The sequence below is a fragment of the Glandiceps talaboti genome, chromosome 9, assembly GCF_964340395.1.
Source record: "Glandiceps talaboti chromosome 9, keGlaTala1.1, whole genome shotgun sequence".
NCBI classification, from domain to species: Eukaryota; Metazoa; Hemichordata; class Enteropneusta; family Spengelidae; genus Glandiceps; species Glandiceps talaboti.
The window spans coordinates 4,863,359-4,935,447 of NC_135557.1; the positions used below are offsets into that span (position 1 = coordinate 4,863,359).

At 37.1% G+C, this 72,089-nt stretch overlaps 4 protein-coding genes and 1 long non-coding RNA gene across 5 annotated transcripts in view; 4 read left to right on the top strand and 1 right to left on the bottom strand.

The window, feature by feature from the left end:
- The window catches only part of LOC144440179 (carotenoid phi-ring synthase-like), a 15,791-nt gene extending 14,508 nt beyond the window's left edge, over positions 1–1,283 (top strand). Inside the window, exon 8 of the mRNA XM_078129468.1 lies at positions 1–1,283. This exon is cut by the window's left edge and continues 2,674 nt beyond it. The gene's annotated coding sequence lies outside the window, so the exon portion shown is untranslated.
- A 35,948-nt stretch (positions 1,284–37,231) lies between these two features.
- On the top strand, positions 37,232–38,677 carry LOC144439643 (uncharacterized). Its single transcript, XM_078128875.1, has 3 exons — positions 37,232–37,770; positions 38,168–38,252; positions 38,546–38,677. Exons 1-2 carry the CDS (start codon positions 37,450–37,452, stop codon positions 38,180–38,182), a joined length of 336 nt encoding a protein of 111 aa, XP_077985001.1. The 5' UTR covers positions 37,232–37,449; the 3' UTR covers positions 38,183–38,252; positions 38,546–38,677.
- A 1,205-nt stretch (positions 38,678–39,882) lies between these two features.
- LOC144440449 (uncharacterized) lies at positions 39,883–41,317 on the top strand. The gene is made up of 3 exons (XM_078129819.1): positions 39,883–40,176; positions 40,455–40,641; positions 41,043–41,317. Exons 1-3 carry the CDS (start codon positions 39,883–39,885, stop codon positions 41,315–41,317), a joined length of 756 nt encoding a protein of 251 aa, XP_077985945.1.
- A 389-nt stretch (positions 41,318–41,706) lies between these two features.
- Positions 41,707–43,305, top strand: LOC144440234 (uncharacterized). The gene is made up of 3 exons (XR_013481178.1): positions 41,707–41,862; positions 42,128–42,283; positions 43,148–43,305. It is a non-coding gene; the product is annotated as an uncharacterized LOC144440234 (long non-coding RNA).
- LOC144440233 (uncharacterized) lies at positions 42,437–46,060 on the bottom strand. The gene is made up of 3 exons (XM_078129548.1): positions 45,799–46,060; positions 44,446–44,682; positions 42,437–43,492 (listed from the first exon to the last, which is right to left on the bottom strand). The coding sequence occupies exons 1-3, from the start codon at positions 46,053–46,055 to the stop codon at positions 43,330–43,332; spliced, it is 657 nt and encodes a 218-aa protein (XP_077985674.1). The 5' UTR covers positions 46,056–46,060; the 3' UTR covers positions 42,437–43,329.
- Between the last annotated feature and the right edge of the window lie 26,029 nt (positions 46,061–72,089).

Below are 72,089 nucleotides of genomic sequence, written 5' to 3' on the forward strand. Positions count from 1 at the left end.
AATAATTGCAGTGCTAGCGAACATTCCACACCAGTTAACAAAGCAACCCTCCCAGTGTTGTGTTTAGTAGTTTTTGTATACATTTGCACACACACACACACACACAACCAAACACATCAGACAGGCAGCTAGCTTAGATAGATAGATATATACATAGATAGATAAACTGATAGATAGATCGATCGATGATAGAGATAGACAGATCGATGATAAATATAAAAAAGATACATCGATGGATAGATCGATAGACAGACTGATAGCTAGATAGATAAATAGACAGAGATAGATGCAAAGATACATAGGCAGATGGATCAATGATAGAAATACATAGCTTGATAGATATGTCGATTGATAGATGATAGACAGATATATAGATATACATCGATGAATAGATAGATCAATAGACTGATCGAGTTAAATACAAATGTACACAGATAGACAGACTGATAGATGAATACAGACTGATAGACAGACAGACAGAAACAAATAGATAGATATAGATAGATAGATAGATAGATAGGCACTTAACTATAATATCCCTGCACCACCTCAATTCAGGTGCGAACAAAGTCATCGTTCTGACTTTGAAAGATAGCATTGCCTCTGAAGAGATGTGATTGACAATGAATTGATAAATCAGTATTTACACTGTAACTACACAACATGTTAATGCATAGATTTCTCACTTGACCGATGACAAAACCACCTGTCAAAAACATTTTTATTGAGAAATGCATAATATAAAGAGTCTTAAATCAAAGTGATACAAACTCAGTTCAATCTGCATGATATACATTATCTTTACCAACTGAAGAATTTCTCTCTGAATAGGTCATGTTATCACACGTATTCTAGGTAAGTAAATGTGATTAAGGGGCTAAAACAATAGTTCAATGTAGGACAAAAATCTAAAAATAGAAGAGTTTTCATCATAGATAATACATGTATTTTAGTGAAATATATATTGGAGTTTTTGAGTTATGCAGTCAGTTGTGACTTGCTATTACAAACATAAAAGGCCAAATATTCATCATAGCTCATTAGTATGATTAATTAGGTAGAGTACTATGTCTACAGGAAAGTTCCATGTGACATGTGAATACATGTATGGATGGGTAGGGCCCATTCCAGCAACTTCTCTTTAACTTTTGCCGGGGCCAGGAGGGCTAAAAAGTCACCAAACAAACATTGACTTATTATATCTATACTTGGGATGTATATTTTCAGTTCACTTTCTTGTGTAGTAATAAAAGTGCTTTTGTTGCCATGTAGACCTTTAATAAAGGATAGAGATTTATTAAGTGTCTTCTCCTACAATACTCTTCTGATAAGTCAAACAAGTAAGATTGTTGAATGGGTGGCTCATCATGTACACTGAGATCTTGTCGCTTGACCAACTCCTTGTGTATGTGTGCTCTTGATAGGAATACATCATGTTGTCCACACATTGAAACATTGTACACAATATAATGATCAGGAGTAGAGAAACAAGATTCTTTTGCTGCTGCCACCTGATGACACATCATTTGTGGAAGAGCACAATCTAATCGATACTGATTGCTTTTATTCTGAAAGAAAAAACACACATTTGTTAGAAAAAAAAATGTTCAACAAGTATTTATCATGGAACCAACTGAAACAAGTCTCATTAGAAGACACAGATGCCCCTCCCCTCTAATTTGTTGTGTGTGACCCCCCCCCCCAACTATTTTGTTGTGACCCCCCAACTACCGGTAGTTTGTTGTGTGTAATCCCCCTACCATCACCACAACCACCATCACCACCACTAGTTTGTTGTGTGACAGTTACATGTACTCTGCACATTTAAGTACAGTCAAAATTCTGTCTAAATAGTTACTGTATCCCTTAACAATGTGGGTGGATACATTTGAATGGTATATTTTGGGTTAACACGTATAAATATACCGGAAGTCAAGTCACATGACTACATTTATTGTTGTCAACGCAATCATCCATATTATCGTCAGCAGAAGAAGTAGAGCCATCAAACAAAACTTTGCTAAAATCAGATAAATATGAACAAAATTATGGAGTCCACATGCTAGCGTTGCTAGTCATACTATTTACAATGAATAATTTTGGTAGATGGCAGCCTTCAACGATCTCTGCAAAATCCATGTCATACAAATCACACTGTGAAGGGGTAAGAAGTGTAATGATTGGATATTCATATAGTGATGTATACAATCAAGGGTCATTGTTTGATTCAATAAAAATGAGACGTTCCACTGGCCACTTACACTAGCTCACCTAGCCTGGGTCCTGTAAGTAGGTATTAGGTCCACTGACCACTTACACTAGCTCACCTAGCCTGGGTCCTGTAAGTAGGTATTAGGTTCACTGACCACTTACACTAGCTCACCTAGCCTGGGTCCTCTAAGTAGGTATTAGGTTCACTGACCACTTACACTAGCTCACCTAGCCTGGGTCCAGTAAGTAGGTATTAGGTCCACTGACCACTTACATTAGCTCATCTAGCCTGGGTTCTGTAAGTAGGTATTAGGTTCACTGACCACTTACACTAGCTCACCTAGCCTGGGTCCTGTAAGTAGGTATTAGGTCCACTGACCACTTACACTAGCTGACCTAGCCTGGGTCCTGTAAGTAGGTATTAGGTTCACTGACCACTTACACTAGCTGACCTAGCCTGGGTCCTGTAAGTAGGTATTAGGTTCACTGACCACTTACACTAGCTCACCTAGCCTGGGTCCTGTAAGTAGGTATTAGGTTCACTGGCCACTTACACTAGCTCACCTAGCCTGGGTCCTGTAAGTAGGTATTAGGTCCACTGACCACTTACACTAGCTCACCTAGCCTGGGTCCTGTAAGTAGGTATTAGGTTCACTGACCACTTACACTAGCTCACCTAGCCTGGGTCCTGTAAGTAGGTATTAGGTTCACTGACCACTTACACTAGCTCACCTAGCCTGGGTCCTGTAAGTATGTATTAGGTTCACTGACCACTTACACTAGCTCACCTAGCCTGGGTCCTCTAAGTAGGTATTAGGTTCACTGACCACTTACACTAGCTCACCTAGCCTGGGTCCTGTAAGTAGGTATTAGGTCCACTGACCACTTACACTAGCTCACCTAGCCTGGGTCCTGTAAGTAGGTATTAGGTCCACTAACCACTTACACTAGCTCACCTAGCCTGGGTCCTGTAAAGTAGGTATTAGGTTCACTGACCACTTACACTAGCTCACCTAGCCTGGGTTCTGTAAGTAGGTATTAGGTTCACTGACCACTTACACTAGCTCACCTAGCCTGGGTCCTGTAAGTAGGTATTAGGTTCACTGACCACTTACACTAGCTCACCTAGCCTGGGTCCTGTAAGTAGGTATTAGGTTCACTGACCACTTACACTAGCTCACCTAGCCTGGGTCCCGTAAGTAGGTATTAGGTTCACTGACCACTTACACTAGCTCACCTAGCCTGGGTCCTGTAAGTAGGTATTAGGTTCACTGACCACTTACACTAGCTCACCTAGCCTGGGTCCTGTAAGTAGGTATTAGGTTCACTGACCACTTACACTAGCTCACCTAGCCTGGGTCCTGTAAGTAGGTATTAGGTTCACTGACCACTTACACTAGCTCACCTAGCCTGGGTCCCCTAAATAGGTCTTAGGTTCACTAACCACTTACACTAGCTCACCTAGCCTGGGTCCTGTAAGTAGGTATTAGGTCCACTGACCACTTACACTAGCTCACCTAGCCTGGGTCCTGTAAGTAGGTATTAGGTTCACTGACCACTTACACTAGCTCACCTAGCCTGGGTCCTGTAAGTAGGTATTAGGTCCACTGAACACTTACACTAGCTCACCTAGCCTGGATTCTGTAAGTAGGTATTAGGTTCACTGACCACTTACACTAGCTCACCTAGCGTGGGTCCTGTAAGTAGGTATTAGATTCACTGACCACTTACACTAGCTCACCTAGCCTGGGTCCTCTAAATAGGTCTTAGGTTCACTGACCACTTACACTACCTCACCTAGCCTGGGTCCTGTAAGTAGGTATTAGGTTCACTGACCACTTACACTAGCTCACCTAGCCTGGGTCCTGTAAGTAGGTATTAGGTTCACTGACCACTTACACTAGCTCACCTAGCCTGGATTCTGTAAGTAGGTATTAGGTTCACTGACCACTTACACTACCTCACCTAGCCTGGATTCTGTAAGTAGGTATTAGGTTCACTGACCACTTACACTAGCTCACCTAGCCTGGGTCCTGTAAGTAGGTATTAGGTTCACTGACCACTTACACTAGCTCACCTAGCCTGGGTCCTGTAAGTAGGTATTAGGTTCACTGACCACTTACACTAGCTCACCTAGCCTGGGTCCTGTAAGTAGGTATTAGGTCCACTGACCACTTACACTAGCTCACCTAGCCTGGGTCCTGTAAGTAGGTATTAGGTTCACTGACCACTTACACTAGCTCACCTATCCTGGGTCCTGTAAGTAGGTATTAGGTTCACTGACCACTTACACTAGCTCACCTAGCCTGGGTCCTATAAGTAGGTATTAGGTTCACTGACCACTTACACTAGCTCACCTAGCCTGGGTCCTGTAAGTAGGTATTAGGTTCACTGACCACTTACACTAGCTCACCTAGCCTGGGTCCTGTAAGTAGGTATTAGGTTCACTGACCACTTACACTAGCTCACCTAGCCTGGGTCCTGTAAGTAGGTATTAGGTCCACTGACCACTTACACTAGCTCACCTAGCCTGGGTCCTGTAAGTAGGTATTAGGTCCACTAACCACTTACACTAGCTCACCTAGCCTGGGTCCTGTAAAGTAGGTATTAGGTTCACTGACCACTTACACTAGCTCACCTAGCCTGGGTTCTGTAAGTAGGTATTAGGTTCACTGACCACTTACACTAGCTCACCTAGCCTGGGTCCTGTAAGTAGGTATTAGGTTCACTGACCACTTACACTAGCTCACCTAGCCTGGGTCCTGTAAGTAGGTATTAGGTTCACTGACCACTTACACTAGCTCACCTAGCCTGGGTCCCGTAAGTAGGTATTAGGTTCACTGACCACTTACACTAGCTCACCTAGCCTGGGTCCCGTAAGTAGGTATTAGGTTCACTGACCATTTACACTAGCTCACCTAGCCTGGGTCCTGAAAGTAGGTATTAGGTTCACTGACCACTTACACTAGCTCACCTAGCCTGGGTCCTGTAAGTAGGTATTAGGTTCACTGACCACTTACACTAGCTCACCTAGCCTGGGTCCTGTAAGTAGGTATTAGGTTCACTGACCACTTACACTAGCTCACCTAGCCTGGGTCCTCTAAATAGGTCTTAGGTTCACTAACCACTTACACTAGCTCACCTAGCCTGGGTCCTGTAAGTAGGTATTAGGTCCACTGACCACTTACACTAGCTGACCTAGCCTGGGTCCTGTAAGTAGGTATTAGGTCCACTGACCACTTACACTAGCTCACCTAGCCTGGGTCCTGTAAGTAGGTATTAGGTCCACTGACCACTTACACTAGCTCACCTAGCCTGGGTCCTGTAAGTAGGTATTAGGTCCACTGAACACTTACACTAGCTCACCTAGCCTGGATTCTGTAAGTAGGTATTAGGTTCACTGACCACTTACACTAGCTCACCTAGCCTGGGTCCTGTAAGTAGGTATTAGGTTCACTGACCACTTACACTAGCTCACCTAGCCTGGGTCCTCTAAATAGGTCTTAGGTTCACTGACCACTTACACTACCTCACCTAGCCTGGGTCCTGTAAGTAGGTATTAGGTTCACTGACCACTTACACTAGCTCACCTAGCCTGGGTCCTGTAAGTAGGTATTAGGTTCACTGACCACTTACACTAGCTCACCTAGCCTGGGTCCTGTAAGTAGGTATTAGGTTCACTGACCACTTACACTAGCTCACCTAGCCTGGGTCCTGTAAGTAGGTATTAGGTTCACTGACCACTTACACTAGCTCACCTAGCCTGGGTCCTCTAAATAGGTCTTAGGTTCACTGACCACTTACACTAGCTCACCTAGCCTGGGTCCTGTAAGTAGGTATTAGGTTCACTGACCACTTACACTAGCTCACCTAGCCTGGGTCCTGTAAGTAGGTATTAGGTTCACTGACCACTTACACTAGCTCACCTAGCCTGGGTCCTGTAAGTAGGTATTAGGTTCACTGACCACTTACACTAGCTCACCTAGCCTGGATCCTGTAAGTAGGTATTAGGTTCACTGACCACTTACACTACCTCACCTAGCCTGGATTCTGTAAGTAGGTATTAGGTTCACTGACCACTTACACTAGCTCACCTAGCCTGGGTCCTGTAAGTAGGTATTAGGTTCACTGACCACTTACACTAGCTCACCTAGCCTGGGTCCTGTAAGTAGGTATTAGGTTCACTGACCACTTACACTAGCTCACCTAGCCTGGGTCCTGTAAGTAGGTATTAGGTCCACTGAACACTTACACTAGCTCACCTAGCCTGGATTCTGTAAGTAGGTATTAGGTTCACTGACCACTTACACTAGCTCACCTAGCCTGGGTCCTGTAAGTAGGTATTAGGTTCACTGACCACTTACACTAGCTCACCTAGCCTGGGTCCTCTAAATAGGTCTTAGGTTCACTGACCACTTACACTACCTCACCTAGCCTGGGTCCTGTAAGTAGGTATTAGGTTCACTGACCACTTACACTAGCTCACCTAGCCTGGGTCCTGTAAGTAGGTATTAGGTTCACTGACCACTTACACTAGCTCACCTAGCCTGGGTCCTGTAAGTAGGTATTAGGTTCACTGACCACTTACACTAGCTCACCTAGCCTGGGTCCTGTAAGTAGGTATTAGGTTCACTGACCACTTACACTAGCTCACCTAGCCTGGGTCCTCTAAATAGGTCTTAGGTTCACTGACCACTTACACTAGCTCACCTAGCCTGGGTCCTCTAAATAGGTATTAGGTTCAGTGACCACTTACACTAGCTCACCTAGCCTGGGTCCTGTAAGTAGGTATTAGGTTCACTGACCACTTACACTAGCTCACCTAGCCTGGGTCCTCTAAATAGGTCTTAGGTTCACTGACCACTTACACTAGCTCACCTAGCCTGGGTCCTCTAAATAGGTATTAGGTTCAGTGACCACTTACACTAGCTCACCTAGCCTGGGTCCTGTAAGTAGGTATTAGGTTCACTGACCACTTACACTAGCTCACCTAGCCTGGGTCCTGTAAGTAGGTATTAGGTTCACTGACCACTTACACTAGCTCACCTAGCCTGGGTCCTGTAAGTAGGTATTAGGTTCAGTACAGAGAGTCAAGGTACTATTTTCACATTGGAATTCAATATTTTATTCTTTCTAGACATTTCCTTCATTCTTCTCAACATATCTAATACCAGCTCCACAAAAGTCCAAACATTAATGTTATCTTTGCATACTATACTGGCTTTGACTGTTGCTAAGGGCTTGAGATTGGCTGCTTGGGTCAGATATGTCACTATGGCTAGTGAAACATCACCAGATGTACACTAAGACACCATACATACATGTAAACAGATGTACACTAAGACACCATACATACATGTAAACAGATGTAATTCTCTCAATATCTTGATTACACTAAAATAGCACAAGGGTGTTGAAGAATAATCAGACATAACACATTGATTCATACCTCTATTACTGTTAGCAATCTGAAATCAGGATGTACGATATCACCAGATGTATTAATGTGTATCTCAACATTACTTTGGACAGTGTTCTTTTGACCACACATATAGAATTCTCTCTCTGTTTGTTTGCCTGACCTAGAAAACAAAGAGGTCCTTGTCAAAAAAAAATCCACAAATGCCATATTCCCGAGATCAGAACGTTCCATGATTTAATTGTTTTGGCCAGTACAATGTAGGAGTGATGTTCATATTAGCTGTTTGTAGTACGGAATGAATGCTAGGGTTCAGGTTTCAAAATATTTTCTCAATGTTTGGTAAGGGCAACCTTTTGGACAGTACATGCAAAATACACAGAATGGCAGCCAAAACCTTTACATTTTACATAGATTTGCATAACTAAATCATATCATTGCAGAACTGTCAGAATGAATGTCTCATAAATCAGTAATTTCCACTTTACATAATGTCACATTATACAAGACTGTATATACACGTGTAGGGCCTACGGGGAGGGGGTGGGGGAGGGAGTGTGATTTCATGTAAATGTGTACAGTTGAGGACGACTGCTTATTACTGCAAAGTGCAAATTTTGGAAGTCATGATTGAATTCCACATCAGGTAGGATATAGAAAAAAAACAGTGACAGGAAACAGTATTTAAAACTTTATTTGAAATATACAGAAACTAATATTAGAAATCCGGAAAATCACGAAAATTGATTATTTGTCCTTTTTGCTGTGGGCATAGTAAGATTGAAGTTAGAAATCAGAATCTTGTATCTAAGGTGAAAGACCCTTGTGAGATATGAATGTGATAAAAGTTCATGATATTCATCTAATGGCAGTAAGTGTGAACAGATAATTGCAAGTACATGTACGAGCAATAGGTATTTTTTGTGTCAGGCAAAGACACTATTTTCTGGCTTATAATACTCAAAATTCCATGACTGATCACAATCACTGAAAAAAGATCATTTGTGGGTACAGTAAAATTTGATGTTACTTAGATTTACATCAATATGGTCCCTCACAGGTAAAATATGCAGATAGTATGCTACTTATCTGTACAAATTAGTGTCTTTCCATACTACATTTCATTGTATGGTTGTTGTGTACATTAATTTAATAACTTTTGGAATGTCCCACAACAATTTATAATGACCCAGTAAAACAAAAGTCTCGGGGAAACCACATCCCACTTATTTAAAAGGCTACATTGTATTTTTACAACATACTTCACCATTTGGCTGTTGTTATGGGCATAGTCTTGTTGCTATATATAGGAATATTCATACATTTTTTGAATCTTTATTCACTTGCCTACCAATCCAGTGTTATGTTTGTAATATACATCATAATTTTACTGTTGATAAGGGCGTGGTTATAGTTGCTATGGCCAAATGAAAATGTTTTGAACAACATCTGCAGAATAACACCTCCAGAAACATCCTCACAGGTTTTCAGCCCCATTCATCATGTAGTTTTCGAGATATAAGTTTTTGACTAAAAAATGTAAAATTAAGATTTTTAGACCTAATTTTCATTTCATTGACTGGATCATTAACAACCCTTAATCTACACACCCTTAAGAATATTCCCACACAATTTCAGACCAATATTTCAAGTTTTGGAGTACAAAAAAAAAAAAAAACTTTCAATGCATAAGACTCAAATTTAAGTACTATATGTGTACAATGACACGTATCTTGTTCTGTATATCCTTTAAAAGAAATTGATAACACATAAAACTACATAGTGATTAGAATTTGTTTAATTTTGATCAAAAGGTCAAAAGTCAAATGTCATTGTCTTAAATGAAAGCTTGCATGTGATTAATGCAGGGTCAACTTACCATATTTGCACCTGGGATATTTTTGTTAGGTCTTCTTCTTCCATGATCAAATCTGCAACTAGGAGTACCATTTTATCTAAGTTTATTTCTTTGACATGATAACCAGTAATGATTGGAAACCACCTCTGAAATATTATTGCTATCATCTCCAGTATTTTTCTTGGTACATTTATATTTGTACATCCCTAATTAAGAAAGAAACAAAGAGGACAGTCATTATGATTGAGTACTGCAGAATTTTCAAAAAGTTGTCTTTCTCTGGTGTGAAAGATCTTGCTGTCTCTTCAAACATTCTCAGTAAACTTGGGTCAAAAAAGTTGTAGTAATTCCATGAATCTACAATGAAATTCACACTACCAACATGAAAGGAATATACACAACTGTGATTTTAAAGATAAATGCAATTGATAAGACCCCTGTATATAAACAATTACACTCTTTGGTAAGATCAATTCAAACAATCTATGCTAAGTGTGGTATCTGATAACAGGAGGTCATAAAATACAAGAGGCCAGCCATATCTAGACTGACTAACTAAGCAAACTGTTTTTATAGATTGAACCTTAAGGCATGTTCATATTGCTTTTTTCATGGTTTTTTTTCCTTCGGCGTCACAGTAAATAGGTGAGAACGATTAGTAAACAGAGGGGATCAGCTGTATGTGTTCACACATGGAATTTGACACCATTATCTGCCGGTGTAAACGCATGCATGTAAACAACATGGCTGACGTTGTAGAGACTGCCTTGTGTTTTTTATTGCTGTATACGTTCATGCATTCAAGAAATTTATAAGCGAAGATGTCTTCTCATGCATATTAACAATTTCACTTGTCGTCGTGATGCCCAGTTTAACTTTCGACAAGCCATGCAAAACACTTGAATTCATGTGTTTTCTATTCATACAAATTCTGAATTCAGTCACCAGCCCAGTTAACCGGACCATTTGGACGAAGCAACGAAGCAATGACTGGTGGGAGTCGATTGTGATAGGAAGTTGGGATAACAGAGAATGGGTCGAGAATTTCAGGTTAGGTTTTCGTCCATGTTCAATGTTAGTTTTTCGTCCATGTTCACTGCTACTAGGTAAACCATTCTTTATACAATGGTGTACAACAGTGTACAATTATGCTGATTCTATCATTTCCTGTCTTTTGTTTTGATTTTCTTTCGTTTCTACATGGTGCATGTATGTATGTACATTTGTATGTGTATGTGTGTGTATTTATGCAAGTTTGTGTGTATGTATGTATGTATGTATGTATGTATGCATGCAGCAGGTACATGTGTATGTAGACTACTGCCAGTACTGATATGTATGTAGAGTATGAATGTATCTATGGATGGATGTGTGTATGTATCTCCCTCTACTGCATATGCAGGTATATAATATATACTGTATTTATGTATGAAAAAGTAGACTATCAACTTGGGTAGTGTGTATTGGTAATTTTGTTGTTTTTCCCAATCACCATAAATTTTATTATAAATTTTTTTTCCTGTACAGAATGACAAGGGGCACATTTCTATACATACACTATGTCACCAGTTTAGAAGAAGGTTGAAAAGAATGGATACAAGATTGCAAAGAGCACTTACAGTTGAACTACGTGTGGCCTTTACAATTTGGCGATTGAGCACAAATTGTGAGTATAGAACAATTGGCCATCTCTTTGGTGTGGCCAGATCCACTGCATGTAAAGTATTCAGGGAAACATGCAATGAAATTATGGAGGAAGTTTTTAAAGAAGAAATACAGTTTCCATCAGGAAATGAACTACAGGTATGTTACTTAATTGTGTACATGAATTGCTAGTACTCCACCCGATTTCCACTAACAACCCAAACTACTAAAGGAACTATTAAGCCTTTCATTGATTTTTATTCTAGACATTAAACAGATGTAAACATTCACATATTACAGTGAAACCTGTCAATTCAGGACACCCTCCAGATTGACAATTTTGTCCGTAATTCAGGTGTCTGCTATTGCCAAACTCATTAATATTCATATAAAATACTCGTTCAACATATCACTCACAAATGACATTCATACACACCACACAAGTAAACATAACAAAGAGTGATGTGATAATTGTTCAATGTTTATTTATACATACCTACAAACTCGGATGGACCGTGCACTCAGTTTTTATTTCCCGTAGTTTTACCCACGTTCATGTTATTTTTTTTTATATAAATATATATTTCAATTTTAGAGAGCGAAATTGTAGGTTTGGGCCACGGGTTATCCAACAGCTATCAGTCCCTAGTAATGTCAGAATAACTGCAACAGAAAATGGATGGATGATCACCGACAGAATGGTAGCATGGATGAACAACGTGTGGGGGCCAGACCAGGATGACGTCAGGCGATTGTTGATATTGGATAGGGCGAGGCAGCACATGACAGCCCCCGTGCGTCTAGCGAAGTAGACACAGACACCGTGTTCGTCCCCGCTGGGTGCACACCAATAGTACAGCCGATGGACGTGAGCGTCAACAAGCCGTTTAAGGACAACATCCGGAAGGAGTGGATGAAGTATATGGAGGAGGGAAACAGAACAGCGCATGGCAATTTGAAACAAGCAACCAGACAGCATGTAATCAATTGGGTGAGTCGATCGTGGGCGGCTGTTTCTCCCGAAGTAATAAAGAACTCATTCCTATGCACAGGCATCGCTAACAACTTAGATAGATCAGAAGACCACCTCATCAGTGAGACTATTCCGATGGACGACAGAGACGAAGTTGGCAGTGAAGCTGTAGGCGTACTGTTCGATGACGAAGGAGATGACAGCGACCTGGACTTTGATGGCTTTGGTGACGACGATGAAGATTCAACAGACAGGCGTGACCCCAGAAGTTTTTTTAAGAGACTTTAGTTGAGTAGAGAGTGAGTTGAGTAGAGAGTAGATATGGTGTAGTTGTTTAGTTTGTTGGAGACCTTTGAGATTTTTATTACATGTGTATAACAGTTGTTGTTTTAAAGATTTGTAGCTGTAGTGTAGCGTAGCTGTTGTTTTCTTGGACCATGTCTGTCAGTTTGTTACAATGTCATTTTATTACATTGCATACATGTAGTCATTTTGTGTAGCTGTTTTTTTTGTATTGTGTAGTTGTTCGTTTTATCAATGTTAATAAATGCAGAGATTAAATCAAAGGGACCGCTCTTGGTTTTTATCAATGTGCGTTGGTTTGATAGTAGAATTGAGTGAAAATGAAAGATTGCAACATTGTATGTTTCCAGCACATGTGTATTCTGTTTCAAGACTATCATCCAGTCAGAATTGTCGGAGCTTTTGATCAGTGTATTCAGACTGCACATTTGCAACACTCATAGTATGTATGAGGTATTGTTTTGGTCACAGCGAAAATAGGGTACGCAGGAAACCGCCCAACCCCAACTTGGGGGTCGGGGGGGGGGGCTTGAAACCGCCCAGGGCGCTAACCCGAGGAATTACGGTATATTCAAATATGTGTTTAACATTACGTATTTTACTGCAAAAATGGAAAGGAACCAAAACAAGTGAAATAAAAGACGCATATTTGTTTGTTATCAAGCCTGGTGCTCTTTTTTATCACTTTAATACGTCATTGTATACATGTATACAGGCACTGTGATGATAATGGCAAATGCTGATGTTCTGCTTGTGTGTGTGAAATATTGGAGTATAAAAATGTCATTTCAATTGCATTTATGAGTACAACCACAATAGGATCACAAATAAACACATATTGCCTTTCTACCATTTTTGTGCTGCTATTTTGAATTGGAAGTACACAATGTATATAGAAGTGTATGTACACGGTTAACCTATGGTAGTCATGACCATGCCTGTGAACTTCTGATACTGGTCTTCATTTTATCAGTAATTATCAGATATATACCGTACATATCATATGTGCCAGTGTGGTACACAACTTAATGCAGTGTAACAACATTGAAATTCGAGTATATTCTAACACCATTGATTTCTTATAACTTAATCTGTAATATTTCTTTTTGTTCTCAACAGGAGGTTGTTGATGGCTTCCAGCAGAGGTGGAGTTTTCCACAAGTTGTTGGGGCCATAGATGGCACTCACATACCAATTCTGGCACCTAAGAATTTCCCAAACGAGTATACTTCAACAGAAAAAGCTATCACAGTATAGTCATGCAAGCTGTAGCAGACCACAAATACTGTTTTAGGGACATTTGTGTTGGATTGCCAGGCAGCGTCCATGACGCTCGAGTTTTTTCAAATTCTAAGTTGTATCAGAAGTTAACAACAGGAGCTTCATTACCAGAATCGACGTGACAGATAAGAGGGCTTAGCATACCATTAATGCTACTCGCTGATCCAGCTTACCCCCTCCAGAAACATATCCTGAAACCTTATGCAGACACTGGTAGACTGTCGAATGAAGAAATTCATTTCAATAGGAAACTAAGCAGAGCAAGGATGGTCATAGAGAATGCATTTGGGAGGCTTAAAGGGAGGTGGAGATGCTTACTTAAGAGGAATGACTGTCAATTAGATGTATTACCAACAATAGTCACAGTCTGCTGTATTTTACATAATATCTGCGAGAAAAGAAATAACCCTTTCAATGAACAGTGGATGGTTGACAATGATGATATACCGATCAATCATAATCATGCTGCAGATAACCCCAACACTGCTCATGTCAGAAGAACTCTAACTGCGTTTTTTGAAGACAATAGACATTAGACATTGCTATATCTCTATGTAAGGGCAATGTTAAGGGTTCGTGTTATGATAGATGGTAACTACTGTAGGACGAGTCTGTTTTTATAATCGGAATTAAAAGATTTTAAAAAGGGTTTTTGACTCAGAGTTTCATTATTAAAAATAATTGTATGGTCCCAAAATAGACAAATACATACATATATACCCACATACTGGTACATACATACATACATACATTCACACATACATGCATACACACACATATACATGCATACATACATACACACATACCGGTACATGCATACACACATGCATGCATACATACATACAGAGACATACATACATACACACTTATACATACATACACGCATACATGCATGCATACAGAGACATACATACATGTACATGTACATGCATACAAACAGGCGGACATACACACATACATGCATACGTACATACTAACACAATTAGTGTACCTTATTTCAACAGGAAGAGGAAACAATATACAAAGTTTGTCTTTAAAGGTAGCATATAAAATTTGAAAATACAAAGTATAATAATTAAGTTGACAATGATGATTTCACAGTGAAAGCGGATGTGAGCAAACTGGGGTCAATCTCTGAGACATGCAACACATCACACAATGAACACCATACATACATACACACTTATTGGTAGAAAGTTGTTACCCATTTATTTCAAAAAATAAACGTTTACATAATAAAGAGCAATTAATAAAAAAAAAATGTATCAAATATGTGACAGAATTATTACGACTACTGGTGTTTATCTAAAATTCTGCCAAACTTTCAAAATGAAATAACTGACACCATTAAATGAACATATACAAAATTAATTTGAATTTTAGTGTACTCCATGAGGTGTTTTGAGTGACACAGCCCTCAAAATTGAATTGCACCACCCCTTTAACTGTACTGAAGTAGGAACCCATGACCTGTACTTAAACAAAAAGTAAATACTTGGTAACATCTCCCCGTTGTAAATATTTGATTGCCTGCCCCCCCCCCCCCCCCCCGTAACTGAACAAAAGTAGCAGCTGCCTCCTCCTCCCTCAAGAAAAAACTACACTTAGTAGAAATATGACCCATAACTGAACTAGACTACAGCTCACCATAACATACTACACAAAACTTCAACATTTTTTAAGAATTGCTTAAGATTAAAATACTTAGTCACACCCCAACATCCCCATAACTGAACGTAGAAGAACCTAAACCCTACACGTGTGCTAACATCATGCAAGCCAACATACTACTCTATATTTGTCAGTTGTATGTCAAGAGGCTATAAAACTGTTTCCTATCAAACAGCATGTCTCTGTGCTTCTAGCATGCTGTGATAAGTGCTATTAATCAAATTCATTTTTGCACTTTTCCTGTGTATAGCATGTTATGTTTGTACAAGCTATATGGTCAAAGGTTGTACATGTATTTTGTCATATATTGATATACTTTCCCTTTTCTCTAGCTTCAAGTCAGAGTTGCTACCTTAGAAGATGACAACAAACATCTGAAGAGGCGGTTGAGAACACTGCATAACAATTTTGAAAATCTAAAAAGTATGTGGGATTTTATTACCATCCAAGTATTCTTCTGTAGCTAACACCTGCTCATTTGCAATCTTAACACCCAACACATTTTCTGAACAACCAAACCAAGTGGTTATTTTGGTAATTATTTGTTCACTATCACTGCATGTAGTACTTTTAACTTTTATTACATATCTTTCAACCATCTAACATACAGCAAAATACATTTAGATTTTAATAGAACATTGGGATGTATAGTGTAACCTTGACTGTTGTAGATCATTATTTACTCAGGATAGGTAAAACATTTGTATAGTGTAATCTTGACTGTAGATCATTATTTACTCAGGATAGGTAAAACATTTGTATAGTGTAATCTTGACTGTTGTAGATCATTATTTACTCAGGATAGGTAAAACATTTGTATAGTGTAATCTTGACTGTTGTAGATCATTATTTACTCAGGATAGGTAAAACATTTGTATAGTGTAATCTTGAATGTTGTAGATCATTATTTACTCAGGATAGGTAAAACATTTGTATAGTGTAATCTTGACTGTTGTAGATCATTATTTACTCAGGATAGGTAAAACATTTGTATAGTGTAATCTTGACTGTTGTAGATCATTATTTACTCAGGATAGGTAAAACATTTGTATAGTGTAACCTTGACTGTTGTAGATCATTATTTACTCAGGATAGGTAAAACATTTGTATAGTGTAACCTTGACTGTTGTAGATCATTATTTACTCAGGATAGGTAAAACATTTGTATAGTGTAATCTTGACTGTTGTAGATCATTATTTACTCAGGATAGGTAAAACATTTGTATAGTGTAATCTTGACTGTTGTAGATCATTATTTACTCAGGATAGGTAAACCATTTGTATAGTGTAATCTTGACTGTAGATCATTATTTACTCAGGATAGGTAAAACATTTGTATAGTGTAACCTTGACTGTTGTAGATCATTATTTACTCAGGATAGGTAAACCATTTGTATAGTGTAATCTTGACTGTAGATCATTATTTACTCAGGATAGGTAAAACATTTGTATAGTGTAATCTTGACTGTAGATCATTATTTACTCAGGATAGGTAAACCATTTGTATAGTGTAACCTTGACTGTTGTAGATCATTATTTACACAGGATAGGTAAAACATTTGTATAGTGTAACCTTGACTGTTGTAGATCATTATGTACTCAGGATAGGTAAAACATTTGTATAGTGTAATCTTGACTGTTGTAGATCATTATTTACTCAGGATAGGTAAAACATTTGTATAGTGTAACCTTGAATGTTGTAGATCATTATTTACTCAGGATAGGTAAAACATTTGTATAGTGTAATCTTGACTGTTGTAGATCATTATGTACTCAGGATAGGTAAAACATTTGTATAGTGTAACCTTGACTGTTGTAGATCATTATTTACTCAGGATAGGTAAACCATTTGTATAGTGTAACCTTGACTGTTCTAGATCATTATTTACTCAGGATAGGTAAAACATTTGTATAGTGTAACCTTGACTGTTGTAGATCATTATTTACTCAGGATAGGTAAAACATTTGTATAGTGTAATCTTGACTGTTGTAGATCATTATGTACTCAGGATAGGTAAAACATTTGTATAGTGTAACCTTGACTGTTGTAGATCATTATTTACTCAGGATAGGTAAACCATTTGGCTGTTAATTTTTTCAGACATTCCCAACTTATTAGAGGTAATCGAAGGCTCAAAAGAGAAAGATACAAAAATACGGACGCCATTAGATTTAGGCACTAGAAATGAAGATCTTGAGGAAATGGTAAGTGTTGACGTGTAGAAATTATCACTTTCATTTATTTATCCTCATCAATGTTTTGCTACCTAGGGTGGCACATGAGTAAACATTTCATCACTCATTTTACTGGGGTTCCCACCTAAATTATTAGGGAGCGATCAGTTTTTACGGCCGGGGGTGGGCCGGTAAATCAGAGGGGGGGGGGGCACCTCAATTTGTGACTCAAAGAAGGGGGTCATCCTGTGTGTCTGATACTGAGACTGAAGATTCAGAAAATGAGAACCAGGTGTTCCCCACCATTAAACCCAAGTTCAGACAAATATGTAAGGATATCAAAATATTGTCATCATCAAAGAAAAAAAGAACTTTGACACATGAATCACAAGTAAGTGCTACACTGGAAGTACCCCCAGCATCAGACGAAACATTAACACAAGAAGTACCCTCAGCATCAGACAAAACAGTATCACAAGAAGTACCCCCATCATCAGAGGAAACAGTATCAAAAGAAGTACCCCATCATCAGAGGAAACAGTAACACAAGAACTACCTCCATCATTAGAGGAAACAGTAACACAAGAAGTACCCCCATCATCAGAGGAAACAGTATCACAAGAAGTACCCCCGTCATCAGAGGAAACAGTATCACAAGAAGTACCCCCGTCATCAGAGGAAACAATAACAAAAGAAGTACCCCCATCATCAGAGGGAACAATAACAAAACTTTCCATCATGGCTTTGACTGAATCTTGGTTGAAAGACACAATTACTGATGAATGCCTACACATTGAAGGATTTGATTTCGTCCGTAGAGACAGATCTAAGAATACATCAACAAAGTGTAGGGGAGGTGGTATTATCGTTTATCTGTCTACAAATATTACTTACAAACGTAGAAAAGATTTGGAACGCAATGATGTTGAAATGGTTGCCATAGAAATTATTCAGCGTAAAGTTAAACCTATTATTATATTGATAGCCTATAGACCGCCAGATGGCGATCTAACTAAATGGCTTGAATCTCTAGGTTTAACTATGGGCATAATCAACTCTGAGCAAACTGAATGCATAATTCTTGGTGATTTTAATGTGGACCTGATGGTTAATGAAGCTAAGACTGAGCAATGGAAGCGGTTCTTTGAAATCGATCATGGTTACATGCAAATTATTGATCAACCTACAAGAATTAATAAAAATGGTAGCTCGCTCATTGATCACATCTTGGTGTCAAATCCAGAGACTATAACACAGTCTTTTGTTCCACATTATCAAATAAGTGATCACTTACCAGTTTGTGTGACTCGTAAATTAAATGGTTTTAAAAAGAACAAGCATGAAACTATATATTATCGCAGTATGAAACATTTTCATGCTGAGGCATTTTTGTCAGATTTACAATCACAGCCTTGGTCCACATTAAATACCATCGAAGATCCAGAAAATATGCTCACTGTTTGGGTTGATTTGTTTCTAAAAGTCTTGGATCAGCACGCACCTTTGAAAGAGAAACGTGTCCGTCATCTCTGTCGACCTGAATGGTGGAATAAAGAAATTGCTGATGCCATTCGTATTCGAGACAGAATTGATAAGAAAAACGATTATGAGGCCTACAGATATTGGAGATCAAATGTGAAAAGGTTGATTTTTTGCGCAAAACGTTCTTATTATAACAACATCCTGTCTGCTGATCAGACGGACATTCACAAATTTTGGAATGCATTCAAAGATATTTTTCCATCAAAGAAGGTTGCTACTGCAGAACAATATGTAATTGGTCAAAATTATGTAAGTGATCCATCAGTGATAGCAAATTCATTTAGTGATTATTTCAAGTCAGTTGTTAATGATCATCTACCGACTAACAACTCAGGGACATCAAATTCCACTTATAATTTTGATAAGATTATCGAATTAGTTGATATGCGTAAAAGTCCGGTCTCATTTTTTAATATTCCATCTCTGTCGCAGGATTTTGTTACATCTCAGTTGTTGTCACTAGACACTAAAAAGTCCACTGGTACTGATTGTATTTCAGCTCAGTTTCTAAGGATGTCAGCGAATGTTATTGCACCTTCTCTTACTGGTGTACTCAATCACTGTATTAATAGAGCTCATTTCCCCTCTATGTGGAAACTAGCTAGATTAGTCCCAGTCTATAAAAAGGGACCAAAAAACATCCTAAGTAATTATCGACCAATTAGTATTCTGCCTGTGCTATCGAAAATCTTTGAATGTCACATTCATAAGTTTTAGTGCATATATGGATTACAATAATCTGTTCCTCAGTAACCAATCAGGGTTTCGAGCGGGTCACTCATGTGAATCAGCTTTGACTTCTCTCGTAAGTGATTGGTCGCAACAAATAGATAAAGGGAATCTGACTGGTGCCGTACTTTTAGATCTCAGTAAAGCATTTGATTTGGTCAATCATAAAATTTTGCTTTCAAAGCTCAAACTATACGGTTGTACCGATCATGCATCATTATTTTTTAATTCATATTTGACGCATCGGAAACAATATGTGAAATATAAAGATCATTGTTCTGATATTACAAATGTAGATGTTGGTGTCCCACAGGGTTCGATTCTCGGACCCCTGTTGTTCATTACATATGTCAACGATTTACCTTTATATTTGAATGATACCAGTTCCATATCATTTGCTGACGACACAACCGTATATGCTTCTGATAACAGCATTGTTAAAATTACATCAGCAATTAACAAAGATCTAACGAGTATTAGTCGCTGGGTCTCAGACAATAAGCTCTGTATTAATGGTACCAAATCTAAATCGATGTTGATTACAACTGTACAAAAACGATCACACTTGCATACACAGTGTCTTGACGTTTCTGTTAATAATATACAATTAGATTGTGTAAAGAGCGAAAAATTACTTGGTGTCATGTTACAGCATAACCTGGAGTGGTCTGATCACATAAGGTATATAGAATCCAAAGTTAAGCCAAATCTATATCTTTTTTCGAGAATGAAACATTTCCTTACAGTACATTCCAGAAAAATATTTTACTGTAGCTTTATTCTACCCTATTTATGCTACTGTTCTAATGTGTGGGGTACTACATCGGCTGTTAACATTCAAGTATTAGTCTAGCGTATTCAAAGACGCTGTATGAGATTAATTCTAGACACTGATCATACAGTACCAACAAAAGATCTTTATCTTCGTCTAAAATGGTTACCCCTGACATTAAAACTACAGTTAAACAGACTTGTCCTTGTATTTAAAGCTATAAAAAAAGTTGCACCTGATAATGTAAATGCTCTGTTTAACCTATACTGTCCCACACGAAATTTACGGTCAGTTGATCAGCACCTTTTAGAAATACCTAGAGCTAAAACTGAGTTTTTAAAAAAGTTATTTACAGTAAGAGGAGCCAAAGATTTTAATAATCTACCTGTACATTTGCGTAAAATAGATGCAGTTGATGTTTTTAAGAGGGATTGCTATAATTTCTTATTTACAAAGTATATGGATGAATCATTTTAAGTCAATTGTTCTTATTGTATCTGTAAATGTATTTTAAACAGTCTATTGAAATTTTATTCCTCTATTGATTGTCACCTATGTCAATTTTAAGTGTTTGTTTGGTATTGATTATTTGTAGTGCACTGTATTGCCGTGTATTTTATTGTGTTGTTATTTTGTATTTTGATGTATCTCGACCTCCACGAAAAGAGGTTTAAAAACCTATGGAGTTATCGAGATTAATAAATAAAGATTAATAATAAAAAAAGAAGTACCCCCATCATCAGAGGAAACAGTAACACAAGAACTACCTCCATCATCAGAGGAAACAGTAACACAAGAACTACCTCCATCATCAGAGGAAACAGTAACACAAGAAGTACCCCTATCGTCAGAGGAAACAGTAACACAAAAAGTACCCCCATCATCAGAGGAAACAAAAACACAACAATCACCCCCAGCATCACAAACATACCTTTAAAAGAAGCCATACCGATATTGTATTTTTTGCGAGAAAGTAAAATCCAAACTATCTGCACACATAAAGGAGAAACATAAAAATGAAGAGAGGGTCAAAAGGGCACTTGCACTCCCAAAGAGTGAGCGTGATATTGAATTCCAAAAAATGAAGAAGGAAGGTATAAAACAACAAAACATATTGTGAAAGCAAAAGATGAGGAACCAACATTTTTCAGAGAAAGACTTTCCAAATTCAAGGAAGATAATTCTTCATTAGTGTTGTGCAGTTTGTGCTCTGGATTTTATGCAAGACGTTACATCAGCCGTCACAAACAAACATGTTTGTCACACTCTGATGCAGCTGTTTGTGGGCCTGCAATTCCCACAACCTTGCTGAAACATGCTGAAGTCTTGGAAAAAGATGCCACAGATGTTCTGTCCAGATTTCGCGAAACTTTACCATCCAGCAAGCTGTGTAGAACAGACCCGGTACTGATAAGTATTGGCAAGAGATTGTGTAGAACAGACCCGGTACTGGTAAGTATTGGCAAGAGATTGTGGCGTAGTGATAAGTATTGGCAAGAGATTGTGGCGTAGTGATAAGTATTGGCAAGAGATTGTGGCGTAGTGATAAGTATTGGCAAGAGATTGTGGCGTAGTGATAAGTATTGGCAAGAGATTGTGTAGAACAGACCCGGTACTGATAAGTATTGGCAAGAGATTGTGGCGTAGTGATAAGTATTGGCAAGAGATTGTGGCATAAGGAAAGAAGAAAGCTAGACAAACAAGCTGAAGTACGAAAGTCTGTGATGTCGGATATGAGAAGACTTGGAAATCTGTACATTAGAGTTCAGGAAGCAGAAAAATCTTTGGGTGAACTACCATCAAAGGATGGAAATGTTGGTGATTTATTCAAAAGAAATAACTTTCGGCATCTAGAAGAGGCGATTGACACATACACAACAACAAACATGGCATCATCATCACTATCATCATCATGCAGAAGACATCGATAAATTTCTAGCTGTATTGCAACTCAATTCAGACATGATATTTGGTGATGCTACCTCTGCATTAAACCAAGCAAGAGAGAAGAAACTGAGAAGACCTGAGGCACAACCCACAGAGGCAGATATTAAGAAGATAAAAGAATATAGTGTAAGCCGAATGACAGAACTTGTCAAAGATGAACTTAGTTTTGTTGATATTCACAGGTTTACAGAACTTCGAGACCTGGTTATTGCTCGACTAACTTTGTTCAATGCTAGAAGAGGCGGTGAGCCAAGTAGACTGATGATACAAGACTGGGTCGATGCTGATAAGGGAGCATGGCTTGATCAATTACAAATGCAAGGCCTTGATCCCCTTGATAAAGCCTTGGCAGGTGACCTGAAAGTGTCTTACCAAAGTGGGAAAGGTGTCAAGCACCTGGTACCAATCCTGTTCCCCCCTGATGACACACATGCAGCTTTGATGTTACTGACTGATAAGGAAACAAGGAAAAATGCGAGTGTTGCTGAAAGTAACAAGTTTCTTTTCCCAAGTACAGGCCAGTCTAACAGTCATATGTCTGGCTAGCATGCCCTTAACAATGTGTGCGAAGAGTTGCAGTTAGAAAACTGGCAAAATATTACTGCTACGAAAAACCGCCACTATGTGCATGAGCACAAAGTTTTCTCTCATGGATGTCACTGACCAAGACAGAGCTTACATCTACAAGCATTTAGGACACAGTGAAGAAACCAACAAACATATATATCAAGCACCACTTGCCATCAAAGCAATTACAGTTGTGGGAAAGAGATTGATCAGCATGGATGTTTATAGAGATGTGAACATGGACTTGGTATATGTTATTTCACATTATTTTTTCAAGTAGAAAAACGCAGTGAAGCTGTTTTATCAAATAAAAATCCAAAGTAAATATCAAATTCCCATCCATATGGCCACTTTAAGTAGACCGAATTCTCTCAAATTTGGATAAAGGAAATTAGCGCCAATGGTGTTGAATCACAACTGTATTGTTTTTCAAAACATCTATTCATACATGAGCCATGTTAGGTATATGTTTTCATTTGCTGAATGACTATCGAGTTGCCTATCCAACATAGTTGTAATCTTTGCAATTTATTTGACTTTTATTATTGATGTGGTTTTGTATTATGGATGTGGTCTTGTTGCTTGGCATATTTTAATCAATCTTTCAAATGTTTATTCATTGGTGTAAGAATTTGCGACATTATCTTTATGAAATATGCTACCATTTCAGAGCTCGAAATACTTAATTTCATCATACATTGTTGGGTCTGCTTTCTTGTATGTCTTCGTGATGTTGTCTCTAAGGAGCTTTGCATATTGTTGTTTTCAACTTGATAGAAGTTACGTGTCTTATCCGCCGGAATAAACATCTTGTCAGTTTTTTTGATACGTTGGATGTCAGATCCTAACAATGTATGATGAAATCAACACGGATGCCAAAAGAATATCTTCTGACCTCAATCTTGACGACAGAATGCTGAATGGAGATAATGGCAAAGAGGCAAGCTTTTATCACTCTCAAAGATCATAAAGACAACTTCGCCAACAACCCTACCTGCAGATTGATCAATCCTACAAAGAGTGAAATGGGTAGAGTGAGTAAACTAATTCATGATAGAATAAATGCAAAGATCAGGTCTTCCACTGGGGTAAATCAGTGGAAAAATACGGCATCTGTGATTGATTGGTTTACCAAATAACCAGATAAACCTAATTGTACGTTCATCATCTTCGACATCGTTAATTTTTATCCATCTATAACAGAAAATATCTTACATAATGCATTAAGCTTCGCGAAACAACATGTTGATATCTCAGATCATGATATAGAAATTCTTATGCACGCCAGGAAATCTCTCCTATTTGATGATAACATTCCATGGGTTAAAAGAGACAACAAAGATATGTTTGACGTGACTATGGGAAGTTATGATGGAGCCGAGATTTGCGAACTAGTGGGTTCCTACATCCTAAGTACTATTGCATCACAGTACTCTAAAGACCATGTAGGTCTATACAGGGATGACGGTTTAGCTGTTTTCCACAAAATATCGGGTAACAAGGCAGAGAAGATAAAGAAAAATATCACAAAGATCTTCAATGACATCGGTCTGAAAGTAACCATTGAAGCTAACCTGAAAATTGTAAATTACCTCAATATCGTATTACACCTTTCCAGTGGGAAATATTACCCATACAGAAAACCAAACGACAACCCAGTCTACATCAATTCACAGTCAAATTACCCACCAGTTATCATCAAGCATCTCCCAGCAGCCATAAATATAAGACTGTGTGACATCTCATGTAATCATAATGTTTTCAACCAGGCAGCACCCCTCTATGATGACGCACTCAAAGCAAGTGGCTATAAAGATAACCTTGCTTACACAGATAGAATTGACACTATCAAGAGACGGAGAAATAGGAAATGTAATGTCATCTGGTTTAATCCCCCATACAGTCAAAACGTAAGCAATAACTTCTTGGCCGTCACTTCCCTAAGGAGCACAAGTTACATTAAATTTTCAACAAGGGGAATGTGAAAGTGAGCTACAGTTGTATGAATAACATGGCTTCCATCATTAAAGCTCACAATACTATGATCCTTAAACGCGGAAATGAAGCTCCCATAGGGACATGCAACTGTCGTGATAAATCAACTTGCCCGCTTGATGGGAAATGCCAATCAGATAATATCGTCTACAGGGCCCAGGTCAAAATAAACAACAGAGATACCAAATCCTACATTGGCTAAACAGAAAACAGCTTCAAAACGCGTTACGGCAACCATAAGTGTTCTTTCGCCAATAACAAATATGGAAATTGTACTGAACTTTCAAAGTGTGTCTGGAAAATAAAGGAGTCGGGCCACCAGTATTCCATCAACTGGGCTATCATTGCCCATGCAGCCGTCTACTCTAATGCAACAAAAAGGTGCAACCTGTGTCTTACAGAGAAGATGTTTATCATCAGTGCAAATAAATTGGGACTCCTTAATAAACGATCAGAACTGATTTCAAAGTGCCGCCATGAAAACAAATACATTCTTTCATTCCACCATGTCAAACCTCAACGCGCATCACATCCGGGTACCAGTTCTTCTGCGAGTTCGAATTCAATCACTTGAATTTCCGTTAAAACTTAGTCGTCCAAAGATCGCATTCAAGCGTGAAACTCTGAGTAACGGCTCCGTACCATAACTTGTGTATTTTGTGTAATACAGCTCTACTTCTCAGTATTGAGCGCTTTTCCTTCAGTTTATGATTTACCTCTTACACTGAATTAATTTATATATATATATATAATATATATATATATATATATATATATATGATGGCCGATAGGTGTGACCGTGTCTATAGATGTCTATACATCAGCCTATAGACATCTATAGGCTTGCCTGTAGGTTTCTATAGGTTGGCCTATAGAAACATATACGCCAACCTATAGATATCTATAGACTGGCTTATAGAAATCTATAGGATGGCCTATAGAAACCTATAGACACCTATAGACTGGCTTATAGAAACCAATAGACATCTATAGGCTGGCCTATAGAAACCTATAGGCAGACCTATATACATGTACATCTATAGGCGGGCCTATAGAAACCTATAGGCGAAACGTCCCAATACGCCGTATTCCGGTTATCGAAAAAGCCCCGAAAAGATAAAAGATATGATTGTTTGGCCACTAGGGGCGCTGTTTTAGAACCGGAAGTGAGGGCCAGAATTGTAGAGCATTGTGGCAAAGCATAGAGTCTATAGCCTAGGCATCGTAACCACTGACTAAAGATTTTCTGTCATTCCCCGTAACTTTACGCTATAATATTGCATTATCGCCCATCAAATAACGAAATAGCAAATTAACCTCTCGTTCTCCTAATATTTCGCGTAAGTTTGGCTCTGCAATTCGAACGTGAGGAAAACCCAAAAGTAGCAACATTTTGAAACGGGTAGTACACTGACATCTCACTCACGTTTTCAGTGTGACCTCGTCCATTTGCGTTACCGTTGGAGAAATTGTAGCGATTGCTTCCAGTCAAACCTCGGAACGGAAAAAGGTACAAAAACAGAGGAAAGAACCCTCAAAATCACAATATACGCTACAGTTATTGCAGCTTGTATAAAACCAATCTGATTAAAATCCGATGTAGATGTCGGCTAATCGTTCATTGCTATTTTACTTTCGTTATTGTGCCTGAATTGACCTTCGTGGTACATGTTTGATCGCCTCCTCTACCGATCAGGACAAAAACGTAAACATGTACCACGAAGGTCAATTCAGGCAAAATAACGAAGGTAAAATAGCAATGAACGATTAGCCGACATCTACATCGGATTTTAATCAGATCGGTATAAGACATGTTATGATGAGTGAACCACGTAAACGTTACATGGAAGGCCGATTCATTGAAGGGGTGGGCGGTGTGGTACATCAATCACAATAACAATATTTATGATTCGTTGCCGACTTCAATGGGGTTTTTTATACACTGATGGTCCTGAATGAAGAATAGCAAGCTAACCAAAGTGTGATAGTACAGTTGAGTATATCAATACAAATATGTTTATGCCAACTTATAACCAGTACATGAAATGGTTTTTTCCGGACAAAGTTTTATGATTTCACCCGTGGTGCTACACCACTGTTCTAATAAACAAGAAAGGCCTAAGTATGCGGCGACATCAGTTGTAACATGTGGCTTGGTAATTGTCGACCGAACTCTCAATATTGCAATGACTGTAGCTGGAAGCTCTTCAATCTGATTAAAATCCGATGTAGATGTCGGCTATCGTTCATTGCTATTTTACCTTCGTTATTTTGCCTGATATTATTTTTCTTGGTACATGTTTACATTTCTTTAATAGCCTGATCGTAGAGGAGGCGATCAGGCAGGCTAAAAAATGTAAACATGTACCAAGAAGGTCAATTCAGGCAAAATAACGAAGGTAAAATAGCAATGAACGATCAGCCAACATCTACATCGGATTTTAATCAGATTGGAAGCTGTTGTCAGATTTGTAATTTTCTAATCGTTCTTTTGTCCAGCAAAAGACACCAGTAAGGTAAAGAAATATGTTTATCATGTCTACATCAGGTATATTTCGAAGGTCCTCCGTCCAACTTTCAATGTTTCCACTGTCGATTAGTTCTATCTTTTGATGCTTGACATCCACTATTCGTCTCCTCTTCCGTTCTCTCAGAAAATTATCATTTTCTAGTGTTTCAAGACCAAGGTTGGCAGCATTTCTGGCGATATCTAGTAGATTTAGAAGTAGTAATTTTCCACTCTTTTCTGAATGCACGGAGTTCTTTTACGCCCATTTTGTTGACAGCTTAATACATCGCCATACTATTAGATGCCATGACGACAATTCTGGCCCTCACTTTGTCAAATATGGTGCGCCCTCTCGCGATACTTTCCTGCGAAACAACCGGAAGTTCGATAACCGGCATACGCCGTATTCTCTATAGGATCCTATAGGCCGGCCTATAGACATTTCTATAGGTCGCCTATAGGTTATTTCTGTAAGGGAAATTGTGCGTTTTATGACAAAGTTATTGTGTTAATTTGAATGGTGTTGCTAGATACAAAACTTTATAATTTATTGATCAATTTGGAGATCAAGGGAAGGTAAAGATTTAAAAAGAAAGCTGACTGTTTGGGGTTATAGACATTTCAATGAAATATATCACTATATACATGTACATATATCAGACTATACATGTGCAAAGTACAGGGTGTTACTATAAGGCCTAAAGAAACTGTGTGGTTCAGATTACGCTTAATTTTAGAATAGGTGGGGTAGGTAGATTTTTTTTTTGATTTTTTCATATATATTTATTCATATATGCGAGTGTCTAGTTCAGGTAGTCATGTTTTCAGTTGTTTTCCATATGGTATCTGTGTTATTGGGTTCTTCCCATCAGATGTACAGCCATTACAGATTAGAAGAACAGTTTTATATTGCCTTTTTTAAGTTGATGTCAGTGTCTGCATCCACTATTTCTTGCCAGAATTCACAATTTTTGCAATGTTATTATTTTTTTTCTCGAACATGTAAACAACAAAGTTTAGGGTCAGCATGAAAAACTATGGAGGGTTGGGTAATCAGAGCCAAGTAATTAGGGTTTATTAGGCCTGTATACACATGAATAATGATAATTTATGAGAATAGATACATTCTGGTAAAGTTTTTATTTTCTTACAAATGTACATATTTATCTAGAATCAATGGAACTTGTACATGTAATTTCCCCAGGGTATCTTAATACATGTGCATAAAATCCATGGGAAACTAATTACATTGTATATGCAGTTAATACCACAAAGGTACATGTTTATCATGGTAGCATAGAATTATCAGAAATTTGTTTTTAATGTTGTTTTTCTGTCAACATTCACCTCATTTGTAACTGATTTTGATATAAAGTATGAAATGCTACGCATGTCAGCGTGAAACAGCTTTCAGGAATATTAAGTGTTCAAGTATTGAATAATGTATTTCTGCTATCTCCCATGATGCAACAGCCAATAGCAAAGATACCCAATAAATGCACAAGATCAACTTAATGTTTCTCTGAGATGGCAAGTAATTGTGGGTGATGTAAAAATCACTAAATACCTCCACAGGACTTGAAATTAACTTTTTGGGGGATTCCTTGTTGGTCACCAATTTCAGAAATTGGGAGCCCAAGGATTGTGACCTGTAGTCCCATATTCACGAACTGAAAACAGATTTCCTCTATTGGAAATATTTGTATTATTAACATACTTTCATATCCATAAATCTTCCATCCTCATCACATAATCAGTGATAGCCCGAGTGGGCTACCATCAGCAAATTATGGTAGTCTCATGCATGACTCCAAAACCATAAAAATGTCTTTATCTCCGGGAGTGGTGTTTCCCTTTAACCCAACCCTTATTGATATGCAGATTTGGCCTTCAAACCTAGGATAGACAAGAGGTGAAAGGTTGCACCCATGTTGTACCTACATATATAAAAAGGTGAAAGGTCAAACTCTTGTTTAATAGCAATTTGTCCGAGAAACCGAGAAAACTTGAGCATTTTGAATCCTACAAATACTACAGATGTGATGTCACATACAGAAGTAACTGTTTGAATTCATTGATTACAATTCCACAGAAATTGTAGTGTAGCCAATTTTCTATGATCAAGCCAAAAACTGAGTGGGTTCTGGATTGTTTTACATATGATGAATAGTTATTAGTCAGTCTTGTACGTCAATTTTACTTTTGGGTTGTTCTGAGTAGACCAAAGTGCAAATATGGAGTGGCAAAACATGATGTATATGTCAAAAGTGATAGGTCACCTCTGTGCCATGTTTGATTGTAATTAGCTACTGCAGATCATAAAAAGCCTTCAGTCAAAGAAATAGTCCCCCAACTTGTGTGTTTGACTGAAATCAGCTACTGCAGATCAGAAAAGGTCTTCAGTCGAAGAAACAGTCCCCCAACTTGTGTGTTTGATTGTGTAAGATGATTAGCATTTTCGCAATTTTAACATGGAAATTCTTCGCTGAAATGATGACTGAACTCGGAGTAGCAATACGCAAGATCAAAACAAACATTGCGGCGCCCATTCAACTACACATAGGCACAGTTGGTTGACTGTCTGAGTTTAATCAGCGTGATTCACTGTGGTGGCGAAAGACTCAGTGTAGTGAATCATATGAATGGGTGGCTCAAGCACAGACATGTCGATCATCAATATTAATCGATCACAATCATTTTCCATGGTTTTCCAGGGGTAGGGAGCATTTTTCCAGGCTTTTCCAGGCTTTTCCAGGGAGGGTTTGAAATTCCAGGGTTTTCCAGGACCATGCGAACCCTGACAAAACCCAATTTGGCTATTTGACTTAAAGTTAAAGGTCTTAAAAGACAGCTTTACATTTAATATTATGGATGTAGACACTTGAATGTAGTCACTACGTATTACAACTACAAATGTACAAGTTATGATGCATATTGTGAAATTTAACAACAAAAATGGATGCCATTCAGCCATATTTGATTTGGTCCCAAAACAAAGTGATGTGCATACTCAGTTTGTATGTCTCACAGAGAATGTTACCTTTGTGCCAGGTTTGGTTGAAATCGGTTAATGCATGATCTGGGTTTCTTCTGGCTTTTGAAAATCAAGTAAATTTATAAATTAAGTCAAAAAGTTTAGTAAACTAAAGGGCTCATAGAAAACACCACATTTAGAGAACATTACATGTACATACTTGGTATGTATCTCATATACAGATTGATGTTTCTGCCAGTTTACTTCAGAATGCATGATTTGTATGGATATTTGAAAGAGTCAATTTTTTTCAATATTGATTTGATCTCGTGGACCTTTCAAAGTACTGCTGTGTAGAATATTACACATTCTGTTTACAAGCACACATCATCTCATGCATGTTATTTACTTACCAGGATTATCTCTGTTATCAAGTCAGAGGTGATATCACTGGAACTTCTACCTTGTAATCCTTTTTTCACTGCAGACGCCACCTTCAACATAGATGACTCTGTATAGGGAAGGGTGAAAATTGGATATTTTCATACAAGTTTCATCATACATGTAGTTACAACAGGGTTCTCAACAGGGCATCGTGGGCTGACACCTTCAGACACCCCTACGGCACTATCGGTAATCCCACACTGTTATTCACCTTCTTACATTTGTAGTTCAAAGTGGCTTCTTTTGCCTTTTGTGACAACTGTACTTAATATTTCAGTTATCTAATGGACAACTGAATTTCTCACCTTTGAATCTATTTCCAACCCTTCTTAGTACAGATCGATGCCTTTATGATTCGTACATTAGACACATTTTAGACGTATTTTGCATATCACTAATGGGATCATCATGTCAGGAGCTATTCTTAATCTAAACAGCACTAAGAACGTTCCCATCAAATTTCAACTTAATTGGCTCAATAATAATTAATATTGGAATTATAGATTTTTGACCATGTCTGTCAACCTTGATGTGTGGGCATTTCGACATCACATACATAAAATGCATGTACATGGTAGATAGATATATTCCTTCTGTCATGTAATAAATCATTAGTGTGTTCACTTTCAGTCATAAACATAGTTAACATTTGCTTTTTTTTACTATAAAAGAAGAACATACACTACTGGGAAGATCAGCATTCAGAAAAGTCTGGAAATGTAGAACAGACCCGGTACTGATAAGGTGTGAAGCCCTATAACACTCAGATTAATGCTGATTTGGAGATATCAATCAGAAAAAAAAGATGTAAATTAACCAAATCAGACGTAAACTTATAGGGGCTTCACACTGAGATATCTAGAGCACTCTAAGTGATTAAAGATTATCAGTATTAACAGTTCGTTAATTTGCCTGCTTTCACACATGCTTTGTGAGATGATGGACCCAGCGTAACATTCCAAAGTCACAGCGCCCTCTACCCTATCAAGACGCCGGTTAAAATTGTTCCATTGATGTTCCTCATGCGGTTTTTCTGTTGTAGAAGGTCAACACTGTCCCATCAGAGTCATTTGAAGAGAATAAGACATACTCAAGAGATGTTTGATGATGATGAATCAAAGGAATGAGAGCGATCCAGGAATGAAAGTGAAAATCTAATGTTTTTGTTGTCAATGCTGGCAAGTGCACCCTTGACAATGACTGTACACTGGATGATTTGGTCCTGTCATCGTAGCACGAACTGGTGGGAAGAGGTTGTTTTAAAAACATGGGATGATAAGGATTTGTTTGAAAATTTTAGGTGAGAAAGAGGTTATACCAAGATGAACACAAGACAAGTACAGGTAAGGTTTTAACATGCTGTATTTGATATTTGTTGATTTGCAATACAAATAGCCCAACTCCACCCACTGAAATGTATCAATTGCCCTCATTACAAAATGTAAAGACTTTCTTATTTCAAATAGTTCTGACATAACAATATTGTGATGTGTGGTAGACTTCGGTATCATTGTTCACAAATGACCATGTCAAGCACATGTCTCTAGGCTAAAATTTAAAACTTAACTGTACATGTTCTTTCATTGTCATTAGTTGATCTATGTCAGTTAACCTTGTAGTATTGTCCTACAGTTCTATAACACAAAAAATAGAACTTTCTATTTGCCAATCATAACAAGTCTTTTTTCTATCCCACATTCAGCCAGAAGTTATCCGCTCTTTGTTTTCTACAGTAAGTAGTTGTGTTGAGCGAGTTTGTCCTGATTTGCTTCCAGAAGCTGAAATTATCAGGTCAACTTACCAACTACTACTACTGTTGTTTGGAGAATGTCACAATCTGTACTCAGTATCCAGAATACTGAATGAAATAGAGATTGCCAAGTTAGGTAAGCTGGCTTAACAATTTCCTTTCCAATGTAATAGTAGCCCCATAGCGGCAGCTCAATGACTAGTACACATACATGTCCTATATATACTATATGCAATGTTTTTTGGGTGGTTTTATCCAAGGATGCATTGCAGTGCAAGGACTACCCATGCACATTCTACCAGTATATACTGTGCACATTCTCTACATGGAGGGCGCTGTCTACAATATCATCGTGAGGCAGTCGGTCACAAATGAATCTACCCTGCGTGAGCTTATGGGCTTTGCCTACTTATGATATTAGTGTACAAATTTAGTGTTAGTTTTCATTATAACACAGATCATTCTATCATTGTCTAGATTTATTGTATTTGTTACATCGTTCCTAGATTTCAGTTGCATCGCCCAAAAATTCTTGAAGCTTTTTGTGGAGCTCTGTATGTAAAATAATTTATGATTTCCTTCTTGTACTCTTTTTTATCTCTTCAGAAGAAAATGTGACGGCCCTGATGCAGTACTGCAGAAGGAATTTTCCATCATCATCAGTCTTCCAAAATTGCACATACTTGAAGATCATGTCCCAGCAAGGGTTAAAACTTGTAGGCGTGGGTTGCGTTTCTATGGGGAAAGTGGCCACTGACCATTGACATTCACATTAAAATCAGTATGCGAGTTAGTGCAATACAATAGACAGCAAACATAACATATTGTCTACAAATTTATTCAAGGCAATCAGTTTAATATGTGTTTTGATTTGACCAGAGACTAAACAACATCAACTTAACAGAACTATGAGAATGCAGTGCAACATTTTCAATCGAAAAAAATAAAAAAATAAAAATATGAGGCGAATCTATTCCGAGAACATTTTTTTTTTCTTGCTGGCTTTATCACCTTCTTTTTCAATTACAGCTTACATTCGGGCAGATCAAGAAGCAATGTTACTCGGCTGCATTGGCAGTAATGGTTGCGGGAAAGCTAAAGAAAAAACTGATAAGTAATGACACAATGGTGAACTTGATAATGGTGTGTCGCATTGCTGGCAGTGTACACCTGGCAGTTATGTGTGTGTGTAATATTGGGGTGACATTGTAGCAACAGGGCGCTTCAACTACATGTAGTGTGAAAAATGGGGTTTCTGCTAGATTTAAGAAATTTGTAAATCCATTCATGTTGAGTAATCATTGGCTAGCTCAATGCTGCAGATTTAGTTGAATACTTAGTGAAATATAAAGAGATAGTGAATGCTTTGTTCAAGTATTTCCACTACCCACCTAAAAATCTCAGAAATCATAAAAGTATTCAAGAGTTACTGAAGGACTCATAAACATGTTTTTCATATTCGGTGGTTGTCATTTCACAGGTCTGTGGCTTCTTCCATAGATGTCTGTATTGATAGTTTGATTACTTGTTTTGAAAATCTGACAAATGATTTCAGGGCAGCAGGTTTTCGGAAACAAATTGCTAGTTTCAAATTTCTCAAAGATTCACTTGAAATTCTGAGTAAGTTATGTGAAAGTCTACAGAAAATGAATCTTATCTATGCAACTGTACATTGTAAAATGACAGCTTTCATTGCAGCGCTTGAAGGTCTCAAAACAGTCCCAGGCAGTGCATTGATTTATTTCTTGACACAAGTGCCAAAAGGAGGCTCCTGAGCATGGAGTGTCACAATTTTTGTCTCATAAAATAAAAGACAGACAAAAAGACATAAAGGAATTTGAAAATGTTAGGGTCAGATTCATTGATAAAGTAGTTGAAAACTTAAAAAACAGGTTTCCTGATTCTGATATCATGGTAGCATTTGGTATCTTTGAACCCAGCAATTTGCCAGACAGTGATTGTCCAGAGTTTCAGAATTATGGAACGAAAGAGATTGATAGACTAAATAAACACTTTGGATCATCGAAGACAAATGAGGAGGGAACAGTATTTGAGGCTCTACTAGATCCTGACAGCACAAAAATGGAATGTTTAATTGTCAAACAATTAATGACAGGTAGTCGGGGCATGACAATGGAAGACTTCTACAGACTTTGTCTCTTGAATGATTCTGAGATATATCGAAATATTTGTATTTCTAAGTATTGGATTGATCAGTCCTTCAACATCTGTTGACTGTGAAAGAGGATTTAGTCAATACAACCTAGTTAAAACTGACCACAGAAATTTACTCAGAACTGGGTCTGTAAGCAGGTTAATCAAAATAAATATTGAGGGTCCCTCTATCGAAACTTTCAATGTCAAAGAATCATTCAATAGGTGGACTCTGCAGAAGGATCGACGGAATGTGTATAAAATGTTAAACAAAGAACAAGACAAGATGACACTTCAGGTAGTAGATGATATAAGTGTTTTGAAAGATGGCATAGCAGTGTTATCCAAAGCAATGAAAGTAATAGGAGATACTGCTCAAAGTGATGATGAAGATCTCATGAGTAATGACAAATAAATATGTGTTGTACGTTGAAATATTCTTGTATTCTGAAATAAACTACTAGTTAATGTATTGATACTGTGTGTTCATGGCAATCTTGTTTCTATTCATGTAATAATATAGTGTGTGGCTAATAAGATGCCTAGACTCTAGAGCTGTGTTTAAAAAAATGTGTATTTTTCACTACAAATGAAGATTGTGGCTATTGGTTTAAAAATCCTAGCACTACATGTATCTCTGATAACTGTTATTTTAAGGATATTTGTTTAATTTTGTAATAAACGTAACTGTTTTGAATCTACCATTACAGTAATGAATGTTTTTTTTTCTGTAAAATTGTCAGGTATGTGTGTGTTTAGCACTCGACAAGTCCAGTGGATTAGTTTCGATCAGTGATAATGTCATCTAATAATGTCTACATGTAAGTTAGAGTCTAAAATCTCATATTACATTGTACGATGAGCATGAGACAGTGTAATGTTTGATGTGATGGGTCGGCTGGTTAGAAAACTTGGTCTGATATGCGGTCTAATAATTGCTATCAAGTTTCTGACATTTCATGTCATGACAGTATATTGACATTGGTTAGCTAAGGGCCTTCAGTAATTACAAGGGTAATGAGGGGTCACTTTTAACAAAATTGGTCTTTGGGGGAAGGGCCATACAGTATATTAGAAAATGGAAATTGGGGGAAGGTCACATTTAACATAGAGTATTACAGTAAAGTATCCATCTCTCCCTTTTACATTGTAATATCTGTCTTATGTAATGACAACATTTGTAACATGTCACATGTTTGTTGTAAAAACATGACAGGGCAAAATGTATATATATTTGTATATACTGAGTTAAAGTAAACTGTGAGCCTCTTCTTATCCCATAATACAGCTCTCCCCCGAGATCTGTTTATAAAATAAAAGTACCCTCCTCCCACCCCCACCCCAACACACACATTACTGAAGGCTCCCTGAAGTACGTAGTAAATTACTATTTTCAGAATGACGACCTTACCTTTAAGTTCATTCCATATTAATTTCTTTTCAGCCTCAGGTACAGCGACGGTGTTGACTACCAAAGTGTCTCCGGTTGGAGTAGTGACACTCACTCCATCTAACAACCACTGCATCACAGGACATAAAGAATGCACCTCAAGTTGTGATAGCGCTCCGTAATCCCTGAAATCTGGCCATGAAAAGGGAATTTCTGTCACATGCAACGCACGCATGATCTGTCGATTTTTCGTTCCTGATGCCGACAGCGTTCGAACAGTCTGTGCCCTGTTGGGGTAATTCGTAAATCTAATTTTCTTAGATTCTTCATTGGATGTTTCCGTGGATGTACAACTTCGAAATCGTGATACCCATCTGGCAATTTTCAACTCGGCGTCTGTATCACTCGTGCTCGACGATGAATCTGGTGGTGAAAGTATGTTCACATGTTTCCGTTTCACTTTAACTCGCCGACGAGCATATTTTCCACTACTCATTTCGTTAGATTCCTCATTGGATGCTTCCGTAAACTCTGTGTCATGACCACCATGACTAGACCTAGTAGACGATGAATCTGGTGGTGAACCTATGTTCACACGTTTTCCTTTAAAGGAGAATTCCAGACCCAATTTTTTTTCGAGTTGTAAAGGCTTTAAGTTATATTTAGTTATTATTTAGCAATATACTACTTTTCATTTTGATGCTCTCCCAGCTGTTTCGGAGTTATTTTGTCTCAAAATCACTTTTTGACACGATCGCTGAAAACGCTGAGTGAAATGTAGACGACGCATGCGTGCAGCGCGTGACGTCATGAAAGGTTTACATGTTCGTCAGTTTAAATAATGGCGGCCTCCATAAGCCCTTTGTTCGCTAAGTGTCATTGAATTCTATTCAGTTTTGACCATTCAGTTAGTATAATGGTATACACATGTGTTGTCTACGGGTGTAGCAAAAGTTCATGGAAGCATGTACGTACGCTACACGAGTTTCCGACGCATCAGAAGGATTCTGTAGCCACTTTAAATGCGTGGAAGCGGTTTGTTCGGCGAACCCGAGCGGATTGGAAAGGGGTGACGAAATATTCAAGAATATGCAGTGACCACTTCGAAGAGAAGTGTTACGAAAACTTGACAGCTTGGAGGATGAAGGGGGCTGACATGTTACAACTGAAAGTTGGGCAAGTTCCCACGAAGTATCCCGAAGGAACTTGCCGAACTCGGGCATCGCCAGCAAATCGAATCAAAAATCTCACAGAGAATGACAGTGTTGTATATGTTGCTAGGGGTAACCCTGGTAGTGCATATGCCACTGTTTCGCCCGTGCCTACCGTCGACAATGCTGATATTAGTGATAATGCACCTGCCACAGTCAACATGGTGACGGATCCACCACCTTTGGACTTCAACACCCCCAGTGCTCCTAAAAGGCCAAGAGGTGCTTTCAGGAAAAGGGAACTATTACGCGTAAGAATTTTCTTTTTCTTTGAATAAATTGAGAGGAGTTATGTTTGCATGCAACCCCTAAAAGATTCATTGATTTTAAAGATAATGTATTTTTGTCAAATGCCTTGACTTAGATTGATTTAGATATGGTTCTAGTTAGAGTTCATGAAAATTTATTTCTATTTTTTAAATGTCTAACAAAACGTTTTTGCATGAAAACAAAAAACTACTGCATGCCTTCTGCTAAGTTAATCTATGACTGTTTTGCCTTTCATTGTTACTTTGAGAGAAATAATCCAGGGTCATGATCAACAGGAAATTTTATTTTTACTGATTGATTGATTGATTGATTGATTTAGTTATGGTTTTAGTAAGAGTTTCTGAAAATTTATTTCTATTTTTTTTTAATGTCTAACAGAAAGTTTTTGCATGAAAACAAGCATGTTTAACCTAATTTAACTGGATGACTGCTATTTTCAAATCACAATTCTGCAACACAAATGGTAAGTCCCATTCACATTGACCATTTTTAGGACCCCCTCCCTCAAAAAAATATACTGATTTTTTAACTGGGGAGAGGCCTCCTTTAAGGTGTTATTTGTATGATTTCACAGATTATTTTGCAGTTTTGAGAAACAATATCACAGGCATTGTCATTGCCTGTAGAAAAAACTATTTTTGGTTGTGTGTCGGTGGAGGAGTAAACGTTTGAGAGATTTTTTTTAGTTATAATTTCATTCTTAAGTCCCTTTGTTTACAAATTAGCCTAACACTTACGATCCTCTCATGGTTTTAGATTTTTTCCTCTTATGATGATGATGGTGATGAGCACAAACCCCAGCCCCTTGAGTCCAACTCAACTGTTCTGGCAGATACTGACATGCCATCACAGCTGACTGACTCATTGACTCCTGTAATGGTGGATGCATCAACACAGTGGGAAAGACAACCAGGAGCCGCTACTTGTCGGTCAGTGAAGTGTCAGGCTAATTTTCAGAAAAGAAGGCCACTGTTCCGTAGTAAAGGTAAATAATTTTATAAGTAAATACTACAGACCTGCTAAAAATTATTTACAGGTTTTGTTTTGTTAGATTTCAAAAGAAGGTATTATTGAGTTTATCATATGGAGTGTTGCTTTACTGCATATTTTATTTCTGGCTTGCTTTTTTTTCATTTTAGAATGTAATCATTTATAATAGCACTTGATACAGTGATGTTTACATAACTGTGAATGTATGCTAGACAATCATTTTATAATGATGAATTCCAAACATGCATTCCGATCATGAATTATGAAAAAAAATTGAGTACATGTTTTTTCATAAAAATCAATACAATCTAAGGAATTAATTTTCGTTCTATTCAGCAATTCAAACTGATGCTTCAGTAACTACAAACACTGCTGTGAACTGTACATTGCTGCAGCCAGAAAGTTCAACTCAGGTCACCAACCTCTGTGACACAAGTGATGAAGAGGAGGATGACCAGCTTATAAATGACACCACGTATGAGCCAGAAGAGGACGAAGACTTATTTGAAGATTGTAATTTTAAGTAAGTATATAAACATCAAAATTTGTAGTTTGCACATGTATGTAATGTTGGTTGTGATTCACGTAGAGGCACCTGTCATTGTTTTTTGCACAGAGGATTGTACTAATGTAGTAGATGTAGTCAAAGCAAATGTGGCCTTGAAAAAAGATTTTCATACTGACATGCAAGTGAATGTGCTTTACATTTGTATATCCTTTTCAAAGTTATGAGGACACTTTTGTCAATGTCTAATGGCCATCATTTATTTGGAATAGAAAGATAACCTAGACATGAACAAGGAAGCCAATCTTATTGTGTATGCATACATCAATATTCTCTTGTTTCATTTTTCTACAGTTTCTCCTCTGGCTGCCATGTTGATGAGGAAAAGTACATAGTTTTCAAAAGCTGTCTGTGGGAACTGTTTGCAAAATGTCCGTTGTGCAATAAACCCTGCCTTGCTGAGGAGAGATATCGAAAAGGCACAAAAGTTGTAGTGTCGCAGCACTGTCCCGACTGTGAATTCAAACGGGACTGGTCATCACAGCCCTCCTACGAAGGTAACATACCAGCTGGCAATCTACAGCTTAGTGGTGCCATAATGTTTACAGGTGCTTCCCCTACCAAGACACTAAGAGTATTGAAGGCTATGAATATTGTCACATGCAGTATTTCCACCTTCAACAACCATATGTCTCGTTTCCTGGTGCCAACTATTCTGACAATATGGAAGGAAGAACAACAGCATTGGTTCAACATCTTGCATGCAATGGAAGGTGATTTAGTCATTGGAGGTGATGGTAGAAATGATTCACCTGGACACTCTGCCAAATACGGATCATACACCATACTTGAGGAAAGAATAAACAAGATAATTGATCAGCAGTGTGTACAGGTTTGTACTCATTTTTTCTTACTCAGTGTAAAATTATCAGTCACCTTAGTAGTGAAGCACACTTGGTCCTTGTGAATTGACTACAGCAATATCCTACTTAAACTTGTACTAGACACAGTCAAGACAAAGTTTAAATATGACCCAGAGACTTTCCAGAATACACATTGTATTTTTGTTTCCACAAGCAGACCTGTACTAGTCTGGTTTTATGCACAGAGTTTGACAACACCAAAAGTTAGCATTTCATTGAGCTTTACAATTATTGAATTCATTTCCAGAGTAATGAGGTCAAGAACAGTCTTTGCATGGAGAAGGAGGGATTAATTCGAGCATTTGCTTGTCTAGAAGAGGCAGGATTGAAAGTTGGTACAGCAATCACTGATAGACATCCACAGATCCAGAAGTGGTTACGTGAAAACTGTAGAGCAACAAAACATTACTACGATGTTTGGCACATTTCTAAAGGTGGGTGTTAAAATTGGAAAATGAATGTTATCACTGGGTTGTTTTTGTCTGTTACAGTTTAAATAAACTTTACGTCACCTATTTAGATCACCTATTATAGAACTCTGTATCGGGGACACCTTTTGGGACTGACCACTTCTGTCGATATTACCACTGCCTTTTATTATTGGAAATTGTTCTGACTTAATCGGTGAGAGAATGGATATTAACACTTTATGTCTGTTATCTGTGTTCTAAAACCACAATTTGTCCTTATTACAAGAGTCCTTATAGGGAGGCTCAATTCAAAAAGAAAACACTGATTATGGTTGTTTAGTTTTGAAAGAAATCAGCCCTGGCTGTACATCAATTACTTTCTACAACAATAAATAATGTATTTTGTTCTGATTATTACTGTCCAGGATTGGTGAAGAAGATTGAAAAGCTAGCAAAACAAACCAACTGTGAAGAAGTGCGTGGATGGATAAAAAGCATAACGAACCATTTGTATTGGTGTGCCTCTTCAACTCCAGATGGTGATCCTGATTTGATGTTGGCAAAGTGGCTCTCAATTGACAACCACATTCATGATGTCCATGAGAACCATGATTCCTCTTTGTTCCCAAGATGTGATCATGAAGACATACCAGAGTCAGTATCACGCAAGAAGAAGTGGATCAAACCAGGCAAGTGTTAACAGAAGAACCCCTATAATAGGATATCTCTCTAAATAGGCCACTGTTTACAATTAGATAAGAACACTAACTTCAGTCCAAACAGATGAACTGTTTTCACCTCAATGTCTGCAAGACCCAAACTATAAAAACTTGTTTCTTCTCAACACCTTCACAATTATAAAACTTTGCATCAACTCTTGTTTTGTTTTTACCCCCATCTTGAACCAAGGAGAAAACAACTAGTCACAGTGACATGGTGATACCAAGGAATGATCTGGGGGGGAAAGTCTACTGCAACAATTGATATCATATTCAAATCACCCAAAGTTGAATTTAGTGTCTAAATTTGGAAAGATACAGAGTAATAAAAACTGTTTTGCTATTTTGCTTTAGGCACCAAGGCATCAGAAAAAATCTCAACTCTGCTGACAAATACACGTCTCAAAAATGATGTCAAGAAGTTAAGCCCATTGCATCAAACTTCAAATGTGGAGGCGTACCATTCACTGGTACTCCATTTCTGTCCAAAATCAACTCATTACTCGTACATGGGTATGCTGAGCAGGTAAGGATGGATAAATTTTGTTTATTGTGGTTTTATTCTGAAATTTCTCAGGACATTGATTCACATAAATTGTAACAAACTCATTTCCCCAAAATTAGACATTTTTATGAACGCCTAACCAAGGTACTGCACTAGTTGACATGATTAATCAACAATACCATGACAGAATTATTCCTGTGATTCGCTTTCCTGTATTTATTGAGGAATACAACGCTTTAAAGTTGTTATAGGACAGTAACAGACATCTTACTTTTTTATTTTACAGGCTTTCACTTGCTGCCCTACATTATAATGAAAATAGCAGTCGCCCTTATGTGAAAACACTGGCCGGTGAAGTTTCTTACACCATTATTTTCCCCAAGTACAAAAAAAAAGGATGGGGGCTACAGCTTACAAAGGAGAAAGGCCCCAGCCACATATGGTATGTAACACCTAGATTAAGAAATGGTGCTACTCTCCTCTTTATCATTGTCACAAGATGGTCAAATACTTGGCACAACAATTTCTTACAAACAGAAGGGTGATAGTAGGGTGGAGTATTGTAACAGATAAAAATATACAAGCAGACAGAGAATTAGGTTTAATGGTCAAAGACCAGCTGGTTTAATAGTAAGAACTACTAGTACTATTTTAAAAATGGTTACAATATAACGGCTACTTCTATCCTAAAACAAAAATTACACAAATTGTACAAATACACAGGTTAGCTTATCTTTAAATAGTCTCTGGTTTGACTGGTGACTCTTGGAAGACATTACCGCAACCTATTAGTTGATTAGTCCGACTTGTAAAAACATCCATAACAATAACACATGATATGCTGATAAGTCCTCAATACTAGATCAAAAGGTCACTGATCCTACACTTAAGTTGTAAACTTCAGGTGTTCAGAAAATAATATGTATATTCGTACAGTGCATATGGCTTTCTGGCCACTGATATCAAAACATCTTTTGAAATAATAACAGCTGGCTGAAAGTACTCGGCACACTGAGTGAGTATTAACTCTGAACTCTGTTGAACACACAAAAATACAAATCATCTCTTGACAGTCATCAATACTTGTAAAAGCTGTTGCTCACTTTTTATATCAAAGGGACATTTCCCACTCAATGAAGTATTGTGAATCATCAAAAAAGCATCAAAGCAATGTTTTGTTTTGTTGTTTTTAAAGTTTGACAAGTTTCATGATAAATAGAAGTAAAACACAAGTAATTTATATTGCATATAATTTATTTGTTAATAACTATATATAAACTGTAGGACATCAAAACTTTTACTTCAGGATATGCTACCAAACTCATGAAGACACTATGTGATGAGGTAGTTTGTGACCCACAGACATATGCCAAGGTAACAGAGGGGATTAAAGTTCCACCACCATTGGCTTCAGAGTATCAGCGTCCTGACAAAGAAGAAGCCATATCCATGTGGCATAAACGTTTCAATGTACCGTAAGTCATAATTTTAATTGTTCAAGTCTGGAAGTTTAAACCCCTTGTATGTTTGTGATTGAAATGCATTCCGAATGGCAACAATGACACAGGATGGGATGACAACACGATTTTTCTTGCCAAGGTATCCCCAACACCATCGGACAAATTGTCGATAAGCCACATAACGATATTTCCTGCAAATAAAAGAAGAATGATTGAATATTAAAATATTATTGTATACATTTCTTGTCATGTTTTAATATTTTATCATGTTTATACTTGAGTGAGAAATTGGTGTTTTCTTTTACAGGTAAGCTGTTTGCAACCTCAAGTGCCATGGCTTTCAAGAGAAGAAGTAGACCAATCTTTCTCATGTATACGTTGTTTATTTGCAATTATAGACATGATAGAATCATTGGACATCATGACTGGACATTGCACTGTCTGTCATTCCCCCAATCAACCTTTGTGGGAATCTTCTCGAATTCGTATCAAGTTTTAATTACTTGGGACATGTTTTTACTGATGACCTGAAAGACAATCGGGATATTTTGAAACAGCGTAGAGCACTTTGTGGTAGAGCCAACTTTTTATTGAGAAAGTTTTCTGCATGTACTATATCGGTGAAACTGCGTCTCCTCACAGCGTTTTGCAATAACATTTACGGAAACCATTTATGGTGTGATTTCAATGTAAGTAGTATGCAAAATATAATTATCTGTCACAACAATGCGTTCCGGAGACTGATAGGACTTCCAAGTTCTGCCAGTGCATCTAGCATGTTTGTCTTCAATTCAGTTAATTCTCTCTCTGTTTTGAGAAGAAAGGCGGCATTTAGGTTTATGCTACGTCTTTTTGACAGCCAAAATGTTCTGATTACTCGTGTTATTACTTGTGATGTACGGTTCTGTGGGCTTCAGGCCCACTGGTTGAAGATTTTACATTGATCTTTTTTTTTTTTTTTCTTTTAAAATAATATCTTTTGTAATATTTTCTGATTGTATTTGTCTGTTATGTAAAAATTTTGCTGTCGTGTGGTATATTTTCTGTCCTTCTCTGGACCATGGGTCTGTAATAAAGTTTAAATAATAATAATAATAATAATTGCTTGTGGTATTAGGTATCGGAAAAACAAACACCTACTTACTCATGATTGGGTCCATTCACTGGAAGATTTCCATGATTTGCTCGATATGTCAGGAAAGCAACTTCTAAAGCCCATAAATTTAAACAAACACCATCGAATCCTGGATGTTCTGTCACACACATAAAATGAGCATTTTCAATGTCAGGGTCTTCTAACTTCTGCTGCACAATGTTTGTACTTTGACAGCATTTACATTCCAATGCTGTCTCCATGAGTTGACATTTACCACATTGGCACCTGCAAGTATCACATGGAGTTCTTTTTGTAAATAATGAAATCAGGCATCCAGCAAGCACATACGAGTATATCTGATTTTAGTCACATGTATGTCAATCAAGCCTGTAAAATCCTGGTGCTGTTATAAACATAAATAAATCTGTTGATCAACATTAAAGTCTGTTTTGTCTCTTCTGAAATTTTGTATCGTTTATTGCATGCAAGGATGGGGTCATGAAATTATACAGGTGCCTTATATTTTCCAGACAAGATGGTCAGAATGGGCAGTGAATTCCAAACCTGTACTGTGAGAGGAAAACTTGGGGGAGAAGGTTGTAGAGCTGGGATTTGCCCCACCCCCCCAAAAAAATAAATAAATAAATAAAATAAAATAAAATAAAAAATAAATAATAATAATAATAATAATAATAATAAATAAATAAATAAATAAAATAAAAATAACCCCACTATAAGCACACTGAGTGTAATGAAACTCCCAAAATATACAATTATATGGCCAAACATAATGAATAAAGGTGATTGAACGATGAGAAGCCATTCTTGCATTTTCAAATCACTTACTGTAGTTATTCTCTGGATCATGGACTCCATCAAAAACACTTAAAATAGGTTACAAGCAGAGTAGAACTATAGTCAAACGATGAAGAAATAACAAGGTTCAGCCAGTGCTTTATTTACTATAACACAACTAATTAAATTCATTGTGAGCTCCGGTAACATTAATTATAAAAAAAAAAAAACAGGTGTCAATTCATCAAAGCCACGAGAACTCCGGTACCACTTACCATCCTCACACAAAACACTATCAACTATTCAATTATCGTGATATTTTAAACTATTTAAACACGTCAGTATGCTGGTGATGGTACAGGACTCGATTGGGACTGTTTATGTTGTCGCTCCCGAAACAAACGTGCTATTTTAGGAGCGACATACAATAGTATGAACCGAGTCGCGTAATGAAGCCACGAAGCTAGTAGCTAGTGGTGGATGTGGCGACAGAAACAAATTTACTTTGCCCTTAGGATTGACATTTTATTGTTAATACATGTCCAGGTATATTTTCAGCAAACCACCACAAAGAAAAAGAGGCCTTTTTCGGGGCCAAATACTCACCAATAATTCAAGTCTGTCAAACGGCGCTCGTCATCGTTCTCCCCTTCATTTTCGACCTCCACAACCATATCCCGGTCTGGATCATCAGAGTCGTACTCTGGCTCAAAACGATAGGGGAAAACTCCGATGTGATGTCTTTCTTGCAGTTCTTCTTCAAAGTCAATATCGACCGACTCGTGTGAATGCTCAGACAAATCTGACGAAATGTCGCTCGATTCTGAATCCGAGAGTACATCATATTTTCCTGCTTCCGCCATTGTTGTTGACGTGTGACAGCGCCGCCACGGTTTTGAAGACCTTACATGACGTCACACTGTTAGCGTCTTGAAACCAGGAAGGACGCAAGCGTTTCGGGCGCGCTTTTTAAAAAACGCGTTTTTTCACAAACTTATGTCATGGAATAAGGATTATTTTTGTTGAAATACTTATTTATTGTGAATCAGGAACCGTAAAATAGAAAAATAATATGGGTCTGGAATTCTACTTTAACACGCCGACGAACGTGTTCTCCCTCTGCCATTTCATTTTCACATGTGCCCTACTGGTAGTATGACCCAGTTTGACCCGAGTATGACCCCGGTGTCAGTAGCCCGCCCTCATTGGAGAGACTACTTCCTCCGTTGGGCAAAAACTTGTAGTCTTTGTTCAATGGATTAGGACAGCTCGCTAAATTCGTAGTTTTAAAATGTAACAACACAGAATGATTAGATTGAGATGGAGTTCGAAGTAAAATGAACCATTTGAAATGGCGTTTGCCAGGGTGAAAAACGTTCGTCTTATGCTTGTAAATAGCCACCATTTATACCGACAACTTTGTGCCTCTGACCTCTGTAAGTAGTGCTGTGAACTCATATTCTGTGCAATGAATGATATAATCTGTAAGATACAGACATTCGTACCACCACGTTATCAGCCAACACTCATCGTGGTTAGCCTGATAGAGCTGAAAAAACAGTCTATGAATGATATAATAGTTATGTATTCACTTTCAAGTAAGAAAGTCAAGACAAGACAAGTCAAGTCCGAGTATGGTCAGAAGACAGTATATCATGCCTTCAGGGTTGCTTTGAATGCACAGATTGGGACTTGTTTAAAAACTCTTGTCAGGACATCAACGAACTTACTGATGTTGTTAGCAGCTATATTTCTTTTTGTGAGGGTAACTTAGTGCCACTTAAACTTTGTAAGATTTATCCAAATGACAAACCTTGGGTTACAAAATCCCTGAAATTTTTGCTTAACAAAAAGAAGAGAGTGTATAAGGAGGGCAACTTAGGTAAATATAAAGAAGTTCAGAGAGAGGTCATATCTGAAATTAGGAAAGCTAAGGAGAAGTTCAAGGATAAAATTGAAAATAAATTGAGCTCTGGATCTTTGACATCAGCTTGGGATGGTATGAAACTTATGGCAGGTTTAAAGAATAAGGGGAATGGGGATAAATGGGGAAAAAAATCAGACAAAGAATTTGCGGATGTACTAAATAAGTTTTACTGCAGATTTGATATTCATGACTTTAGTGTGGAACAGAGTAATATCAGAGAGAGAGTTATCACCAATGAACGGGTGTTGATTGAATTGGATGATGTACGCAAGTCATTGAAAAGTTCCAAAACTAGGAAAAGCCCAGGTCCTGATAGTATAAGTGGTCATGTCCTCAAATCATGTGCAAATCAGTTATGTAGTATTTTCCATTTTATTTTCCAGTTGTCCCTTGACCTCCAAACAATACCTAATTTGTGGAAGCAGGCCACTGTTGTCCCCGTGGCAAAGAAAGTTAATCCTAAAGTTCTAAATGATTTTAGACCAGTGGCTCTGACATCACTTGTGATGAAGTCCTTTGAAAAAATTATCAAGAGTCATATTCTAGACAAAACACAGGCCATGTTGGACCCATTGCAGTTTGCGTACAGAGCGGGTAGGGGGGTGGAGGATGCCACTTTGACCCTTTTAAATTTCATTAATAAGCATATTGAAGGTAGCAAAACACATGCCCGGGTACTATTTGTTGACTTTTCTTCAGATTTTAACACAATCCAACCACATATTTTAACTCAAAAATTGTTGTCACGTTTTAATGTCAACTGCAAGGTAGTTGGATGGATTTTAGATTTTTTAACTAATAGATCCCAACAAGTTCGAGTAAATGGCACTTTGTCTGACATTTGTATGTCATCTACAGGCTCCCCTCAAGGTTGTGTACTGTCACCACTATTGTTTATCTTGTACACTGATGACTGCAGAAGTCAACATGATGATAGACACATAGTCAAGTTTGCAGATGATTCAGCCATTGTCAGTTTGCTCCAGAACCATGAAAATGACCATGGGCCTATAGTTGATGATTTTGTTAAGTGGTGTGACAGTTCATTTCTTGAACTGAATGTTGATAAGGATATGTGTATAGATTTTAGGAGAGATGCACCACAGCCTGAAGCAACAATCATAAAGGGAAAAGAAGTGGAGGTTGTAGAGCAATATAAATACCTGGGTTCAATGTTAGACAACAAACTGAGATGGGAGAATAACATTGATATGATTTTACGTAAAGGTCAGCAGCGTTTATTTTTCTTAAGGAAGCTCAATTTCTTCAAAGTTGATAAAACGATGTTAAATCTTTTTTACAGATCATTTATTGAGAGTATTTTAAGTTTTTCACTAATCTGTTGGTTTGGTAATCTGAGTATTCAAAACAAAAACAAGCTTGGTAGAATAGTTAATATCTGCAGTAAAATTATTGGTGTTCAACAAACTAGCCTTAGCACACTGTACAGGAAACAAGTCCTGAACAAAGCCAATTCCATACTGAGGAATAGTCAGCACCACCTTTACCAAGAGTTTGACATTTTACCATCAGGACGGCGCTTTAGGGTTCCAAGGACTAGAACAAACAGAACAAAATATTCATTTATTCCAACAGCCATATCTTTTCTTAATCAAGTCAGGAATGCATAGCAGCCCATTGTTTCAATGTTTTAATGTTACTGTACCTTATTTTTAACCGTATTTATTGTATTTATTTTAATGTATTCTGTCACAGCATTTTAATATTTTGTGTATAGTTTTTTATACGTTTAACTGTCGCGCAAAGAATTGCCCATACTGGGATAATAAAGATCTATTGTATTGTATTGTATTGTATATTGTAAGTAAAATAAAAGTTATGAATGATCGGTTTCAATGAATAATCAATAGAAATCGATAACAAAAGTTAATGTTACCACACAAACAATACCAACAGTGTGTACGTAGTACAGACAAATCTTTATGATTTGAACACCAGAGGGCGCTGTTCCGAAATGTTACCTGTAAATAATAATACTTAGTACTCATCGTCAACACTATGATGATTGCAACAATGTAATGTTTATTCCAGTGTATTTTGAAGCGAACTCTTTAATACCAATTTAGATATTGATATTTTCTAAAACAGATATATCAAATTAAAGTCATTTTCAGTAGATGACTACATGTTGCTAGTTAGATTTCCATGCAAACCATTCTATGTAAGGCACATATGTAGGAGTCCAAGTATAACAGCGAGACGAATTAGGGGGGAGGGTGTTCCCAAAGAAAAAAGAAGATGGTTGAAGTTTGAAACAGTAACTTTTGAAAGTTACCGTGTTCACAGACACAGGCGGACACAGACACGACATGACACACACACACACACACACACACACACACACACACACACACACACACACACACAAACAAACAAACACAAATACACAGAGACAGACAGACAGACAGACAGACAGACAGACAGACAACAGACTGACAGACAGACAGACAGACAAACAGACAAACAGGCAAACAAACAGACAAACAAACAAACAAAAGCATAACATTGCCTCCCCTTACGACAGGTGATATAATAAATAACATTAACGTGGGTCTGACATCATACAACCTTATGCATATTCATAAGTTAATGTGAAAGTCCCTATAAGTATCGTCTCACCTTGGTAACAGACACAAAATAACACTGACTTGTTGTCTGTTTGGAACGCCTGCGCTTGATATCAGTTGGTTGAAGTTTTACTCCAAGTATTAAATTCCTGAAGTGAGTAGAAGACTTCACTCTAAGCTCAAGAGGTAAACTGTTCCAAAATACAGTACCAGTATTTTAGCAAATTTTCCACATTCTGTGTTTATTTTTGGGATAGCGACAACACCCGATTCCGAGTGCTGTAGTGGTAAGTAGGAAATGTGTAGATGATCTGTGATATAATGAGGTAAGTTACAATCGGTCAAATCAAACATGAATGTACATATTTGTAGCCTAAGCCTAGAAAACAAATTGTGTGATTCTGGTTACCCGACCCCACCTAGTTTTTCACTGACGACCCTAAACTTTTGTTACGTATTCGAGAAAAAAATCTACAGCTGGTACATGTATTGTGGGAAATATCTATGTTAAAGCTATTCTCACATAGCTTGTACATGGCTGTAGGAAAAAAGCTCTTGGACTTGGATGTTGTAAAAACCTATGGTGCATTGCTGTTGTTCACATCCATGATGATTACATTGATATTCACATACCACTTAGGGGCAAGCCGAATAGTTCAATTTTGGATAAAACGACTTTAACTCTTTTACTTTGGGGGATCGGGGTGGGGTAGGGGTTTGAGTCATTTTGGTTCTAATGGTACAAGAATAGTTTGAGTTTTAATGGACCTGTTTGTACCCCTAATTACAAATATTTCTAAATTAATGTCAAATTGAGGAATAGAAGAATTTCCTCTATAGTAAATGTATTGCACTAAAATAAAATACATCTCGTACAAGTACAATTGTCAACAAAATAACTATTTTTCCTCGCTACATAATGGCTTTATATTCATAACACTGCATACGTACTACTACATAGTTATTTAAGGTTGAATGTGCTGTCTAGAATATTTTCAATTTTGGTCAATTTAGTGAGATGGGTGGTCTGAGGTCAAACTACAATTATTTTTTTTTATCATACACTGAACTATTGATCTGGTCCCCGACACGTTTGTTAAATCTTGGTATGCTTCACACACTGAGCTGTTACAGGGATATTTTTCACATGGCTGGTACAACCAGTGGGACTCAATAGGGATGAAACAGTTATGTACACAACCCTATATTAAGTACAGCATGTATGAGACTGTAACCGATATATAAATATGAGAGTTTCCCTGTGCACGCGTATACACAACCATGACTTGTTTTGATAATCATACTATTAGTATTAGCGTTGCCTAGTCAACAAAAAACATAAACAGCGATACACGTCTACCCTGTACGTATCAAAGTTAATATTTACCCACTATCGATCAGTGAAACCAAACAGGGTCTCCCAAAACAAACATGTACCTGTCCTGGTACTGTAAATACGTCAGTATGTATGACACAATATGCAAGATATGTAGTGTTGTTTTTAAACAACATTGGAATTTGGTCAGCTGCAAGTGTGGAATTTGTCATTGTGGTGAAGATCGTTGACCAATTGCAGACACATCATAATCTCAATGTTAATCAACCTTGGACTGCTCGGGTGTTATAACTTTTGCTAATTACTGTAATAATGATTTACACTTAGTGTGGCAGCTCTTGGAAAAATACAAGTGGCTGTTAATGTTTGTTATTTAAATTAGACAGTATATCATTACATGGATGTGTGCCAACATTTTTGAGCTTCCATAGAGCTGCCAGATAGGAATTCAAATAGATTGGATAAATACTTTAAATACGCTCAATTGGCGTTGGCGTTACCAAGGCTATGTAAAATAGACCACAGATAAATTATAGTAATGTCTGAAAACAACATGGCAAGATACCAACATTACATTACTCTGCAGAGGAGACTCCCGGGCTGTGCAAACAGAGCAACCTGTCAATCACGTTCATTGCTCTTAATGCAGTAGGGCTGTGACGATGGGCCAGTGGTGTTAACGTTAGTTATTAGTTTGCGAATCAGTTGCTTCTAAAATCGCTTCCGTGAGTCAAATGTCTTGGGAAAAACTTTCTTAACTTAAATAAATCTTCTTTGAATGTCCTGGCGCAATTGAATCCAACTTATTGAGATCATCACATCATATATTCTTTGGCAAAATATAAATTAATTGCCATTTACAAATAAGTCAGACTGACACTGTTAAGGTATTAATATTCTGTCGTTGAAGTGAATTTTGTAATTAATGATTTTGTTTTGTTCTGTTTGTCCATGATTAAATGTATGGCCCACCATTCAGACGTTGTAGCTTCCATTTTGTTCACATTCCCAAAGCAATAGAATAGTTAAATAGTTATGGAAACAAGACGAACTCAGTACCTGTTAATCTTAGGTCGGCCTATTCTGCAAACAATAGAATTATTAGAATTTCACAAATATATAGTTGAAATTTTCTTATAAATGATTCGTTAAGTCTGTTACATAGATGCTGCTAACATTGCTGGTACATAGTGAACGACGTCGTGTAAATATATCATTTACAGCTATTTTTAATTGGCTATGGGAAATATATTTGTAACAGGATTATTGAATAAAGGTACGCCATTGCGGACACAACTGTGGAACATATTTCGGTTATAGCTATATATGGTCACATCTGATACATAATGTTTGTATGTGGGAAATACCTCTCTTCAGTATATATTGCTCACATAGCTGGCAATTCGCTGCGTCAAAACACTCTTGTACAGAGTTGTTTTAAAAAACTTATGACACATTGTTATTTCTCTCACCCATGCTACATGGATGTTAGCATACCAGTTACTCACCCATGAAATCTAGCAATGTGCTGCTCAAGGGTGTTACAGGGATATTAAGCACATAGCTGGTTCCACAGGGCTGGTATAGCAGGGCACACTATCTTAGGTGTGTGACTGTAGCAGGAGTAGTGTGAGTTTCACTGTTTAGATAAAAGTCTTTTACTATTTACTATTTACGATCTGTCGATGACTGGCACATTTTAGCTTCTTCAATGATGCTATAATGGAAGGAATGGTCGGGTGGTAATTATTTTTGATCTATTTGGGGTTATATAGTTTTAGTAACTTCAAACATGCAAATCTAAGTTGAAAGCCTCACCAACCAACACAGATCAGATGTACAGGATAACATTCTTATACTCTCTAGTCAATCTCATGTATACTCACATGTGGCTGAGATAATTGCTTATATATATATATATAACTTGTTATCATCATATCTCAATACTGGTATCAATTTCTAATATTTCTGCAGGCATGGCAGGAAATGTTGATGACTTCAAAGCATTACTTGTTAAAATAGCAGCTGAATTAACGGATAGTAAGTAAACACCATATTATTAAAGAAAATGTTGCGCTCTTAGTAGAATCAATTTGTCTCATCAAACAAACACACACACACACACACACACACACACGCGCGCGCGCGCACACGCACACACACACACACACACACGCACACACACACAGGCCAACAACATTTACCTTGATTACACCAGAGGTAATATACCTCTTCTTACCATTTAGCTTGTTTGATGTATTCATGTCAGCAATCAATAGAGTACATGCAGTCAATGCAAATATGACAAAAAATGGCACTTGATCCTTTTTTTAAATTCCGTTTGTTTGTTTCTTTTAAGAAAGGGTGTGACAGAATACTGTAATTTCAAGAAGTTTATAACGATACATATTATCTTCTATATTTCAGTTGAACTATTCCAGCTGAAACAGCTATTCTCTGAACATATTCCAATAAGGGAACTAGAGAACATAACGCACCCTATGGAATTGTTCCGTATTCTGCAAGACAGAGCCATAATTCTACCTCACCATTCCGTAGGTACTACGGATCATGTGAGATAGCGTTTATGTACCCACAAGTCAATGTGTTAGTATTACCACAAGTCTAAACACTACGACTGTCTAGGCTCTATTACAAAATCTGTAAGTTTGCGGGTTCTGCCCGACAGACACAAAAACAGAGCTTTACAGGGTGTGCATCCAGTACTACTGCACATACACATCTACTTTTCTCTAAAGTTTCGTTAGAGATTCATCTTTTTCCGCCGTGAATTATGGCATATATATATGATCTTCTATATTTCAGTTGAACTATTCCAGCTGAAACAGCTATTCTCTGGACATATTCCGAGAAGGGATCTAGAAAACATAACGCACCCTATGGAATTGTTCCGTATTCTGCAAGACAGAGCCATAATTAAAAGCGACAACAAGAAGGATCTCATAAAGTCACTGTCTGCCATCAAGAGATTTGATTTGATAAAAATAATAGACCCTGACTATAGACCGGGTATGTATAATCTGAATATAGTCATATACCGTCCATCCTCTCTCTTAATGTATAGCCATCATGTTGGTGCCCTTTCTCTCCAAGCTTGTAGAGAAGAGCTCTCTGCTGATAAAAGGAATTCAATTTCAACATGATAAGCCAAATTATATTTATAAGGAAATATTATATGAACTACAAATTCTTCTGTCCCCTAGTGTATTCTTTTAGGCATAGTTAACTCCCCTTTTACAGTTTATTTGAACCGAGTGATGGATATATTATTGTCTTCACTATTCTTATTTTGTTCACAATTGATGCTGGTATAGGTTACATGATTCAAAATGATCTAAACATATGCAGAGTTGAAATTCAACATTCCCAAGAGTATATCGCAATACTTTAAAGCGTCAGCATGTCAACACTTCTTAAGCAGGAAATTGTTTCTTGAGACGTTACAAAAATGGACATTGCATATCACATTGTGAACTTATGGATCATCTGGGCCAGTCGTGAGAGGATATTTATGGAAATCGTCAACTTGGAAAATGCTTAGCCCAAATATTCAAGAACAAAAGTCATATAGGTAGTGGTGCGACCCCCCCCCCCCATGATGCATACACAGTTGTGTTGAACAACTTCGAATCTTTGTTATTTAACCTTCCTTTGTTGTTTGTACTCGAATTTTATGCATTTATTTATATTTGTTGTATGTACAATTCCTAAAATGGAGATTAATCTAATATAATATAATATAATATAATCTAAAACAATCTAATCTAATCTAACCTAATCTCAGTGATATGAGGGATAAAAAATGTGGGACATGTGTCTATGGGTGTTTCCACTGTATCTCTCATTATGCGAGATTTAATGATCTTAGATGGAAGACAACAAAAGATTCACAATATTCATATAGTCATTATTGTGATTTTAGATAATAGTCACATGGATAACTGCTTTCTACAAAGAACTTGTACCACATTTTCCCAACAGATTACTTTCCAACAGAAGACACAGAAGAAATGGAACAAGGTAAGGTATACTTATTGAAATCTTTCTGACAGGCTAATTAATCGACATCATCAAAATCATGTCAGATAATCAGTGGAATTTATACCAAAATATGCTATAGTTGAAGATGTTACAACATCAAAACCAATTTGAATGGGGCTTTAAGAAGGATTTATGTGGTGAAGGGGAAATAGTTATGGAAATATGATTATGTTTCACTGAACCCATGTGTATCAATATGTGACATTAAGTAAAACAATCAAATTCAATGTCCTCAGGCATTCAAGTGTCTATTCCTATGTTATCAAATTGTGTTGTCGTTCAAGACCATGACCATTTCCTGTGACCTTAACCTTCATGATGTAGCTTTTAGTTGTAATGAGTCATTTGAAAATTAAATTGCTTTAGTAATTGTGCTATATATGAAGAGTGCAAGGTTCAAGTTCTATATAATTTGGTAGATACATTCATGGTACCAGGGTGCACATGTCCCATAAAGCTTATTAATGAAATAATTTGTGTTATTGAGTCATTTGCATGATTAATGAATTTCAGTAATTAGGCTATATCTAAATAATGCACGTTGCTTCAAATTGAATATAATTGGTACATACTTCAAACAAAATAAAACACACGTCCTGAAAAGCATGTTGATGTAGCTTTTAGTTTTAATGGGTCGTTTGCATAATTAATAGTTTTCAGTAATTATGCTATGATTTGATACATACATTCATGATTATGGAGTCTATATGTCTCGTCAACTTATTGATGTAGAATGTCTTAGTTTATTGATCATTTGCATCAGTACCATTTTTAGTAATTAATCTATATCTTTGAAAAATATATTTTTTAAATTCAGTTGAATTTGGTATTTACTTCAAACGTGACTAATCGCATATGTTATGTTGCATTCCAACAATTATTGTGCGTAGGATCGAAATCTACAAACTTTGCTCTTACCGAAGGAATTTGGTTTATGTTATATCTCAGGAATGCTAGATTCAAATTTCATATAACTTGGTGCAACATTGATAACAAAGAAGATTAAAACTAAATGCAAAACCGTAGATTTTTTGGCCTACTCATATTGTTCAAATGCAAACCTCTGACCTATAGCTATTATACATGACGTGCATACCACTTAATTGAAAAATTAATGATTTGAAACTGTATGAAGTTTAAAGCTTACATAGTTAACATATTGTCTAATTATAAAAAAATATCATTCATTATGCAAATTAACAATTTAGCTTATAAGTTAAACCATCTAGTTTAAATGATGCATGCACGTCTTTAACATAAATCATGTACTATATTCTCTGAAATTTAAGGTTTGCAATCTAAAGGTATTGCCCAATTATCGAAATGTTTACTTATGGAAATTACACCTCACAATTAAGAAGTACACAAGCAATCACATCAAAATGTATTATTTGTTCATGGTTGATAAATGTATCAAGTTAAATGAAATTTGAAGTTTGCATTCTTAAGATATAGCCTAATTACCGAAAATCATTACTTGTGCAAATTACCCATTAAAATTAAAAAATATACCAACAGGCTTTAGAGGGTATGCGTGTTTTCTCATGGTTGATGTATGTGATGAATTATATAGAATTTGAAGCATGTATTCCACAGATATAGCTCAATTGTTGAAGATCATTAATAATGCATATTATTCATGAAAATTAAAAGCTTTATCAAGAACCATCATGTGCCCATTGTATGGTTGATATATGCACCACATTATATGAAATTTGCAGTTTACATTCTTAAGATAAAACATAAATACCGAAAAGCACTAACCATGCAAATTAATTTTTTGGACAAGTGCGCTTTCTTATGGTTAATGTATGTGCCAAATTATATGGAATTTGAAGAGTACATAATACAGCTTAATACCATATCATTAATTATTCAAATTACTCATTAAAAGTAAAGTTGTATCAACAAACTTCATAGGACAGGTGAGTATTTTTATGATTGAAATATGTGCCACATTATATGAATTTTGAAGCTTCATTATTAAGATGCAGCCTAATTACCTAATTAATTATGCAAATTTTCATTAAAACTAAACTACATAACAAATGTTATAGGACATATGGGATTTGTTATATTTAACGTATGTAATGAATCATTTTAAAATTGAAGTGTGCATTCTTAATATAAGGCCTAACTAATACCGAAAATCATTAAACATGCAAATTATTCACTAAAACTGTAAGCTATATCAACAAACGTTATTTGACATATGTGCTCTGTTATGGTAATGTATGTACTGAATTATATGGAAATTGAAGTATGAATCAAAAACAATTAATTATGCAAATGTTTCACCAAATCTTTAAGCAAAATCTAAAAATTTTATAGGACATATGCACTTTCTTATGTACTGTTAAACTGAAATAAGTATGTATTCTTAATATAAAGCCTACTTTTTATTCATTAACACTATAAGGTACATCAACAAACTCTTTAACACATATGCACCTTGCTATGTTTAACATATGTACTAAATTATATTGAAATTGAATCATGCAGTCTTAAGAGATTGCTTAATTATTTGATTCATTGATATGCAAATTTTCCTAAGTAACATGAACAGATCTCGCTCAAAAACTAAACTATTTTAGCCACAATTTACCATTATAAGTACCAAATTTCATTTCAATTAAGTTAGCGGTTTTTATGAAAATGATGACGCTGTCACAAACACACACACACACACACACACACACACACACACACACACAGATGGACGGACGGATGGACTGACAGACATACAGACAGGCATAGCCATTTCAATACTTCCCCTTATGAGAGGTAAAAAGCACACGTGTTTGATAAAAACATAGACAGTGTTGTCGATGTATATTGCATTCTTAATTTCCACTTATGAAAATGGAAAATAGCTGAAAGTAGCATATTTGTTAATTCCAACGATTCGAATGTTTACAAACATATGTAAATACTACCCCCACCCTCCTGCGATTCCTGATATTGTACCCCACTTCACTTCCTTCAGAAAAAATTATGTGTTTATTCGCAAGTGGAAGGGGTCATTGAAAAGCCAATGCACTGAAGGAGTACAGTTCTACAATTCAAACACTCATAAAGAGTAAATTTTTTATGTAGGGTCAAGCAAGCTGGACCATTTGCCAGGAGCACTTTGTCAGCCAGTTGACAGTTTTACCGGTAAAGAACACCACGAAATTTTAGAGGGGATAATGCGTCATCTTCATGTACATCAAAAAAAGTACAACAAACCACGTTCAGTTCTCGTTGAGGTAAGCAGGCGTGTGCGTTTATTGTATTAAAATACTGTTTATTTGTTTATTCCACCTTTTAAGAAAAGAATATATTTATTTTGTGGTTTCTTTAAGCAATAACCCCCGCTGAAGGCGGGTATACACGAGATTTTGGTACAATTCGCGACATATAGCACGAGCCGAATGGCGAGTGCTATATGGAGCGAATTGTACCAAATTCGAGTGTATACCCGCCTTCGGCAGGGGTTATTGCTATTATATTATATCAAAATATGTGTCTATTTCTTCTAAATGTGATTCTGTGGTTATTTATATGCCTGAAAAGGCGAATTCGCACGTACAGAAAAAGATCGTCGGTAATAGATCGTCGGGAACGAGCATATTTTGATGAGTGGATACGTTGATGTCGCCCCCCCCCCCCCCACACACACACTGCATGGACACAAACCATACACTGCATTGCATTGCATTGATAAATTACTTTATTTACATCATATAATGCATAACGAAAACGCGTTGAAAACTAGCAACAAAGAAAACGAGGCAAGAGGTCAAAGAAAGTAACAATTTTGTTTGGATATTTACATAAGAACAATACAATCTTGTACACTGCTAAAAATAGATGTCTCGGCGTTGAATCAGTTGAATCGGAGAAAGCTCGAGACAGTAAATCAGAGACGCGACGTTACAAAGTCTACTTTAATTTAATGGTTAACAAATTGAACATTGACTGAACCTGAAAATGTACAGTTTTGAAATAATCCTGACGCACTTGACTGATGGTTAAAAGTTAAATTGGTGTTGCTTGATTCAACGAGAGCAGGACGCTGAGACGGCTCGTTGTACTATTCATATGCTAGTTTAGGGGCCCATTTTACCACTGCCAGCAGTGGTAAAATGGGATTTTACCACAGTTGTTATCCAATTACAATGGCACATAGTAGCATGATATAATATAATTCATTTTTTAAGTGTCCTCTGTCACTTAATACGTTTTCGCTCATTCTCATTCTCATTTCCAGATCTTGCATGGACTTGGTGGCTTGGGAAAAACAGAAATTGCCAGACAATACATCTTTAAATATTGGAAAAAATACAAAGGTGGTGTATTCTGTATTATCAATGGTCACTGCAGAAGCTTTATTGATTTCGGATACAAGATGCTGCTACAGGTTTGTTTCGCTAAACTGGGAATGACAGTGCAAAGTATGGTTGGTGTCATCCAGGTTTGATTTTGCACTTTGCTTTGGATTCTTATAGAAGAATCATTCATTTTATCTCACGTGTATGTTTTCTGTGTGTGTGTGTGTGTGTGTGTGTGTGTGTGTGTATTGATGTCAACGACTTATTAAGTAAAAAAAAGACTGACCGATTGCCTTGGTGTTTGGTGGGGACATTACTTAGGGCGTGTAGATGGAAAAGCTTTCGAATGAAAATGATCACATTAGAGATATGGGTTTTTGGTAAAAAAAATGTTTTTGGTTAAAAACTTAAACACTCAAAAATAAACTTGGGCTGAAATTTTGGGAACACCTATCTAGTAATGTTTTTTTGTCAATTTGTCAAAGTCAATATTATCTGGCAAATGATATGCAAATTAGGTGGGAAATGTTATTTGTTTGGTACAATTCAACAATTTCAAAACGATGTTACTAGTACTGTTCTGTAATTGATTTGTTCAAGTCAAAGTGATCCGACAAGTGATATGCAAATTAGGTCAGAAATATGTGACCTTAGGTAAAAAAATAACATAAGCTCAATATCTACTGGGCACACTGGCCTGAGCCAAAGTGCAAGGTATTCTGATGTCATGAAATCTTGTGGGGGGGGGGGGGTCGCACTTTAGTCACAAAGGCACCATGGAGTTTTTCACCTTGCAATGGCACCAAGATTAACATGTTTTAAGATTTCTTGAACTCACTTTTTAGCGCAACTGAACTACATTCATTCATGATTGGTTCATACATGCTCATGATGCCATAGCCCTGATAGAATGTCTTGTCCGTCTGATTGTCTGTCTGCCTATCAGTGAGCGACTTAAAGTCACAAGCCACTGGCTATTTTGATATTTTATAGGGATGTTGATATCAGTCTCTAGTTAGGGTAGTGTTCAAGACAAAATATACATATTCGCCTAGCAACGAAACCACGCCCATATCAACAGCAAAATGGTGTTTCATATTTAAAAAGTAACAACTGGAATGGGTAGACAGATGAATAAATATTCAAAAAGTGTAAATATGCCCTAACCACAAGACCATGCCCTAAGCAAGAGGCAAATACCTGTATAATTTTAAAAAAAAATAACAACTTTGTTGGACAAGCAAGCGAAAACACATAAATTATTTTCTAAGGAATGCAAATGTGCCTAGCAACAAGACCACGCCACCCATAGAAACAATCAAACAATAGTGCATATTGCATGAGTAATAAATATGGATTGGCGTGTTGATAAACATTGTTTTGAATCTCACATATTCTGTAGTTGTGCTAATGTCACAATATTGGTGCTATTGTTTTCAGTAATGGTTGTCTGTGTTGGTGGCCGCAGACATCCAAGTGCTGTGGAAATTGCCTCACATTAACTTATCTGACAAATATCTTAATGCCACGTGTTTGGTGAAGGTTCAAAAAGGATGACATCTTGGTTGTTCCACATCTCTAGTTCCAAAGCTCTTTTTTATTATTATCATTTTTATTGTACGACGAGGTCTTGAACTGTAACAGGGCATAAGTTGCCGTCCTTCTGGATCATGCACGTAGCGGGTACTCTCCATGTTATGAATGCTTTTAGTTCTGAATGTTCGTCTCTAAATTTCTTGACAAATTCGCGAAGTCGTTTTCTCTCCTGACGTACTGCCAGACTGACATCATCACTAATAAATATGTCGCTGGTTTTGAAGTGGTTTTTCTTTTATTTCTTTGGTGCCGTGCAAAGAATTTTCTGAGCCACACTTGCATCTACAAAAGCGACTTTTATCGCTTTTGAATTATATTTACCTGGCTTAGCTTGGAAACGATGGGCTCGTTGGATTCCTACTTCGCTACCCACGGCGGCAACTTTCATATGGTTGATCACAAAATGGCAAATGAAGTCAGAGCAGCCACCTGGAAAACCTGATTCTTGTCCTTCGGGAATGTTAAAGAAATTTAGGTTAACAGGTCTGCTTTGGTTTTCTAAATCTTCTTTTTTCATTTCCGTTAATTTTAAACGTTGTTTCAACTCTTTGAACTCGCTTTGAGTATACGTTCGAAAACTTCAGTAGTTACAATATTCTTTCTTTCGCCTTCCATATCTTTAATCCAACTGTGAGCGTGTTCGACCGAAGCTTCCAGGTTAACCACTCGAGTTGACATATTTTCTAATTTATTTTCAATTGCCGGAATTCCATCAGTTTGATGTTTTATATCAAGCAATAGCTTTAGAATCAGATCATTTTGACCTTTCACTGGTAACTCCATTGCTTCCTTGCTAATTATATCAGTAAACAATTTGCACAATTCTGTCTCACTGTCGGTTTCGCTTTCAAAAACGTTGTCGTGGGTGTGGTCGCCTTCAGAGCCACGTGTAACTAACCTTCGTTCTCCACTTTGAGTTGGTGCATCAACTTTCTTGGCTTCGTTTCGAATCATTTCATCGATTTTCTTGTTGAGGTGGACCTAGTAACCCTTACCGAAGTAAGCTTTTTAGTTTTAGACTTCTTTGTAGCTGGTGAGGATATTATTTATGGAGGCTAATGGAGCGGAGGCAAAATGCAGTGTTCACTCCTCTCGCATGCGCATCGTAGTTCCAAAGCTCTTTGATACAAGTATTGAACTCGTTCTTTTTGTCTGAAACATGTGATCAGCTAGTCTAGTTCCAAAGAGGACAGTGTATTACATATTAAAAACTTCTATTTGGAACTAGACTAGTTACCGGCAGCCGAGTGCATTTCATGACATTACATTGTGGTATAGTGGTGGGATTCTTTGTTCAATACAGGAACAATTGATTTGATCTGGGGCTTCTACAATCTTTTCGCCGATTTGAGTCTGTATTTGAGTAAGTGGAGTGATTTTGCGAGTGATTATGTGGGCTTGCTAGGACACAATTTGACTGACTGAACATACAGTTGGTAAGCCAACTCCGGATCCTTAGGTACATGCACGGTTTAAAGCCCTACCCTGTACAGCCATGAGCTTTTGGTCACGGTGTTCTGGCTTTATAGAGTTCGGATTCTAGGGTGTCCTGTGTTGTTGCCTTCCCTCAGTGGGAGTAGGTAAAATCATGGCATAAAGTTATAACCATGAATTCAGTTTCAAATTACCTAAATTGATTGAAATGAAGATCGCTTTCAAGGAGAGTGGCAGGGTCCAGTCCATCATCAGTATGCAGGGGCAGATACATCGATATTCTGTTGATTCTAATTTGACAGATACTTGATGATCTGTGAGTAGTACGCAAACGTATATTAAATTTAATAACGGACTATGCAGGACTACTTCGATTAAAATTGAGATAATCGAGAGAGAGAGAGAGAGAGAGAGAGAGAGAGAGAGAGAGAGAGAGAGAGAGAGAGAGAGAGAGAGAGAGAGAGAGAGAGAGAGAGAGAGAGAGAGAGAGAGAGAGAGAGAGAGAGAGAGAGAGAGAGAGCAGGCTCAAAAAAGGCAGAGGACTGAGGGAGGCGGCCAATGCTTAGTCCTAAGTCACCCTACCATTAAAGTAATGGGCAAGACCGAAATAAACAGCATTCATTGTACAGTCAGTTTGTTGGAAAAAGTTACATCCCATCAGTATCATCTTCTACGGTAGGCATGCACTGTTATTGGTAAACATACGATGTTGGTCGTCAAAGGCCTCGGGAGACTGGCACGGATAGTATTGAAATTTCGAACTAAAAACCCATCTGGTCAAGGGAGGAAATCTGCAACCAGTTTGCAGTTAGCAGACTCAAACATAGGAATCATAATGTCTGATGTTGAAGGTTCAGAACGACCTTCTTGAGAATAAATTTCATCAAAATCACAGCGATTAAGGTATATGGTCATCGTATTAACATTATTCACAGCAATGTCAATCTATACAAGCTGTATGAGATCTAGACCACTGATGGTAAGGTAATAAGATGGCAGTTAATATTTCCATGTATGCTAATTTCTCGGGTCCTTAGTAAATTGTATGATTCGGGATTAGGAGGATATTCTGGCTTTACGCAAACCTTGACAGAAATTAGGTCGGGGTATTACTGGCGTGGCATGAAGGTCGCTGTGCGTGCAGAAGTTGATATGTGTACTCATAAGAAATCAGCACAGTCGAAGAAGCAGCTTGCAGCTTTGCAGAGGAATGCATTGTGTCCGTGTGATTACTTCACGAAATGGGTCGATGTCTATCCTGCTCCAACTGAAGAAGCCACGACAGTTCCTGAAGTCCTGGTAGATAATTTCATTAATTAGTGTGCATCCCCTTGGAGTACCACATCGTCGAAGGTTAAGGTCAATGTGTGAACAAATTCATGTCGTTATCTCTGTTAAACGTTTGTTTGGTGTCATTATTGTCCGTTTTAACATTGGTGTAAATAATGTTAGTAGATTGATATTTCCTATCAAGAGGCCATGCATGTTCGTCTCCACAGTTATAGGCTGGCTGAGAAATGAGAAACATTACCCCAATAACTCTAAGCTGCACAAAGTTCACAACACGGGAAACGTGAAAGTAACCTACAGCTGCATGGAAAACAAGCCAAACATTACACAATTATAAAATAACACAACAAGGAAATCATCGACTGCCAGGGGGAAACAAGTGAGATTGGCTGTAATTACCGAAACTTAGACTAACATTAAATTATTATACTTGTAAGTATGGTAATTCTGTTCTGGTGATTCTCTTTGTTGTCTGGATGACTCTCTCAAATGCATTCCATGCAACTCAGATGGCATGCATTATAATACTCTATGACAGTGTGGTAAAAATTGTCTGAATACTATGACTTATTCCAAATTTCTTTAACCCTATTAGAAAATAAAGACTCTGTCGTTCTTTCTTGCCCCGCAAGATAGAGAAATAGATTGTGTATATAAACCTCCCAAGGGGGAGGGGGAGAGCAAAGGTTCTATTTTAGGTTTTAAAGGTCTTCTCCTCAGGCCATTGGCTCCGTATTTCAGCAGGCTTCCTTTTGTCATTGCTTGTTTTCTTAGTATTGATCTTTATTTGACTAATATTACACTGATTTTATTTAGTATTCAATTTTTGGCGGTATGATAATTTTGACTGCACCAAGATATTATTTTGAAATCTTGTCTAAATAATGTTGTAATGTTGAGTCACAATGTATGGTTGTTGTTGTTGTTGTTGTTGTTGTTGTTGTTGTTGTTGTTGTTGTTGTTGAAAAGAAGGTGATTAAAATCAGCCTACTATTAATCATCTACATTTCGATGGGCATTTTCTCCTGAGAGGTAAAGGTGCTCATAAGTATTACCTCTGGTGTGGATCAATGACAGCACAGCAGCCCTGGGGAGCATGCAACATATTGCCGCCTCTATGGGTGCAAGGGTTATAGCATTCACATTGCAATCTCTATCCTACCAGGTCCCAATTCTAAAACTGATTTGACTGCAGCACAATCATGGTGCAAATCTTGCCCAAGGATTTTAGCCATTCAAAAACAAACTACAGAAATGGGGCTCGAACCTGCAACCTGCAGAGCCATTCTACCAGCAATTCACCCATCATGACGCATGACTCAATTTAACCAACCCAAGTCACACAGCAATATGCCGATAGTACTTTTCCACTGGCTGGTTTAGCCTTTAATTATTCCAAACTATATATATTGAATCACTTCAGGATTGTTTAATCTCTACAGGCTTGGCATTTGTTATTAGTCTTTATTGAAATGTCTGTCTCAAGAAGAATGCATCCTGTTTCAAAGGTAGAACAGATATGGATTGTCCGTTTAAGCTTAAATTTATGAATGACAGCTTCGTTTTCGGAGGTCACTGGACCCAAGTCATTGGCTGAGAAAAATGTATGTACGACCTTCTCTAATAATTAAACAAATTAAATTCATTATCTCCCTGCTAAAAAATTCTGCTCTTGTTCTTTTTTAAAATATATTTCCTGCTTTTGCCCTTTGTGTGACTTCAGAGAGCAGGTGTTCCGTTTAATGAAAACGAGGCAACGCCAATGATTCTTAAAAAGAAGTGTTTTGATTGGCTCTGTGAGAATGAAGACTGGCTCTTGTTTATCGACGATGCTGATGACCCAGACTTTTTCACTGAAATACTCTCACCAGTTGGCAGAAATGCACTCTGTGATGGGCATATAATCATGACATCTAGAGCAGACAAAGCATGGTTTAAAAGGTGGAAGGTCACCACAACTTCTGTTCCTTACCTGACAGTGGAAGATTCTGCCATCTACCTTCTCAGAGAAACAATAGAAACAGAAGACGTAACTGAAGAAATGGCTAGACAAAAGTTGGAGAAATTGAAAACTAAGGATAGTTCAGAATATCAAGAGCTTCAATGGTTGTGTGGTTCGAATGGGTTAGGTGGTCTCCCACTGGCACTTCGACAGGCAAGCATGTACATATCACGCCATCAACTGACTTTCCAAAATTATGTTGAGATATACAAAGCAGCTGGGCTAGAAATATTCGAAGTCGCCATTGAAAATGATCCTTTGAAGTGCTGGCTGAAGAACAATGACCTGGACGAAAATTACACTCGTGGACTTAGAGAAAAGGTTGGACGCAACACCTTGAAGTTAAAGGAAATAACTATAGATGAGCTGTTAGCCACACCTATTGAAATGACCGATGACGATAGTAAACAATTCAAAAAAGTGCAAGAAGAAACATCACATGAAACGTTTGCCTTTATGATTGATCCTAACAAAGAGAAATTCTGGAAATCATGGGCACTGAGTTACAAAGAGGTCTGTGAAAACGAAGCCACAGAGCAGTTCCTCCTGTTGTGTGCTTGCCTTTCAACACGAATAAGTACAGACTTGTTCGTTAAAGGTGCTGGCTCGCTTGTTGCCTGTACGTTACGCTATTTTCTTCTGGGACCAGCAGAAAAAAAGGCCAGTACAGCAGATAAAGAAGCCATTACTCAACTGAAGACAAATGAACTTGTTGGCGACCTTCAGAAATTTTCATTTGCCCAGATGGTTGGCCTTGAGTCAGAAAAAAGGCAGCATTGCTTTGTAATCCATCATTTGGTCCAACAAGCTGCAATACAGATGTTTGCCAACGTTACTCTGAAAATTCTAAGCCTCAACAATGCCATGAGATTACTGATGACTCAGTTTCCAGAAGTGAAAAGACCGTTCTCGCGTGATTCTCATTGGGTGTATGATGAAGCTATCACAGACCAGCGATCCATTATTGCCCTGCACACCTTAGCAGTGGCAAGACAAGTCGAGGCTCTAGATCGTGAAGAAATTGCCGATTTGGAAAATACCCACCCACTCTTCTCATCAGTTGGTACATATCTGAGACGACTGGGTAAGACAGATGATGCAATGCTATTATATAGGATGCAGGCACGTCTTAGTGAATGGAGAGAATCTGTGGACAAGAGAGAGCATGCAGCAGGTACAACCTTATGCTAATTATCATTGTTGTGATATTGGAAGCAATATATATATATATATATATATATATATATATATAAAGTTACTAAGATATGTTTGGACGTCATTAATGTCATATTTTCACAATATGTGTGCTACCTCGTTTATTGTTACTTTTGGTTTCGTCCTATGAATGCATTAACTTTGCCACTATGTAACAGGTTTGATTGTTTTCCTGATTTCTAATTATATCCTAACACTATATTTACGTTTTAGTATATGCCTTTAGTCAGAATCGATGGTCAAAAGGAAAATATTAAATAAATGCCTGTTTTGGTCGACGGTCAATCGAAGGAAATCTAGCTGTAGTGGTAGTCCTGCACAATTTCACACAAAAGCTTAACATACTATCAAAAAATAAGGAATAAGGAACTGCAAATTTCACACTTTAAGATAGCAAGACCACAGACATGCGGATACTAATGTTCTTCATATTTGCAGTTGTTTGTTCATTTCACTTAAACACAATGTAGCGAAAACTGTATTCATTAAATCATGTTATCTTAGTTACATATTTATTACGCAGTTGTTTATTGACTTCTACATGGTTGTTATAAACGGAGCAGTGAACACTGACATGAAACTTGTACACTTTCTTTATTGACTCCTACTTGATTGTGTATCAAGCAGAGAAGTAAACACTGACAGGAATCTGACATGAAGATTGAAGTTTTACTTAAATCTTTAAGAACGATGTTAATACTGAAACTTGTATTTATATGGATTTCTCGGACAGTCAATTTCAATTCCAGTTTTATAGGTGTTGTGTATTTTATTTTCCACAGAGTTACAATATCTCGGAAAGATTAATTTCGATCTTGGAAAGTACCAAAATGCTGAAGAGTATTTTGAACACGCTTTGCAGATCACACGGGATCTCTATGAACAAGACAATATAGAGATCACAATCGGTAAGAGCAACAAATGATATTCATACACGTACATTAGGCCTAAGAAATATTGTGTGGTTCCGATTATGCTGAATTTTAGAATAGGTGAGGTAGGTAGATTATTTTTTGTTTACATTTTTATATGCGAGTGTCCATTTCAGGTAGTTATGTTTTTCGTTATTTTCCATATGGTATCTGCTTTATTGGTTTACTCTCATCAGATGTACAGCCATTACAGATTGGATGAACAGTTGTATAGTATCCACTATTTCTCGCGAGACTTCGCAATTTTCGCGATTTTATTAATTAATATTAATTTCTTCTCGAATACATAACAAAAAATAGGGTCAGCTGTGACTAACTGGGTAGGGTCGGGTAATTACCTGAACCGAACATTTCTTTTTAGGTTTTAGTACCTTATACATGTCAAATTGACCAATAATTATTTCACTAAATACATACCATACTTCTGTTTCCGTGCGGATTAATTAATACCGAATTGATACCCACGGTTAATTTTTCACATTAACTGCTTAGTTGATGATTTAATAAAGTTTACTCACATTATTGACATTGTTCGATACATCTCATTAGACAATAGTAACTGTTGTTGTATATATAGTGATGACGTGTCTTGCAAAAGTGAAGCAAAGCAACCCATACTATATGAACGACGATACCAGAAGAAATGATGTTGAAAAGTTACTGTTGGGAATGCTTGAAAAACAAAGAGTACAACGAAGTAACAAGAAACTCACCGGCGAACACACTGAAACTTTCAGTAATTATGTTTTTGTTATATTTGTGCTTTGTTTTATTGGTTTTTCCTAATATTTTTTTTAGAGAGGTTTATGGCTTTAACCTCGGTTTCAGAAACCGCTTGTCAATATGTTTTAATGCCCTTTGTATATCTTCGATTTATTGAGAATACAATACTTTGAATATGAAATGATTGCTCAAATTTAAGTAACACTTCCCAATATTGGAATCAAAGCTCTCAACAGTAGTTAACCCGGAGCCCAAAAAAGGACCGAATTTACGAACAAATAGCCTATTAAACTTTCACATAGCCCTGACGACCAATGCTGCTTATGTAAATGCAAAAGCTTTTAGATGTACATGTAAATCCAACATATTGTAACACCTGTCCACAACTGATCCAGCTTTGGTGTAGTGATAGTATATACGCTGAGGAAGCGTGAAACTGTGAGCAACAAGTTATAACCTCCTTGGATGATCTATCTATCTGTCTGTCTATCTATCTATCTATCTATCTATCTATCTATCTATCTATCTATCTATCTATCTATCTATCTATCTATCTATCTATCTATCTATCTATCTATCTATCTGTCTGTCTATCTGTCTGTCTGTCTGTCTGTCTGTCTGTCTGTCTGTCTGTCTGTCTGTCTGTCTGTCTGTCTGTCTGTCTGCCTGCCTGTCTGTCTGTCTGTCTGTCTGTCTGTCTGTCTGTATCTATCTATCTATCTATCTATCTATCTATCTATCTATCTATCAATCTATCTATCTATCTATCTATCTATCTATCTATCTATCTATCTATCTATCTATCTATCTATCTATCTATCTATCTATCTATCTATCTATCTATCTATCTATCTATCTATCTATCTATTATATATATATATATATATATATATATATATATATATATATATATATATATATATATATATATATATAAATGTATTATTATGAAATACATTAATTAAATATTTGTAAAGTTTATTTCAATTAATATTTCCTTCTTGGTTATTTTCAGTTCTCCACCAACTTGGCCGATTTTATCAAGACTGTAGAGATTATGAAAAGGCACATACTTATTTCAGGAAATGTCTTGAATTGCCAGTCAATACTCCTGTAGAAATGGAAAAGGAAAAGCAATATACAGGGGCAGGACAAGTTGGTGATGCCATTGCTAAAACAAACCTAGCCAGAAACTACTTGATTAGAAGCCCTGATGATCGTAATGTGAAGGCTGCCGAAGTGCTGCTTCTGGACGCTTTGCGTATGAAAACCAATGTCGTCCCGAACACAAACAGCTCACATCAACTAGGTAAAGCTATATTTGTACAATATTATGTTGTATCGCCACTTCATGTCTTCAGATTGTAATGAAAATAATAATAATATAATAATAATAATACATTAGACTTTAAGTTCATTGCATTGAATAAGGAAACACTCGAATGGCTGTACACCAAACTACAGAAATATATTGCAACTAAGATTTCGTTGGCTTTTGAATAAATACATTTTATGTCAAAGCTTCTGTGCGATTTCATGACGTGACACTGTTTTAGCCTCGTTTTCATACATTCTGTGTTTATAGATGTCTAGTTATCGGAAGCATGTCTAATTTTATACACTTTGTATGGAATGGCTTACCAAACGATTTCCATGTTGTTGTTTTTTACTTTTAAAGGGTTGTATTATCTGGCAGCTATCTACAGAGAACTTGATAACGAATATAAGTCTGCAGAATACCGGAGTAAGATACAACTAGACACGTACCTGAAGTTATTGAAAGATGCTACAAACATGGATCCAGATTCAGAACCTGATTACACAAAAGGTAATTTGACATTAATATACCAACATGTACCCATGACTAGTATGCTATCGGTAGATCATTTGGAACCTAAAACTAAAAGGAAAGCACACCAGTCTGCCATAAAAGGAGATGTCTAGTCAAGGCTTTTCTACATTTAGTACACTTATCCTTGGTGACATACTAACACACCAATAATTTCCTCAACATTGAAATTGTATAAAGAAAATATCCACTGCTCTCTCTCTCTCTCTCTCTCTCTCTCTCTCTCTCTCTCTCTCTCTCTCTCTCTCTCTCTCTCTCTCTCTCTCTCTCTCTCTCTCTCTCTCTCTCTCTCTCTCTCTCTCTCTCTCTCTCTCGGGCTATCCTTAAATCGTATTTGTCACAATAACAGGATTGGGGTACTAAGTATTCAGGATGGCATCACAATATATCGTTATATTATATACATATTACCCAAAGTCATTACGAAAGGTAAAGCTAAATGTTTGAACATTCAAACTAAAATGGAGATATATTATATTACAAGGAAAAACAAAATGGACACCGCTGATACTTTATGAACTCTTTGTATTAACAAATGAAAGGTTAATAGGTTATTTAATATTTATAATGTTTTCCTATTGCCATTTCAGTATATCCACCAGAGAAAACAATATGGTTGTAGATGTACAAAGAACCGAAAGTATATACTTATGAAGAAACGTAAAAGAAGAATTGTATAGACCAATGAGAAAATAGATCATTGCAGATATGACATTTATTTGTCTAGTATCTTGCCACATTCTCATTTATTATTGTCTTATTGGGATAGTTTTTGGCACAACGGAAAGTAGTGCTATAGGCAAGGCAGAATGTTGTGTGTGTGTGTGTGTGTGTGTGTGTTGTGTTGTGTTGTGTTGTGTTGTGTTGTGCTGTGCTGTGTTGTGTGTGTGTGTGTGTGTGTGTGTGTGTGTGCGCGCGCATTTGGAATTATAAATATCCAATGAAAGTGATCGTATCTGCGATTGCAATGTTATATACAAAATGTGATTTTTCGTGCAAACCAGTAAGTGATCTACATATAATTTAGAGCTTTGAAGTTTATTATATAATAATATATAATCACCCCGGCCAAAGTTCACCTACACAACCTCAAAATTTATGAAAATGCTGTGTTTAATAATGTAATTGTAGCACATTATGATTTGGGTCATAAAACTTAAAAGTAAAAATCTTCGGAAATTCTTAGTGATGTGGAATGGTGTGACCAAAATGGTCTAAAAAGTGTAACTTAATGCTCAAGTGTCCAAAACCTTTTGACAGGCTGTGCTGAAATATGTGGTGGTCACGTTTCTGAAGATATGAAGATTAAGAGTTACCAAGAGCATAATGGTCTTATCAGTAATATGCAAATTAGGTATAAATATGAATTTCGATCAAAAAGTTATATCTCGAAAACTACAAGGTGTTTGGGGCTGAAATTTGGTGGTGATGTCTCTGGCGGTGTCAGTCTCCATGCACTGACACACACACATTGCAACAGCCAAATGTCGGTACATTTTGCAAAATTAACATTGTCAGGAATATGTACGCAAAATACACCTGGCAATGAGACCATGCACATATCAACAGCAAAATAATTATGTATGGCAAAGATAAAAGCACCAGTGAATAGAATAGTGTTTAAACATTC

What these genes read in the sequence shown, in the direction of transcription:
- LOC144440233 (XM_078129548.1), bottom strand. Translation starts at nt 46,055, where the DNA reads ATGGCGGAAGCAGGAAAATATGATGTACTCTCGGATTCAGAATCGAGC. An exon ending in TTGACAGACTTGAATTATTG is followed by an intron (nt 44,683 to 45,798) that starts GTGAGTATTTGG and finishes TGATACTTGCAG; the next exon opens with GTGCCAATGTGGTAAATGTC. An exon ending in GTGAATGGACCCAATCATGA is followed by an intron (nt 43,493 to 44,445) that starts GTAAGTAGGTGT and finishes TTTTATTTGCAG; the next exon opens with GAAATATCGTTATGTGGCTT.
- LOC144439643 (XM_078128875.1), top strand. Translation starts at nt 37,450, where the DNA reads ATGAAGGGGGCTGACATGTTACAACTGAAAGTTGGGCAAGTTCCCACG.
- LOC144440449 (XM_078129819.1), top strand. Translation starts at nt 39,883, where the DNA reads ATGTTTACAGGTGCTTCCCCTACCAAGACACTAAGAGTATTGAAGGCT. An exon ending in TTGATCAGCAGTGTGTACAG is followed by an intron (nt 40,177 to 40,454) that starts GTTTGTACTCAT and finishes ATTCATTTCCAG; the next exon opens with AGTAATGAGGTCAAGAACAG. An exon ending in TGTTTGGCACATTTCTAAAG is followed by an intron (nt 40,642 to 41,042) that starts GTGGGTGTTAAA and finishes ATTACTGTCCAG; the next exon opens with GATTGGTGAAGAAGATTGAA.